We start from the raw sequence: 72,089 nt of genomic DNA, 5'->3' as shown, positions 1-72,089 counted from the left end.
CGCCACGACGTATTGGATCAATATTTGATTTGAAATCACACCCTGACTTGTTGGGTCAGTATTTGATTTGAAAACACGCCACGACGTATTGGATCAATATTTGATTTGAAATCACACCCTGACTTGTTGGGTCAATATTTGATTTGAAAACACGCCACGACGTATTGGAACAATATTTGATTTGAAATCAAACTCTGACTTGTTGGGTCAATATTTGATTTGAAAACACGCCACGACGTATTGGATCAATATTTGATTTGAAATCACATCCTGACTTGTTGGGTCAATATTTGATTTGAAATCACACCCTGACTTGTTGGGTCAATATTTGATTTGAAAACACGCCACGACGTATTGGATCAATATTTGATTTGAAATCACATCCGGACTTGTGGAGTCAATATTTGATTTGAAAACACACCCTGACTTGTTGGGTCAATATTTGATATGAAATCACATGACCACCTCATGAATCTCTATTTGTTGCATTTACTTTTATCATGAAAGCAACTCCGCCTCTTTGTTTTTTACGTAAATTTGGATGTAATTTGAAATAATGAAAAGAGCTACACAATAATGATAACATTCAGAAATCCAACAACAAAGACAACAACAAAATTGGACAATGTGAATAGAGTTAGAAGAGTTCATGAAATATACGAGCATGGCACCGTCCTTAGTACCAGTTAATCTTGATTTGCCGGGACGAGAATTCGATTCCTTCCTGGGCAGTTGAGGGCGCTCTTTGTAGTGGTAGTGGTGTTTTCTCATGTCGCGTAATTCTTTTCCCGCTTCCATATTTTTTGAGCGGTACTTTATAGACGTGTGAACGATAATAATAGTTCGTGGGCTTCTAAGTTACTTCTAAAAATTGGCCAAAATTATAGAGTGATGTATACTGCGTGTACAGCAGACGCCATTTTGCTATTCGTATAAATTGTTACCTACCCCAAATCCACTTTGGACTCCATTATTCGTAAACAGCATATTCTTTGATAGTCTGAGATTAATTCCACTGTCTGCAATCGAATAGAAACGATATTTACATGCAGTGTAGTGTAATATATTCATGTTATGCTATTGGAATGTCGGTGCAACTGTCTCAGATTTCCGCAAGCTCTGTTTGGGTCATGTGGTGGCGTTCAGTACGACCAATTACGTTAAAATCGACAATCGTCAGCACAATACCAACCGAAACGGAATCGTTCCCGTTGAATCTATATATATAAATGTACATGACTAATAATAATTTTAATAAGCATTTGACATAAGAATTTCTGGAAATGTTTTTATTTGTTGTTACTGGCTATTTGAAAGTCTAAAGAAATTGGAATATCCGAAATAGTTTTTAAATTATGAATATGCGTATTGTTATTCGAAAATGGCAACCATATGGAGAAATAACAAAGATTTTAATATAGAAACCAGTCGGATATACTATCTTTATTTGGTGGAATCTCCACTCAGCAAATTATCAATATTTTCAAGCTAGTTACTAGGTAGTATTCAAAAAATAGCGTATTAGGTGTGGACCACAAATCGGCGTTATGGCAAATTTGAAAAAAAAAAAAAATAAACATCGTACGTGCAACCTATGACATAGCCTTTTCCCATAGATATTTAGGGGTTATTTTTGTAATATCGTATATTCATTGTAAATATTATAACAAAAACACCAACATGATATTTACTAACTAGAAAACATTCGCCATGAAATCACATCTTGAATTTTCAAGGTGAGGTTACCAGCAAAGCACTGCGGACGGGGGGGGGGGGTGTCAGAACAGAACAACACCGTGCAGGCGGACGATGTGAAATCATTCCTAACCAATGTACTATAGACGTATCTTTAATTACAGGTCGCAACTACTGGTTTTGCTGGAACGATCACTGCATTTATGGAATACCGTACGCACGCCAATATGCCATCAAGACGAAGAGAAGATGTTTGTATAATAGTATAACATCATAATATTCATCAGACGTGTCAATATTTGATTTAAATCACACCCTGATATTGATTTGGTTGGTCAAGACTTGGTTGATCAATAATTGATCAATATTTGTCCACCGTCCCTTCTGTTGAAGAACTGTGATTTGATTTGAAATCACATCACGACCACGTGGGTCTATATTAAATCTGAAATCACACCACTATGTGGTTCATGTTGGATTTGAAATGACTTTAAGATTTGGTAGGTCATGATTAGATTTGACGATATTCAGAATGAATTACAATATAGTGAGATTTACATGCCCGTCGGGGATGAAGTCAAATGAGTTTACATGCCGCTAACGTAACCTACCAGAATGTCAAGCATACCTGCCACAAACACTCACTTACCGATGACGTAAGACAAAGCGTAATAACTCGCCAACACAAAAAAGATGACAACGCCGCACCGGAGTAGTATTCGTGTGGGCTTTCGACATCTCGGTCTGTATACATGCATGACGACTGTCGATAAAAAATAAACAAATAACATGCATGTATCACAGGGATATTAATCATATATGCTATATATTCATATATACCATGTGAATATATAGACAAACATTTGTTATTATCCTCGAGATAAAAAGAATTGCTCTTTCCTGACCGCCATCAATTTTACGAACTAATTCATTCTGTACTACCAGTAGAACACAAATAATATATAAGTAAATAAATATTCCATATATGAGGCGATGGTTGGTACAATGTGTCGTACGTGCCAATATACCGTCATCGCGCGTCATAAAACGTGAAAAGCGCGTGAACTGACATTTGCTTTCTGTATTACTATTTGCCGCCGAACCAAGCGTAGAAACCAGCGTATGTTGTCAGTATTATTCAACTCGACTAAGTAAAATTAATGTATCGCAGACGGCATACCTATAACCTTTGATACAAATAAAAAATGACAATGTTGATATGTTAAATCATAACTGACTGATAAATAGATATGTACATATACGTTCGAATACAAACGAAGAATTATCACGACGATTGAATTAATGTTATCAATATATATATATATATATATATATATATATATATATATATATATATATATATATATATATATATATATATATATATTATATTTGAATGTATGACGTGTCTGGTGATACGATATTTCGGAGTGTGGCTACTCTGACGCGCCACTGTATCATAATACGATAAAATATGGCTTGTCTCAGACGCAAATATACACAATTGATGAGGTCCTTTATTAATGCACGGAAAGGTGAGACATGTCGAACATTCATAACACCTGAGCGCGGGTCTAGTGTTCACATTGCTATTATATTTTTGCCATGCACAAATATAATTTAAATCAATGATCTCGTTTCGCTATATGAATGTGGACAAGGGCTATATGCGCGACTCTCTGATTACAATCCGTTATGGTTGTTCGTTTCAATGAACATTGATTGCAGCTTCCGTTCATCAATCATAAATTTGAATTGATTTCATAACACGGCACAATAACTATCTCGTTTAGTTTAACATTAATTACACTGTGAATGTCCTTTTCAAAGTGAAAACGACAGCCTGTGTTTTTTTATAACAAATACAAGGGCGGTTTGACGTAATTCAAATATTGTATAGATATGAGAATTAGTACACGTGCATCGATTTTTCGCTGAAAGAATGATTCAGTGAAAATAATATCCAGCGAATATACCTTTTTTCCTATATTTAATTCAACTTGTCAAAAAACAGGAAAAGTAAATTCCATACAAAACACCCAAAAAGTCTATTCAGCGAAAAATAATTCCAGCTAAAATAAAGTTTTCTACAGTAGTCTTCAAACCATAGACAGTACGTAACTACAACAACGGGTAGTACAAGTACGTGTCTATGAGGATTACTAGTAGCTCAATTACAAACACCTATTGATATAAACACTAGCTAGGTAGCTAGGTTTGTGCCATTTTACGCACAGCCTCGTAAAAGGTGCTAATACCTTGATATAAACAATGGTCGAAAGAACAGAAAATCTCACGGAGTGTTAACATATCAAATATATTGTTAATCTAAATGACTGCGAGTGATAACCTTGCCGAAAGTACAGACCCCTCTAAATGCAGTTTTCCCAATTTTCGTTTCTGAACAACTTCGGTTTGCTAAAATCCAAATGGTGATTTGGTGAATAGCACTACACTGAATGTTGAGAATATTAACTTCCAAGGCGTATTTTGACTTCATAAGAATGTGCCGTGTGTTTTCTGAAACGTTGTCCAAAACAGACGTATCCTCACTTTAATGACATTATCAAGTAATTGGTTATCTTAGTTACATAACCTAGGTACCTTGGTGTAATTAGTGACCTAATCCAACCAGTGGATATATTAGAGTGATATAAGGGCCTTGTGGGAATAACCCACATAATCTTTATCTTAGTGGCATCAACTAATTATTAGGCACCTCAGTGAAGTAACCCAGTTAGTGTGCAAATGGCCATCATATATGACACACTAACCAGTAGAAACCTTATTGTCATGACAATGGGTCATCATAACAGTACGTTCATGAATAAATAATATGTTCATAGTGTCTCGGTAGCATCGGGGGGGGGGTATTACAAATAAATGGGGACACCAAGAACAAGGTTAGTGACATCGCCTAAAATACAACTAGCAACATTTGTAATAATCATACTTCCATTAAAAAATCAAAATAATTAATTGGATGTCATATGAACAAAATGGATAGGCGTTTAAGAATACACTAAATTACGAACTTATATAATTAACTTAAATTATTCTCTGAATGACTTACAACGACAAGACAAAATATAAATGATATGATAAATGATGACCATTGCCAAAATGTCGTAAAATGTACTTCTTTTGCGATAGGAATAGCATAACGTCATGCTACTGATGTACATATCACAACAATTTATAGTACACCACGTGATGCGAAAGTTATCTAGTACTAGGTTTTCCACAGCGTACTCACCTGAAGAGATAAAGCAGTTTAGAGCCGAATCCAGACACATGTGGGAATTCAATCCCTCAAATGAAATCCCTGGACGAATCCCTGTTTCTGCGATATAAACAATCACCTGCACAATTGGGCAGACATGAACACAACAGATCACGTCGTCAGATGGAAATGATTTACAAATCACAAATGCATGCATATTCCTGCTTTATGAAATTACGTTGATAAATTGTAAACACATATGCTCTATTTAACAAATTGCATATCAACGTTTTCTGCACAATTCTTTAGTATTTAATAAACAGCTGTTCTTGTAATAAGATATCCAATTAATATTAGGTAGAATGCAATCCGAAAGATAACAGGGTTGTTGATTGCTTCTTTGTCTACTATATATCGACCAATACAGCGTGACGTTGACGTGAACACGAGATTGAATTGAACATGCACAAATCTGGATGTTGGTGAATGAATTGAAATGATGATAAAGAATTTAAATAATATGTTATTGTTCGATTTTTCATATTGTCTCTTTTTAGAGAATGAAATCTGATGACGAATTTAACCTGGAATTGAAATAATCGGTCGAACGCACAGGCCAGTGGGAGAGATCTCGGAAGTATGAACTTATTTGAGCATTGTTCATCTGTACATGGAATATCAATCTAGATTGCTGGTATGGGGTATGCCATTCAGTATATATAGTGTTTAATTTAGTATACGATGCTGGTTATGGCCGACTGGTAGCCATGTTGTCTGGTACCTCTTTAGATTTCATGATGTGGTATTGTTGAATGATAACCATGTTTGCGATTTAATGTGATATGTCCGACTGGTAGCCATAGCGTCTACTCGGACTACCCAGTCTAGGAACGAAAACACTTATTCGTTTGTGCACTACAGTCATCTGGTCAGCGGATTTTCTGGTTTGCAATTAAAACTTTGGCGTCTATTGGTACAACTTCGACACTCTGGTCAGGTGCTTATGGCGGTATTCCGTCCTGTAATAAGAGTCAATATTCATGTTTATCACCATTTACACGTGTTTGAGTACATGCCTGTAATCTGTGATTACATGATCTTTATTGCGTAACTGGTCCTTCCAGTTAAGCCTAATCTCACAACAAATTTACTTTCTGGATTAAAATTACAATGAATAACAAAAGATAAATTAACTTTGTAAACAACATAAACAATAGTGTCCCATGATTCTTTGGTACAATCACAGTCCCTCTATAAAGAGCGGTTACCCTTTAACAATCGGTCTACTTGGTGGTAATGTAGCTTGAATTTCAGACTGCCAGTCGAGATACTGTGAATTAAAGGGCGGTGGTCGTCGCGCAGCGCGTGTTCGAATTTCATGTAAATAAACAATGTATTTTACACGCGTTGTGAAACACCTACAGATAGTTTAAGCGCCTGAATGTCAAACGAGAAATCTACGTGATCCATAGTAATCGGCGATAAATTAAACAAGTCTCTAATAACATAGCATGGTATTGCTAGCATAATGCTAGGATCGAATTCCTGTAGCAATGCGATAATATCTAGTACATTATTCAATGATTTATTGGCACCATGTCGCCTGACCAATTTCAGACTCACTGTAGGTATCCAAGCACAAGTTTACGTTAACATAATTTGTCTGGTTATCCATTTTATCCACCATAAAATAGAGCATTTCATTTATCACAGGTACTGGTGTCACAGTGACATTGCTGTCACAGTTCAATCTAGTGCCATCGAATGTAAGAGTGAACTAAATTCGGAGCTACTTATGGTCAACGTAGTTTTGAACCGCTTATTTCTACAAGGTTCACATGAGCCAGATTAGATAATAAATAGGTGCAAAGATCCACGATTAGATAATAAATGAGGGCAAAAGGCCACGATCAAATAATAAATATGGGTGAAGGACAACGATTATATATTAAATATGAGTGAAGGACCAAGATTATATAATAAATAGGGGCACAATATATGTTTTATGAAAAGTAGTTTATAAACAGAATTAGAAGAAGTATATTTAGGATCTGAACAGAATTGGAATTGAGTTAGAGCCAATAATAATCGCATAGTGACTGCTTGTTTTACTAAATAACACTATATCAGTATTTACTATTTTAACACACAGGGGAACAAGAAAAAATGCAACAAAATATCGGTTACGCAATTGAGGAAATATGCTAATAATAATAATCACAATTGCAGCTATATTTAAGTGATGCTTAAGATGTCCAAGGTTGAAGCTGATTGAATGAAAATCTTCCATTCCCCTGCCAGGCAAGACAAAACAGCTGTCTTTACGAAGACTGACCGGTACCCTGTATGATTACATAATAAACATGGGCGGTACAGGAGTAATCATGGTCCTTCACCCATAGTTATCATGTAATCATGGACCCATATGCATGAAAATAAACGAACTAAGTGTTTTTATTAAATGTGTATTTATTTATATATTTATTATCTATCTATTTATATACATGTATATTCGGTTACAAGATCTCCTTTTTTAAGTCCAATAATAATGGAAAATGTCAAGAAGTTTCATACTCTTCCTCATCGTATTTTATGGTGAATTCACTGCGAAATGTCTTATTTTCATTTCTCTTCACTAGTGCTAAAACAAGGCCACTAAACCATTCTGCTTCTGTGATACCTTCCTCTACACGTGGAGAACACGTTTATTCACAAGTAAGATGAGATCTCTTTAAAATGAAGGTAAAAGCTCGTGCTGTTTCTCAATTCGTCTCTTCCTTCGCAGGTCATGAAGTTTGCTTTGCAATTTTTGTTTTTGTAATTGAACTTGAATCTCTCTTTCATCACCTAGACGTACTACTGGTATCAAGTGGGCATTGCATTCATCAGTAATACAGGGTTAGTTGGAGTACCGTATACTGCTTACATGACAATGTGCGACTGCTGGAACAATTCTTTCGACCCTCTTGATTTAAGTACTGTTTTGTGATAGTTCAGTTGAAGCAGTACCTGTGAACGCTGTTCCTTTTCTGAAAGATCGAGTAGATTTTCTTCAACTGTAGTACACAGTTGCGTTTATCTTATTAGAAAGCTCAACTTTGTGTATTCTTTGTTTTCCTTGCTCTCCTTTCCGCTTGCTTTTTCCTTAGTATCACCAACTTTCCTTTCTTGAGTGATATCATTTGGTCATTGTATTTAGCTTTGTGCAACTTTGCATTTTCTTTTGCATCAGCCATCCGTTTCTTTTTATCATCAGAAGACTTGCTGTTCAGCCACTGCCTGGTTTTATTATTTGACAATATTATGAGTGTATCATAACACAGGGTTGTTGCTGCTGGTTTATTTCTAACGAGCAAATCAAAGATTGCAAAATTGCGCTCTCCAACAATATTGGTTGTCGGAACTCCTGCAACAGCTTGCTTTGTATTGGCATCTGAATTCCAGGGTTTCCCATCAGGCAGCTGATTTTTGCATTGCCGTTCTATAATTAGTAATATTGAATGCATCAACGTTTCTAATGCCTGGATGGTCATGGAGTCAAATTCTGGGTTATTTGTTTCTTCCATCACTTTACTGTGCAGTTCATCTCTGTGAATAGGTGCAAGCTCATCTGAGAATATGATTTCACCTCCCAGAACAGAAGATGCATTTTGGCACCATCTCTCCAATGTTCTTTTCATTTCGAGGTGAGAGTTCATGTCCAGGATGTTTTCAGCTTTCTCAACAATCCTCTAGTATGGCCGTGTGACAATCTTGTCAATCAGCGCAGGGATTTCAGCCATGTAGACATCAACGTGCAGGTCTTCATTCACAGCCAACAGTAAGTGATTTGGGTTAGGCCACTTTAAAATGAACTGCATTATGTCCTATGAATGATAAACCACCACAGCATCATAATATTGTTCCCTTTGTGTTGTTTTAGTTTTAACTCTTCATATTTTGCGTGCAGATGATATAGAAAATGGAGAGCTACACTCGATTGTTCACATCCTCTCCGCTTTAGTAGCTGTGCGAACCAGTCTGGCTGCTCCGGACTCCTTAGTCTTCATGGCATATGTCGGTCTGTAGTCGTCAACACAATATCTTTTTCAAATAACTTCAGAACTTTATCGGCAAAGTTTGGGAGAACATGCGCTTTACAAAAGAAACTAAACATTGTGGAAAGACCTGATTTGGAAGCATCAGGAATTGTCTCCCAATTCTTTGTCACTTCAGGCAAAATTTTCTCCCGCATTAGTTTAATTTCTTTATCAAAAGTACCAGATGTTGGCCATTGGTCAGACATTATGCTTTTGATTGACGCTCAGCTCAGCTACTTTCATTTCCTTATCATGGTCGTTTCTTGCAATAGTATCAGTCATTGATGATATTTGTGAAAGAGTTTACAACATGAATAGTGGTACCACCAGACATTACACTCATCAAGAGTTAGGGTTCGCAAGATGTTTAGTCTCAACAAGAAGGGTACTCTTGAGGGCATTACTTGATAGTCGTCCCTCATCTCTGCCTTCTAGCTTTGTCAGAACAGTAAAAATTACTTTGTTGACGGAATTCATGCTGACATTAAGGGACAGCAAATCCATCACAACTTCTCGGACTTCATCTGTATATTTTCCATCGCAAAATGTTTCAATCTCTTCATTTTCAAGAAAGTCTGCTAGCTGGCCAAGTTCTGTGTTATCTTTCTCAAGATCACGAATACGCAGTTTGATGATGTTTGAAGAGCCTTTTCCATCTATCTTTCTATGGTAGCCGAGTTTTTTTAAGCCTGACTTTGTCTACTTTCAACTGGTCAATTAGCTTCTTTAGCTTGCTAGCTTCATCAGTGTTTGCTTCCAGGGCTGGCTTGACCGCATCAAGTTCTTCAGTACCATCTACAAGTGAATTCTGTATACTGTCTAGTTCTTCTTCATTTTCAGTTATCTAGCTGTAAGGCTGAAGTAGTCAGTCGACGAACACGCACACACGCAGAGAACGGCATAGCAGAACTTCAGCATTGATAACCTACGACCAAACGTAACGATGTTGAAATACATGCAGTGAATTGGCACCCAATTGTCCTACACGCCACGTGGTGACACCAGAAACTTGACACCTGCCGACCACTCGAAGTATTGCAATGAATGACCACGAATTCAAGTCTGATGACCCCTTTATGAACAGTGTAAGGGTATCTCCCTAACCAAAACCAAACAACACCTAACAAAACACAGAAATACGTAACACTCAGGTTTCTGTATTTTGTAAAGACAGTCTTGCATCTATTGTACAGGGTGATGTCTGAAGCTCCTCTTTCCTTGATATCAGGGTATGTGGATCGCAGCTAGTCAGCAATATATTTGATTGTAAATGTGTTGTTGCTTCTTTATGACATTTTCATCAGCAATCATGGTAGCATCACTTGTCTGTAAGATATAAATAATAAAATTATATGTATTTTTTGATTGATAATTCAGTATTGCGATATATATAGCATATTAAAACATGGCTGGAAATAAAAAGTAGTCCAACGTGCACAGACTTGTATCAACATTAGTAGCCCACTTGCACTACTTTAAATATTTACAAAAATTACATTTATTTATGCTGACTCTTCCTTGCATGGCGATATTACAAGTAACTACTGAACCAGGTGAAGTACCAAATATTACTGTGTTTACCAACTTTTGAAATGGCAGCCTAGCAATTTTCACAGACATTTTGTGAATTTTGAGCCCTGCAATATATATTTTCGTGCTTTTTGGTAGTTCATGGAGATATAAACAAAATATATACATTATTACCAGACAAAAATATTGTGATGCTTCTGATAACTGTCACAAGGAAATTAAACTATTTATACTGAGAAAATCTGTAAGTGAAAAATAAAAATAAATATGATATACAAAATCATTCTCATTGAAATATAATTATTTGTTAAAATTGATACTGAAATAGTGTAATTTGAACAGACATCACTTGCCTAAAAAAAATAATATCAGCAATTGCATTGATAATGAATTAATAGCAGGAGAAAAAAATATAAACATAACATTAAAAACAGACGAAATTACCCATATTATTTACTTTCGTTTTTAAGGCTATATTAATGCACGGGAAAAACTCGGCCTTACATGACAGTTAACAAAATACCTGCGATTTTCTGATTAAAAACACGATGACAAATAGATTTTAACGTGAAATTATAAAATAACACATTTCTGGTGACAGGGGAAACATTTGTTTGTTGAATATCTACACAAAATACACCAAAATATCAATGTTTGTTTTCATTCCGTGTCATTCTATAAATATATATAACCATATACAAATCCAAGTATGTGATCAATAAGATATAAAATATTTATGTAGCTGAAACTTCCGTGTACGTTCCGTGCATGGAAGATAGTAGGGGAGAAGAGAGACGAGTTTAATCCAGATTTAACTCTTTTTTTTCCCAAATCTTATAGTCTATTTTTCCTTTCTACCCGTCATCGCGTCCGTTTATTCACTCAATAAAACGGATCTGACTACTGATGTTTAGAGCTGAGTAGGTCTAAATGGGCCTTTGTACCAGACACGTTCAGATAAGCGCAGTCCAGCAAAATGTATTGGGGGGGGGGGGGGTCAAGCTACGCTTAAGATATACGGAGCGTAAATCGCAGAGAAGCTATGCGTAATCAAGATAATACGAATCGTCATGCGTTTGGGGGGCGTGGCCCCCCTGCCCCCTCTGGATCCGCCACTGAGTCGATTATATTTGAACTGTTGAAAAAACGTACTTTTATTTTTGAGGATTGCAAGATGAACGACGAGGATTTTGTGCGTACCGGGTGAGTTAGTAACCTTAAATTTAAACGAATCTACTTGGGAAGAATAAACTTGTGGGGCTAACTAATCAGTGACACCTGACGGCCATTCATTATATAAAATACATGGCACATAACGTAACTATGATTATGCCAAAAAATCATTTCTCAATATTGAAAACGATAACAAAAATTGAATTTTACCCATATTTTCAAATGCGCATTTGTCGAATTGAAATACAAAATACGTTATAGAAAATTATATTAGCTGCGGTACATAATACGGTCATTTATTATTTATTTACGAACGTCCCCATGAACATATCACAATATGTGATGAATTCAACATTGTCGAGTGCATAGCGCACAAATCTAAATTGAAAATTGATATATTGAAATCAAAATTTCAATATTCAATGTGTATTGGTAGGACCCGACCTAGTTTCGACGTATACGCTAAAGGATCGACATATCCGGTGGCAGTCAAAACATTGTGGGGCTAGAGATCAACCAACAACATTTCAAAATCATGGGTATATATTGGGGTTGAGGGCGTGTCACCTTGTCAGTTGATTGAGTAAATGCTTCACCTCCAAATTTATTTCGTGGACGTAATGCGGAGTAATTCTCCTGAATAAAGCAGTACTGTGTTTACATAATTTTTCTTTTCAGTTTGATCTTTATATTTTTATTTATTTTTTATTAGACGCATAAAATCCTTAGGAAAGGATAAAAAGGGTCTTACAGAAAGAAATTAAAAAAAACAAAACAAAAAAAACTACAATCTAAAAAATAAAACAAAAAATAAAAACTTTTCTAAAAAAAAAAAACAAAAAAAAAACAAGTCAAAAACAAAAAAATACAATTTGCAGCCATTGGTGAATACAGAATATAGAATGAACACAAAATGTGGCCTAATACACTGATAGTTGTTGCTGTTTTGTTCCATAGCTGTTTTTTAAGAAGACAGCTAAGGCTGGTGCTAGAGTATGGTTTGCCATATACGACCTTCAATAGATTGTTTAATCCCTATGCCGACTAAATTTGTAGCCGTGTTATTAGCTACAAAAGACAATATATAAAACCAGTGTAACGAGTACATCGCCATATTACTCGCGATCTGTGTCGTACCACAGGGAGCCCAGGAACTATAATCAACTGTAGTACGCAGTCTCTATGAGCGGGGGGGGGGGGGGTATCGGCTGGTATCTAGTGTAAGAAATAGTTGAGCAGGGCTAACCGAGTCGTGACCTCGATGTGGTTCGTAACCAGTCTTGTGATTGGTTGTTGACAAATGCTGAACAGGCCACGCCCCCAACTGTGCCGTGCGTTCGGGCAAACCGTTAGGAATTCCTAAATGGAGTAAATTTCTGTATTTTTCTTGATTTATTCTGCAGATATCGGTAAAATGTAGGTAAGGCTTTGGCGAAATTTGAAGGAGCAACTAATATTCTTCAACCTGGTATTTTTTTAGATATTATTTTTCATTTTGTTCGTCTGTTTTTTCGAGTTTAAAAAATGTGAGCTGGCTTGAGCCTTCATCCCTTGTCTATTTCTTACACTAGATACCAGCCGATACCCCCCCCCCCCCGCTCATAGAGACTGCGTACTACAGTTGATTATAGTTCCTGGGCTCCCTGTGGTTAAAACAGACCTTGATGGGAAAACAAATTGATTGTGGCGATAAACAAGCTTGAAAATCTTTGCTGTTACTTCATGGACGTTTTCTAGGAGTTTATGTTTTTCAAAATACAAGGTCTTTAACAAAAAATAACGTATACTTATTGTCTTCGGATTAACACCAAATTTTCACAGCTTTAAGGTGACAGTGAGAGGAACTTGAATGTGTCCAGACAAACTATTTCATCGATTATTTACCAACGAGTTGTGGTTTGAGTTGGGGGGCAATGCGACTAAAACAGTAATTGAAATTCAGCACACTATTTTTTAAAACGCGTTGCTTGAATAAAACTGACCAGACACATTCAATTTACCAGACTATTGATCAACTAGGAAAAGTGAAAAAAATACTTCTTATCGCCAGCATAAATGCGTAATTATTTTTTTTACAGAAAAAGTCATTTTTCACCTTTGATTGAGTAACGCGTCGTAGAATGCAGATACGGGCATGCAAAATACACTTGTGAAAAGCTTGAAGTCCGGCGATTCTAAAAATATAAACTTTCCTGGGTCTATTTGTAGTCATTTAGTCACAATTAGAAGATGAAAACAAGTATGCAAATAATAGTCCCGCTACCTTTAAATAAAGATGGATATTTTTCATAGTCTAAGTGTTTATTTCAAAGATGAAACATAACGTTTTGCCATAATTCCGTCTTGTTTATTTGATACACACAAGGAAAAATGAATGGCCGCCAGGTGTCACGGATTCTAACTGACTTGGGACGAATGTGATTCGTGACGAATCGACCGCCCCAGCTGACCAACCCCAACAGCAAACATTACCCAATTGTTATAATCACAAGTTTGTTTTGCGCGTTTAAGGTCAATGACCTCGCACAGCATTCTGGGAAGATTCCAATATGGCGACTCGTATTGCCATTACCTCTATCCCCAGTCTTTAATCAAAAGGGAGGTTCTGATTATGGACGTGGAAAGCTGGTAGGTAGGTTATTATTATTATTATACAGGGAACCCATGAATATAGTTCTGGTAGTTTTCCAGTATGGTTCTTGTTGCAGTTTTAGAGTTCCATTGCGTATATCCGAGATGGAGGTTGGAACGTAAATATGCATTCAGCGACGTTGTCGAAGAAATTACTTTAGTATGTACTAGTATTTGATTTTGACCTGGAAAGTAGAGAGATGTCACATTGCCAAATTTCTGGTTAGGCTTATGTTTGTTGCTCTTCCCTAATTCCCTTTAAAATTGTAAGCACGTGTAGCGTGTAGTATATTGTACATACAGCAAGATGACGAAATAGTGAAGCTAGGCATTCTACCCCCGCCCACCAATCTTCACTTATATATTTAGTGGATGATTTATTTGATTAGTTGATGAATCTATGTGCACCTCTTCACCACGTAATCGTTACCTTGCCAGAAAACAAAATAAAAATAAACCCTTGTAACCATCAAGCATTCAGATCACCTGATAGACTATCAATGATGTCACTGTGACTCATACGTAGTAAACAATAATAAACACAAAGCAACATGTAAATAAAAACTAGCAACTACATACACATGATTTACGTACATGTATAATCACTTCAGCAAGTGCTTACATATTTCATGCTGCTACAGTACACAGCAGAAATATATGAATTAATTTGTACAGGTGTATACATTACCAGTGAAATAGGTAGGTAAATGTTGGTATAACATTGATGGACATCACACTGACTGAGAGTAGTGTTGCATCAGCTAAATATGTATCAGATGTATTAAATTTGAAATAAATTAAGTACGTAGAGAAACTTAAAAAAATTTGAAAAATACAGACATTGAAAAAATATTTAGCTGCATGAACAGCTAAGCATATTTAGATTTGGGAATCACAATTTAAAAATTTAATCTGGCCGCTTACGAAACCAAAAACAGTTGAAAAGAGAATGTGTGACTTATGTAATACAGGGGAAATTTAAGATGAATTCAATCTAATGATGTCATGTCCAAAGTACAAACAAAAATGAAAGTCTCTAGTTGAAGATATGACCAAACACATAAATAATTTCAATAACTTGTTAGTTTATAGTAAATTTATTTCTATAATGAGTCTTTGCAGTACACAAATCAATACTGCACAATTTATTAAACATTGCTGTAAAATAGGACAGAAACACCTCATAGTACATGTAGAAGTATGTTTGCGTCACTGTACGTAAAGACTTATTCTCGAACTTGATAACATTCACTCCCAGATCACTAAGCAAATAAGATGGAAATACCAATTACATATCACCCATGCAGATTGATACTATACTCATGACGATTGGTGATTCAAATGCTGGCTGGGATAGCTGTACTTAGTGTTTATTTCCATGCAATATGTCTACACATAAAATATTAATTCTCAATTCCAATGAAAGTGAAAGGACCAGTTACTGTGACAAAGCCCCATAAAGGACCAGTTACTGTGACAAAGCCCCATAAAGGACCAGTTACTGTGACAAAGCCCCATAAAGGACCAGTTACTGTGACAAAGCCCCATAAAGGACCAGTTACTGTGACAAAGCCCCATAAAGGACCAGTTACTGTGACAAAGCCCCATAAAGGACCAGTTACTGTGACAAAGCCCCATAAAGGACCAGTTACTGTGACAAAGCCCCATAAAGGACCAGTTACTGTGACAAAGCCCCATAAAGGACCAGTTACTGTGACAAAGCCCCATAAAGGACCAGTTACTGTGACAAAGCCCCATAAAGGACCAGTTACTGTGACAAAGCCCCATAAAGGACCAGTTACTGTGACAAAGCCCCATGAAGGACCAGTTACTGTGACAAAGCCCCATGAAGGACCAGTTACTGTGACAAAGCCCCATAAAGGACCAGTTACTGTGACAAAGCCCCATAAAGGACCAGTTACTGTGACAAAGCCCCATAAAGGACCAGTTACTGTGACGAAGCCCCATAAAGGACCAGTTACTGTGACAAAGCCCCATTCACCACAAACACCACTCATCGCAAAGCTACTAGTTCCTTGTATAAATATTTCAGATGTGATCTCAATTGACACTGAAACTATGTTTCAATAACACTGAAACATCACCATGGCGATGTTTTGTCACTTTTTTCCAACATGGTTTGTACAGTCAACTGTTTCCTCGCCTAGCATCAACATAGACTGGCTTTCACCTAGATTAATCTACACTTGGTACTTGACTTTAGTAATTCACATAACCAATTATTTTAAGAAAACTAATCCTAATTAATTTGCAGTGTGTGAAAAAAAAATGTATGTGCTTTTCATGCAAAACATGGCATCCTTTTATTTAAACAAAATGTGAATTCCTATCTTTTTCACTCGCAACATAAAAATGCTTTAGACAACGTTTATGAGTTGTCTATAATTGGATTATTTTCCATTTTATAATTTTCATATAAAAAGTCATAGTTGAATGATTCGGGAAGTGTAATTCTCAGCCCAAAACCACTGTAAATGTACATAAATGTACATGTATACCGGTAGTAAATCTGTGTATACTCTGTGTTACATTTAGCAAATTAAATATGTATTGCAGTTAATACTTTAAATTTATTATTGCTGATTTTGATTTTTGTGATTGTACACAAGGTGTTCATGGTGACTAAAGTCACTGGCACTTCTACAAAATTTAACCCCTGAAAAAAAAATAATACTAAAAATGTTTTTATTTGACTGAAGATATAAAGTTGAATTGGTACAAAAAGATTGTACAAAGTTGAAATACATGTACACTTATTAACAGATGTTTTTTTTCCTATAACAAAGACCTTGAGAAATGTGATTTATGAACAAGAAACATGAATTGTTTTCAGTATTTTATTGATGTTTTATTGCATCAGAAGTCAGGTCATGGTGGTTACTAGAAATGTTTGCAATCAAATCATCTACCAGTAATATTCTTCTAAGTTGGAAATTTTATCAATCACTATGAAATGTCAGCCAAGTTCAATTTTGTTGTAATTAGGGTAATTATGGTGACTTCATTGTTCTTGTCTATTTTTAGCTCGCTGTCAACTTTGAGTGACTGTTCATCAGTGTTTGCGTTGTCATCCATATCAATTTACTTTTTCGACTTCCTTTTGACAACTACAAGCCTCATTGCTTTGATACTTGGTGTATATGTACTATGGGCAGACCTCTTTTAGAATTGTTCATTTCATGATATCTTTAATATTATTTTGTCAATTTTGGTGAAAATTGATATTTTCGACTTCTTGTTAAAAGCCACATGTCTGTTTAGATATTATACAAAAAGTACGTAGAGGTACTACAGGTAGACCTCTCTCAGATTTGTTCATTTCATGTTGATATATTCAATTCTCTAATTGACTCCCGTGTGCGAAGCACAAAAGGGAGTCTTTGCAGTTTCCCTGTCTGTATGTCTGTATGTATGTATGTATGTATGTCACTTTTTTTGTTCCACCGTTATCTCAAGAACCACTAATCAAATTTTGGTGAAACTTGGTAAATAGATACTCTGGGATAATGCGCAGAGTTGATTAGGTTTTGGTAAAAATTTATGAATATTAATTACCTAATTTGCATGATAATTAGCTGATTTTTAGCTGTTTCAAGACTGTTCCACTGATATCTGAAGAACCATTAATTGGATTTTGATGAAATTTGGCACATGGATGCTCTGAACTAGTGCGCAGATTTGATTAGTTTTGGGTAAAAATCTATGAATATTAATTACCTAATTTGCATGATAATTAACTGATTTTAAGCTGTTCTATGACTGTTCCACTGATTTTTGAAGAACCACTTATTGGATTTCAATGAAACTTGGCACATGGATGCTCTGAACTAATGCGCAGATTTGATTAGTTTTGGGTAAAAATCTGTTAATATTATTAATTACCTAATTTACATAATGATTAATCAATTTTCGGTTTTTCCAGTGATATCTCAAGTACTAATCATAACATTTCAATAAAACTTGGTACATAGGTGTCATATGACACTGCACAGACCTGGTAGTTTTTAGGGTAATATCAGTACATATTAATTACCTAATTTGCATAATTAATTAATTTTCAGCTTTTGATATTTCGAGTAGTAATGATCACGTTTCAATGAAACTTGGTACATAGTTACTTGAGGACTGTGCAGAGACCTAATTAGTTTTTGGGTAAAATATTTGTGCATATTAATCACCTTATTAGCATAATTAGTTAATTTTCAGCTTTTCACCTGATATCTCAAGTACTAATCATCACATTTCAATGAGAATTGCGACATTTTTTCTAGGACTATGCAGAGACCTGATTAATTTTGGGATAAATAATTGTGCCTATTAATTACCTAATTTGCATAATTAGTTAATTTTTTGCTGTTCTATGGCTGTTGCACTGATGTCTAAAAACCACTCATTGGATTTCAATGAAACTTTTAAAGAGTACCCATCACATTTCAATGAACCTCAGACTATGCATCATATTAGTTTTTGGTAAATATTTATGCTTCTTAATCACCTAATTAACATAATTAACATAATTAATACTGATATCTCAAATATTGATCATCGCATTTGAATAAAACTTGGTACATAAATGCTCTAGGACAATAGACAGCCTGATTAATTTTGGGTTAAAATCTGTTCATATTAATTCTCTAATTAGCATAATAATTAATATTTTTTTGGTTCTAATCACATTTCAATGAAACTTGGTACATTGTGCAGACCTTTAGTTTTACACTTAAATCTGTTCATATTAGTTACCTTATTTGCATAATTAGTTTTCAGCTATTCCATCAATACCTCAAGTATAAGTAATTTTTAATTAATTTTTAATGTGTCTCGAAAACTCTCAGCACACGGGAGTTCTGTCTAAGCTTTCTTTGATTTTGATGAATATTTTTGCATTTTTTGGTAAAAAGTGCTATTTTTGACTTCTTGTTAAAAACTGCAAGTCCGATTACTTTGATGTTATACATATGCATGTAGGTACTAAAAATGGGCCTCTCTCAGATTTGTTCATTTTTATGATGATATCTTCAATTTTGATGAATATTTTTGTCATTTTTGGTAAAAAGTGATATTTTCGACTTCTTGTTAAAAACTGCTAGTCTGATTGCTTTGATATTAAATAATATAGGTAACAACCCCTGGTACAGGTAGACCTCTCTCAGATTTGCGGAGCTATCTCAGCTGAGAGGCTGCTTGTTGATCAGAATTATTCACACGTAAATTTTAGGCAGTATTTATCGCACAGAATGTTTATAGACATTATTGCATTGTTTCAGAACATTTATACATAGATATACTTTCGTCATGCAAAGAAAAGATTGTACATCATTTAAACTAGATTCTCAGTAGAAAAGATTGTAATATTTATACTACTGCAATTTGTCGTCTTTGCCAACATGACGTCTCTTTAGTTTCTTTCTTTGTATCTTTCTCTCTTGGGTACATGCATATAAAGTACTGTACACTCTTTCTTGGTCAAGTTGTTGCCATGCATCTTTACTCTCCTTAGGAACAAATAACCCACATGCCTCATACAGGCGTCTGTTGAAATTACTCATCCCGCTGTTGAAATGTGCTATGGCCATACAGAATCCCAGGCGTATTTCGTGGTACCCATGGTGAGTTTCCTTTGACAGAAGTCCCCACAGACAGTTACATTTACTAGTCTGAGCTTAAACTAGGCACATCTCGTCTTAGTCCCCTCCACTCCACGACCCGAAACTTTCCCCACAGACTGTATTCATTTTTGAGCTTTGAGCCTTTGCTAATAATGCGTGTGCTAATTGAGCCACAAATATACGAGGGAAAATTAAGTTCACAAAAGATCCCTGAAATCGAATATGCGTGTTTGGAGGACTTGCACAGCATCTAAGTGAAATGTTGTATTTCAGATTTAATATTAATGTTATATAATATGGACATTTTATATGATTTCATTGCTCCAGTCAAAATTTACTGTTTAGTACCTGGCATAAAAAATGAAGTAAAACGTGTATATTGCAATAGTATTTGCGTTGGTGTGGATTGCATTTCAATCAACACGTCTATGTTACATTGTACGTAAATTTTCACTTTATGAAAAACAAAAATGAAATCAACATGTTAAACTATTTCTAGAATTATTATAAATACATGAATTCCGCGATGATACCTGGTATACATCACTTGGCGTCTGTGGTGACACGCCGTACATCCACACCTCACACCGGGACCCCAATGACTTTGATGTTGCTCACTGAATGTACATGTATAAACATACAGATTTTCGGTGGCCAGGAATAAAAAAACATAACTATTTTTGTGTATACTAGTACTTGATTATCCATCACACAGTGTCTGGAAAATTTGTAAAAGGACACTTGGGAAACAAATCTGAATCAAAACACATAACTAAATGACAAACATGGAAACCCTAATATATATCTGATTTCCTTAAAGTTAAATAAACTCAGAAATGCCCTGATTGGTTTAGCGCGAATTGTGAAAATTATTAGTCCTGACATATGGTAATAATGTATGACAAATTTCATACACTGATGTGAGTAAAACAAAACTACTGACAAGTTCGTACATAAACTTTTATGCTCGTCGTACGTTATGTCATTCTGTTTTACATGGGCTTGATGTACGTCACTAGACGCGCCTATCGGCGCGCCACACATTTACACCTCACACCTGAGACCTTAGTGACTCTGACCATGTCCACTGAATGTACTTGTGCACACATGTTAGTAATCAGTGTTATTCGTTTATTACACGAGGACATGTGACGCATGTTTAAAGTGTATCTGTGCACCCCTTGAAGACGCAGCGTGCCGGGCGCGCTACATCACATGACCAGGGCCGGGAGTGTTGATCGTGATTTGTAATTGAATACAACTGTATACAGTGAAATGAAAATACGCATTTATTATTTTTTTCATTTCCGAATTTAGAAAGACAGGTTTTAATATATGTCTATTTTAAAGTTGTAAATGTGGGTGGAACAGATGGCTATAAGAGGAGATGAGGCCATAATTTAAGTTTTAAATGAATGATTAATTGACATGTAATTTTTGCTTGTTGCTCAATATATTACTGGTAAAATAAAAGACAGTGTACACTCGATAATAGAATGTGTCGGGAAATGTGTGACATCTTTGTCAGTTTAGATTAAATCATGGAAGGTAGAACCTTCCTCCCATGACAAGATGAAACGATTACTAGCCGTATGTTACTTTACATTCTGCTGGTCTTCAATTTCTACTCGTACAAATATTGACTGTAACAGTATTTGGTTATTTAGTTTTCATGATTAAATCACTTAAACTTCAGACTAGCAATACGAGTCTGAGCTTAAACTAGTCACATCTCGTCTTAGTCCCCTCTACTCCACGACCCGAAACTTTCCCCACAGACTGTATTCATTTTGACTCTGAGCCGTTGGCAATAATGCTTGTGCTAATTGAGCCAAAATATACGAAGGAGAAACAGGTTCACAAAAGATCCCTGAAATCGAATATGCGTATTTGGAGGACTTGCACGGCATCTAAGTGAAAAGTTGTATCCCAGATTTAATATAAATTTTATATAGTAGCGCAAATTGTGAAAATTACTAGTCGTATGGCAATAATTTATGACAAATTTCATACACTGATGTGAGTAAAACAAAACTACTGACAAGTTCGTACATAAACTGTTATGCTCGTCGTACGTTATGTCATTCTGTTTTACATGGGCTTGATGTACGTCACTAGACGCGCCTATTGGCGCGCCGCACATTTACACCTCACACCTGAGACCTTAGTGACTCTGACCATGTCCACTGAATGTACTTGTGCACACATGTTAGTAATCAGTGTTATTCGTTTATTACACGAGGAAATGAGACGCATGTTTAAAGTGTATCTGTGAAGATGCAGCGTATTATTTTAGAACGTTCTTGTACAGATTGAGACTTCCCGAAATGCTAGACTGCGGGTTTCTGTTTGGTTGAGTGACTGATTAGTGTCACTTAAAATTTAAAATGCCAGCCGTTTCCGACATTTGAAAATGGGCGATATGAGGGTCTATGAATGCAAAAACAGAGAATATTACTAGTATACAGGACCAGCGTAGAACATAACAAATGCTGAATGTCTACTGAATTACTGAAAAAAAAACTGTTTTAGGATAGTCCTCTCTCTGAAAGATACTGTAAAATGACTAATTTTCACTGGGTTTAAATTTCACTGATTTACCATTTCAGGCATATTCAGTGGGTTTTAAATTCACGGTTTCGTTATTTAGATAATGTGTTCTATGCTAAATTTTACATATTCACTGGGTTTTAATTTAGCGCATTTTCCAGTCAGCGAAATAAGCCAAATTAAAACCCAGTGAATAATTACCCCCCTTTACAGTATAGTGATTCTGAAAAGGATCGCTTGGTTTGTGTGTACAATGTACACACATAATTATCGAGTAGACGTTTCAGTATTTAAATACAGTGGCGAAAACACCAACGTTACACTCTGACCGATACGTCTTAAATAAAAAAAAAAGTCGCCCATTTTGGCTTTCAAAAAATACTCTTGTTTCATAAGTTGACAGATCAATCAGTGTAGCCATTAATTTAATATCATCTCTCTTCAGGCTGTCAACCTTTCCTCTTCCTTCTTGGCTACAATCACCACAACAAACAGATCGTGGTTGTTGTCCGCGTCTCGTCACAGTCACGGTCCCAGAATAACTACGTATGACCGGTCTGCTCACCATCGCCGCAATCTGTTTAAAACCTGATGTATTGTACAGCGTGTATTTTATTTTATACATTTACTATACCTTTACAATTTTTTTAATTACTTTGCATTTTTTAATGTTTTTGTTACGTACTTGTCATTCGGTATATTTTTTAACTATCGCCACACAGTGAACAAATCACAGACGACCTTCCATAGTGCACCTGACGACGTCAACGATCAGAGTCAGGTCACAAACACACTCAAGTAAAATGGCGGATTATACCGATGTTAGCAATGAAAACGATTGGGGAAAAACATGGCTTTTCGGTAAGTCTATCACTGTCAAATGCAGCGAAAGTCATCTTTTATTTTTATGTTTATATTGTAGTTTGATTGGTTTCAGTTTAGCTCGTTATTTTGCGCAGTTATTCTGGGAGTGGCGATTTTTTCCACCAGTTCGACTGAACACCGGTATCTTTTTCCAGTCGCTTGCCCTGGAGACGGGTGATGTTTTGTTGACAATGGGGCCAAAATTGTCTAGATACGGTCTTGAAGCCGTAGCTCTAACTATTCATCAAAATGTATCAACATTTGTACAATAACTCATTATTAAAGTAATTCCACTGATTTGCAAGGGAATAAAATATTTTTTTTATATGGAACACATCGCAATTGACCAGGAAATATTTTTGCTCCAATATTCTGGGTTGACCCCGTGCCAGTGACGATTATAACAATTTAAAATCAGTTTGCATTATTTACTTTAGCTGTTTATGAAATTATTTTTGTTTCCATTCTAGATAATTATGCTCAGTTTTTGGTGTAAAGTTGAAGCAATTACTGAATAAACGAGCCTTGGCGAAGATGCACCAGGAAACAAAATAAATATTCAATGTAATGACACAAATTGTAAAATGCTGTGGAATCTCTTTCGTAAAAAAATACACTAGTAATTTTTTATTAATGGTTTATGCAAGTTAATTTATTGAGCTTTACATGAATTGGTGGGCAAAATATAATGTACAGGGGATTTGCCTGTAGAGTATTACATGTACTACACTGAATTGTATGAATTGCAAAAAAGAAATTGACACTAGAGCGAGAAACTGACACTTTCTCGAACCCCATCTACTCCTGATATTATCCTCGCCACTGATATTTTTCGACGTGCTGGTGGTGTGGAAATTTGAAATAAAACAGTTTAACGACGAGAAACCAAATTCCCACTGAAAAATTCAAGGGAGAAACAAATTATCACCAACACCCATGGGAACAGTGTGGGCTTCTCATGCGTTAACAATTTGAGGTACATTATTAAAATTGGTCGTTTACAAAGTATGCTTGTGTATAAACATACATGTATTAGTAAAAACACACAACGCATGTAATATTCATGGAGGTAAAAACAGTTTTCACCTCCATGGTATACATGTATGCGACTGCCATCGTTCCCAATGCACTTTAATGCTTCATTTTCTAGGAGGAGGAAGAAGCGTGACTTTATTTTGGTGTCACGATTGTTTTTTTTCTTTTCTTGGTGCATAGATTTCATTTCGTTTTCGCACTGTGGACGATGATAATAAATAAAAAACGTTTTCACACAATTTTTTTCTACATAAGCATTTCTAAGTAAACGATTTTACATACTGTAAACACTGGCGCTATAAGCTGACAACATTGCCACGCAAAATATGTTAACCGCTGATGTTGCGATCATCGGTATGTAGAATCCCTGGCAATTAATATCTTGGAAATTACATCAAAATCGGCAACGATAAACAAGTGCGACGGCCTATACCGGTACATGTACATGTATATCTAAAACTATCTCATGTACATTGTGTATCACGGTATTATGCATGAAGGCCGGTCCGCAAATCTGTCCCTTTTCTCTCTATTTAAACATGAGTAAACATGAAAAAAAAAACATAAACACGAAACTAAAGTCTGTATATGCATATAAAAAGGGTTGAATGGGAAAACGAAAGAAAGAAAAAAACGTGTAACAAGAGTCTGGTCTCGAAATCGCGACCTTCAGATGACCAGGGCAAAACTTAACATTGGAGCTAAGCGAACAACAGCGAATTATGTAATGATTTTACGTATTCATAGAAAAGCCAGATTGCACGAAATAAAAAAAAAAAATCTGCCGATTTTATTAAATGGTGACACGATACCATTTAATAATTCGACATGAATTTTGAAATTCAAAACGTCTTGTATCGTGTCTGACCACGTGGTTTCAGTTATACCATTGTCACTGACCTCTGACTGAACTGCGAAGGAAACGTACATCGTGCGTACATGATTGTACCACGTGTACATGTAAAATAATGATATTACTTTGTCGCAGCGCTTTACCTCTAAGACCGTGACACATGTCTTGATCGTGGGTTATACAATGTAGTTTGAATGTATACGAGTAAACAGGTTTGTGACGATTAGTTTGTCACGTAATGAAGCCTGTTTTACAGATCGGGCGTAGGGTGACTCAACGTGACATTGGTTAACTTACGGTGAACTCGGGCTGATTCACGCATCAAATTCAAACTCTCAAATCTTCGAAACATGTCATCACACACAAATAGTATAATAGGGATGTCATTGAGTTTTAATTTACCAATTATACCAACTGTACAACACTTTGAAATCCACACGACAAGCAGAACACGAAAGTGGAATCATCAGTACAATTCAATCCACGGTTAACTTTATCAGAAACCGTGTTCAAACTCACAATTCCGAAATCAACACGCACATATTTCAATTTTAATTTACTACTAACCACGCTATTTGCATGCTTTAGTGCATTCATTATTTAATTAAAACCCGTAAATAGCAATGTACATACGCGGAAGTAATGTTTTCTGTTGTGGTGAAAAAAACATCGATCGCGCTCATCATCGCGCCGGGTTTTATGAAGTGCGCCGTGTCTGATCGATCGCGCCGAGCTCGACCTCAGGCCTGCACTTCAGACGGCGAGCCCTCCAATGACCTCGCCACTGGCAGGCCGTGGCCTCGCCACTGGCAGGCCATGGCCTCGCCACTGGCAGGCCATGGCCTCGCCACTGGCAAGCCATGGCCTCGCCAAGGTCTCGCCAATGGCGAGAAAATGGGGTCCTTGTGTGCACATTGTACTGTATGAAATGATTCATTTGCATTCTCTGTGTGACAGTTTGTTGTCCCCTCTAGAAACTCCGGATTTGACAGGGTTTCAATAGTGTGCCACACAGCCTTCACAACTGCTTCTGGCAATGGATACCTTAATGGGCGGTACGTTTTTTTTTTCTGGTGACCATGTCGTTCTGGTATTTGCACCAACTGTTGGGTCCAACTGGGCAAAACTGGTGTTGTGGATTATCACTAGTACTGGCATAATGCTTCACAGCAGCTTTGGTTTGTCTGCTCATTTCTGGGGCATTACCTGTCGAAAAATAACAAATAGCGAATACAGTTACATTGTTCATCTTTTTCTCATGGTACTCGCGCGTTATTTTGTGCATGATTCATTTACTTTTGAATTTAGTAAGTAAATTTTACTTTTGTTTGATCCAATGGCGTCTGTATTGCATTTTTGAAATGCTTTGTCAATCTTCCACGCCCTGTTAAAGATCGTCCATCTTCCAACTTCTTTCCTGGAAAAATTGAATCACTTCATCTTCATATAGGATCATTGGGTTGTGTATATTTAACTGTGTGGTTCACACAACAACTTTATAATTACTACTTTTTTGTATCCTCCGTGAATACTGATCATAATGTTCACAAGCAATATTTCATGTTGGCGGTATAACTTACCTTTCATTAGTTCAGCCAGGTTTCTTAATCTGGTGCCCATTCGTTTCTGCATATGTTCAACGCAGTCCTCTTTTTTTACTATGTAGCCTTTATTTTGGTATGTGAACTTTACATACAGAGCTGTCCCGGTCACCTACGATTGTTGTAAGCACTGACTATTGTTAAAATTAGGGTACATGTACATGTGCATTCTTTCAGCAGATGGTCTTCAAACAAGCACATACCCTGGGGGACATACATGTACATGTGCATTCTTTCAGCAGATGGTCTTCAAACAAGCACATACCCTGGGGGACATACATGTACATGTGCATTCTTTCAGCAGATGGTCTTCAAACAAGCACATACCCTGGGGGACATACATGTACATGTGCATTCTTTCAGCAGATGGTCTTCAAACAAGCACATACCCTGGGGCACATACATGTACATGTGCATTCTTTCAGCAGCTGGTCTTCAAACAAGCACATACCCTGGGGGACATACATGTACATGTACATTCTTTCAGCAGATGGTCTTCAAACAAGCACATACCCTGGGGCACATACATGTACATGTGCATTCTTTCAGCAGATGGTCTTCAAACAAGCACATACCCTGGGGGACATACATGTACATGTGCATTCTTTCAGCAGATGGTCTTCAAACAAGCACATACCCTGGGGCACATGCATGTACATGTGCATTCTTTCAGCAGATGGTCTTCAAACAAGCACATACCCTGGGGCACATACATGTACATGTACATTCTTTCAGCAGCTGGTCTTCAAACAAGCACATACCTGGGGGACATACATGTACATGTGCATTCTTTCAGCAGATGGTCTTCAAACAAGCACATACCCTGGGGCACATACATGTACATGTACATTCTTTCAGCAGATGGTCTTCAAACAAGCACATACCCTGGGGCACATACATGTACATGTACATTCTTTCAGCAGATGGTCTTCAAACAAGCACATACCCTGGGGCACATACATGTACATGTGCATTCTTTCAGCAGCTGGTCTTCAAACAAGCACATACCCTGGGGCACATACATGTACATGTGCATTCTTTCAGCAGCTGGTCTTCAAACAAGCACATACCCTGGGGGACATACATGTACATGTGCATTCTTTCAGCAGCTGGTCTTCAAACAAGCACATACCCTGGGGCACATACATGTACATGTGCATTCTTTCAGCAGCTGGTCTTCAAACAAGCACATACCCTGGGGCACATACATGTACATGTGCATTCTTTCAGCAGCTGGTCTTCAAACAAGCACATACCCTGGGGGACATACATGTACATGTGCATTCTTTCAGCAGATGGTCTTCAAACAAGCACACACCCTGGGGCACATACATGTACATGTGCATTCTTTCAGCAGATGGTCTTCAAACAAGCACATACCCTGGGGCACATACATGTACATGTGCATTCTTTCAGCAGCTGGTCTTCAAACAAGCACATACCCTGGGGGACATACATGTACATGTGCATTCTTTCAGCAGATGGTCTTCAAACAAGCACACACCCTGGGGCACATACATGTACATGTGCATTCTTTCAGCAGCTGGTCTTCAAACAAGCACATACCCTGGGGCACATACATGTACATGTGCATTCTTTCAGCAGCTGGTCTTCAAACAAGCACACACCCTGGGGGACATACATGTACATGTGCATTCTTTCAGCAGATGGTCTTCAAACAAGCACATACCCTGGGGGACATACATGTACATGTACATTCTTTCAGCAGATGGTCTTCAAACAAGCACATACCCTGGGGGACATACATGTACATGTACATTCTTTCAGCAGATGGTCTTCAAACAAGCACATACCCTGGGGCACATACATGTACATGTGCATTCTTTCAGCAGATGGTCTTCAAACAAGCACATACCCTGGGGGACATACATGTACATGTACATTCTTTCAGCAGATGGTCTTCAAACAAGCACATACCCTGGGGGACATACATGTACATGTACATTCTTTCAGCAGATGGTCTTCAAACAAGCACATACCCTGGGGCACATACATGTACATGTGCATTCTTTCAGCAGATGGTCTTCAAACAAGCACATACCCTGGGGCACATACATGTACATGTGCATTCTTTCAGCAGCTGGTCTTCAAACAAGCACATACCCTGGGGCACATACATGTACATGTACATTCTTTCAGCAGATGGTCTTCAAACAAGCACATACCCTGGGGCACATACATGTACATGTGCATTCTTTCAGCAGCTGGTCTTCAAACAAGCACACACCCTGGGGGACATACATGTACATGTGCATTCTTTCAGCAGCTGGTCTTCAAACAAGCACACACCCTGGGGGACATACATGTACATGTGCATTCTTTCAGCAGCTGGTCTTCAAACAAGCACATACCCTGGGGCACATACATGTACATGTGCATTCTTTCAGCAGATGGTCTTCAAACAAGCACATACCCTGGGGGACATACATGTACATGTGCATTCTTTCAGCAGCTGGTCTTCAAACAAGCACATACCCTGGGGCACATACATGTACATGTGCATTCTTTCAGCAGATGGTCTTCAAACAAGCACATACCTGGGGCACATACATGTACATGTACATTCTTTCAGCAGATGGTCTTCAAACAAGCACATACCCTGGGGGACATACATGTACATGTGCATTCTTTCAGCAGCTGGTCTTCAAACAAGCACATACCCTGGGGCACATACATGTACATGTGCATTCTTTCAGCAGCTGGTCTTCAAACAAGCACATACCCTGGGGCACATACATGTACATGTGCATTCTTTCAGCAGCTGGTCTTCAAACAAGCACATACCCTGGGGCACATACATGTACATGTGCATTCTTTCAGCAGCTGGTCTTCAAACAAGCACATACCCTGGGGCACATACATGTACATGTGCATTCTTTCAGCAGCTGGTCTTCAAACAAGCACATACCCTGGGGCACATACATGTACATGTGCATTCTTTCAGCAGCTGGTCTTCAAACAAGCACATACCCTGGGGCACATACATGTACATGTGCATTCTTTCAGCAGATGGTCTTCAAACAAGCACATACCTGGGGGACATACATGTACATGTGCATTCTTTCAGCAGATGGTCTTCAAACAAGCACATACCCTGGGGGACATACATGTACATGTACATTCTTTCAGCAGATGGTCTTCAAACAAGCACATACCCTGGGGCACATACATGTACATGTGCATTCTTTCAGCAGATGGTCTTCAAACAAGCACATACCCTGGGGCACATACATGTACATGTGCATTCTTTCAGCAGCTGGTCTTCAAACAAGCACATACCCTGGGGCACATACATGTACATGTGCATTCTTTCAGCAGATGGTCTTCAAACAAGCACATACCCTGGGGCACATACATGTACATGTGCATTCTTTCAGCAGCTGGTCTTCAAACAAGCACATACCCTGGGGGACATACATGTACATGTGCATTCTTTCAGCAGATGGTCTTCAAACAAGCACATACCCTGGGGCACATACATGTACATGTGCATTCTTTCAGCAGATGGTCTTCAAACAAGCACATACCCTGGGGCACATACATGTACATGTGCATTCTTTCAGCAGTTGGTCTTCAAACAAGCACATACCCTGGGGGACATACATGTACATGTGCATTCTTTCAGCAGCTGGTCTTCAAACAAGCACATACCCTGGGGGACATACATGTACATGTACATTCTTTCAGCAGATGGTCTTCAAACAAGCACATACCCTGGGGCACATACATGTACATGTGCATTCTTTCAGCAGATGGTCTTCAAACAAGCACATACCCTGGGGCACATACATGTACATGTGCATTCTTTCAGCAGCTGGTCTTCAAACAAGCACATACCCTGGGGGACATACATGTACATGTGCATTCTTTCAGCAGATGGTCTTCAAACAAGCACATACCCTGGGGGGACATACATGTACATGTGCATTCTTTCAGCAGATGGTCTTCAAACAAGCACATACCCTGGGGGACATACATGTACATGTGCATTCTTTCAGCAGATGGTCTTCAAACAAGCACATACCCTGGGGCACATACATGTACATGTGCATTCTTTCAGCAGATGGTCTTCAAACAAGCACATACCCTGGGGCACATACATGTACATGTGCATTCTTTCAGCAGATGGTCTTCAAACAAGCACATACCCTGGGGCACATACATGTGTTTTTAAAATCTTTGTACAGTTTGTGTGATAATTAACTATTTTTTCTTACAGTTTGTGTTGTTTTTCAACATACTTTGTGTTTATGGTATAAACCCTACACTGGGTGTGGTACATGTAGCTATTATAACGAGAACAGTTGACGCCTTGCCATATGTCCTAACACTTCTATCGGCCTGTTGTTGTCACCATTGTTTTAACTTGTAGATAGGAAGTTACCTGTAATGCGCATTTCCAAAGCGCGTTACTAAACTTTGATTTAACAAACGCATTACTAATATTATGTGCTGAACAAAAATATCAATAATTGAAATATGTAAAATTAGATGTACCTGAATTTATGCCTTTCTAATGATCGACTGAACAGAATTACAGCGTCTTCTTCCATGATTTTCGATCTGCCTTCATGGTTTATTGGACAATCCAGCATATGTTCAGCATACCAATCCTCAAACTCTTCATCCTTTGGCTTATTCTCCCTTTCACTGCACTGTTTGCATTCTCTGCACATATGCTGACTATCAAGTACTTTCCCTGTACGTTACAGAAACAAAATAACAATTAAAATCAAGCATATATTTATTTAGAGTATTGGACTCACAAATAAAACTACAAGAACTTGAATCGGTGAGACATGATGATGTGAAAATATTGACAGCAACATGCTTTAAATGACTTAAATGTTAAAATATGTTATCATCGGTAGTCAAAATAACACAACGGTAAATGAACTTTTGTAAAACAGACCCAAGACATAGATTTGTGAAACATAAAGACAACGTGTTGAGATGATAACAAATTCTGCTTGTATTTCAAGTTGACGAAAAAATGATGAAAGCGGCATTCCAAAATACCTTATGCTATATACGTCAATCAATCAGTGGCATGTGACTGTCAAAATGGCGACTCGCGGAGGGGTACATTTTAACATTAAATAAATTCATGGCATTTTATTTTTAATTGCTTTAATAAACTATTCGAAGCGTTTAGCATTTATAAAAAAAAATAATTATATGAGAGAGGCAGTGTCAGGAGTGATGTGTTAGGGTGACGTACCACATTGTCCACTTTCATACTCCGGACAAAAGTAACCTGTTATTCGTCTGTTTTAACAAAGATCAACACAACAAAATAATTGCTATCACGCCTCCCATCTCATCTGTTTCTAAATAGCAGTTCCTTCCAGACATGTGAAAATGTCGTACTGGATGAGAGAAGCTGAAACATATTATCGCCTTCTGTTTCGAGTATTGAAATGTGGTGTGAATGACCTAACCGAAATGCACCGTCTGTTCAAATTTTCATCCATGTTTCTATTTTTTTTCTTCTAAAAAACAAGGTTTTCTTCAAATTTATTCATAAATATAAAATAAAAACTTACCCATATCAACTGATATGATGAAAAAAATTCTGTGCTTTTCTGAAAACCAATGTTTACTCCATGAACCGTCAACAGACATGTCAATGTTATATATACCATCGTGTTCGTCTTCCAGTTCCATATTTGTTTTCTTTATTGCCCGCACCTCCTCTGCTGCATTAAAAAATCTTCTTTCAATTTCTGGTTAGCAATTTCACTGGCCTCTTTTGTGTGGTTTTGCAAGGGAGCTTGGTTCAATGGTGTCGGCAATCCCATATAACTAGCGAATTTCTTCATGGCACGTCGGCCTTTTCCAATGCCGCGAGTTGCCAGAACAGCCTTCCTATTGACTTCAAACATTCGTCCACTTTTTGATGACGACGGAAAGTCAGGGTATGTTTCCTTGGGGCAATCTTTATTGTCACATTCAAAATAAAAATGCAAACCCCAACCGAAACATAAACGTTCTTTAATCTAAACTGTTCCTGTTAGGCAGGTAGCACGTGGGACGTAATTGTTCAAATTTTCTTCAAGTATGCCCATGTCAACCAATCATAGCGAGCTTCGTCACTCTCTTCATCTGAACAGATATCGACTTTGATCTTTTTCGCAGAAACTTTATGTGAATGATCGACAATACAGTCTGCCACGGAAAATTTCTCTCCTGATTCCAACTCTGAGTCGGTTGTATCACTGTCACTTGGTGGGTGGTAGTGTGAACCACGGGCTGACAATTTTAATGATAGTCGAGCCTCGTCGGACATTGGCGTTTTCTTTTGTCATCGTCTTTCCATAATAAATGAATAAATAAAAACTACTGAATGTATACACGTTTGCTTGTTGATGATCATTCCACTGTGTCAATTGACTAAATGACTGATACTTTAGTAACTTTATAAGTACACAAACTTTGTAGTATTGATATGCAAATCGGATCTTTCATTAAGTGTCAATTAGGATTTCTTTTATGCAAATGTTGCCCTTGTGTTGGTTGTGTTTATAAACCATCACACATGGCAATGTTTTGAAATAGAAAAAAAAACATCGAAATAAGCCTTATAAAGTGGATTTTTTGTATAGAATAAAGCACAGTCATAGATAATAATAGTTTAAAATAAAAAAAACAATATTGAAAATGACACATTAAACGTATGCTAATCCCTTAAGGGAGGAAACTAGTAACCGTGATGTACGTGTACCTGTATCTCTGAAACTGTACCAAAAAAAAACTGTACTTGCATGTAAACTCTAAATCGACCATTTTCACTATACCGTTGTGGCTACGTATTTTCATCTATGATAACAGTGCTGGAAGTGATATCACTCACAATCATGCGTATTTGATTTTTTAAATTTCAGAATAGGAATTACCAAAATGAGTGAATCTTAACATGCTTATGTGTCAGCTTTGTTAAAAGATGGGCACCAAGCGACTACGTACAGCGATATCTCATGTATATTACTATCATGGTACATTCTGTTCCAGTCATCCCTATGCTATGATATGTTTCACTATCTGCATTGCTGCCATATGTAGGTGAGTATTAACCTCTGTAATGTTACCTATAAACCTCTCTAATGTCACCTGTAAACCTCTGTAATGTCACCTATAAACCTCTGTAATGTCACCTGTAAACCTCTGTAATGTCACCTGTAAACCTCTTTAATGTCATCTGCAGACCTCTGTAATGTCAGCTGCAAACCTCTGTAATGTCACCTGTAAACCTCTGTAATGTCATCTGCAAACCTCTGTAATGTCATCTGCAAACCTCTGTAATGTCACCTATAAACCTCTCTAATGTCACCTGTAAACCTCTGTAATGTCACCTGTAAACCTCTGTAATGTCACCTGTAAACCTCTGTAATGTCACATGTAAACCTCCGTAATGTCATCTGCAAACCTCTGTAATGTCACCTGTAAACCTCTGTAATGTCACCTGTAAACCTCTGTAATGTCACCTGTAAACCTCTGTAATGTCACCCATAAACCTCTGTAATGTCACCCGTAAACCTCTGCAATGTCACCTATAAACCTCTGTAATGTCACCTATAAACCTCTGTAATGTCACCTGCAAACCTCTGTAATGTCACCTGTAAACCTCTGTAATGTCACATGTAAACCTCCGTAATGTCATCTGCAAACCTCTGTAATGTCACCTGTAAACCTCTTTAATTTCATCTGCAGACCTCTGTAATGTCACCTATAAACCTCTGTAATGTCACCTATAAACCTCTGTAATGTCATCTGCAAACCTCTGTAATGTCACCTGTAAACCTCTGTAATGTCACCTGCAAACCTCTGTAATGTCACCTGCAAACCTCTGTAATGTCACCTGTAAACCTCTGTAATGTCACCTGTAAACCTCTGTAATGTCACCTGTAAACCTCTGTAATGTCACCTGTAAACCTCTGTAATGTTACCTGTAAACCTCTGTAATGTCATCTGTAAACCTCTGTAATGTCACCTGTAAACCTCTGTAATGTCACCTATAAACCTCTGTAATGTCACCTGTAAACCTCTGTAATGTCATCTGTAAACCTCTGTAATGTCACCTATAAACCTCTTTAATGTCACCTGTAAACCTCTTTAATGTCACCTGTAAACCTCTGTAATGTCACCTGTAAACCTCTGTAATGTCATCTGCAAACCTCTGTAATGTCACCTGTAAACCTCTGTAATGTCACATGTAAACCTCCGTAATGTCATCTGCAAACCTCTGTAATGTCACCTGTAAACCTCTGTAATGTCACCTGTAAACCTCTGTAATGTCACCTGTAAACCTCTGTAATGTCACCTGTAAACCTCTGTAATGTCACCTGTAAACCTCTGTAATGTCATCTGTAAAGCTCTGTAATGTCACCTATAAACCTCTGTAATGTCACCTGTAAACCTCTGTAATGTCACCTGTAAACCTCTGTAATGTCACCTATAAAGTATAAACCTCTGTAATGTCACCTGTAAACCTCTGTAATGTCGCCTGTGAACCTCTGTAATGTTGCCTGTAAACCTCTGTAATGTCACCTATAAACCTCTGTAATGTCACCTGTAAACCTCTGTAATGTCATCTGTAAACCTCTGTAATGTCACCTATAAAGTATAAACCTCTGTAATGTCACCTGCAAACCTCTGTAATGTCACCTGTAAACCTCTGTAATGTCACCTATAAACCTCTGTAATGTCACCTGTAAACCTCTGTAATGTCATCTGTAAAGCTCTGTAATGTCACCTATAAACCTCTGTAATGTCACATGTAAACCTCTGTAATGTCACCTATAAAGTATAAACCTCTGTAATGTCACCTGCAAACCTCTGTAATGTCACCTGTAAACCTCTGTAATGTCACCTGTAAACCTCTGTAATGTCACCTGTAAACCTCTTTAATGTCATCTGCAGACCTCTGTAATGTCAGCTGCAAACCTCTGTAATGTCACCTGTAAACCTCTGTAATGTCATCTGCAAACCTCTGTAATGTCATCTGCAAACCTCTGTAATGTCACCTATAAACCTCTCTAATGTCACCTGTAAACCTCTGTAATGTCACCTGTAAACCTCTGTAATGTCACCTGTAAACCTCTGTAATGTCACATGTAAACCTCCGTAATGTCATCTGCAAACCTCTGTAATGTCACCTGTAAACCTCTGTAATGTCACCTGTAAACCTCTGTAATGTCACCTGTAAACCTCTGTAATGTCACCCATAAACCTCTGTAATGTCACCCGTAAACCTTTGCAATGTCACCTATAAACCTCTGTAATGTCACCTATAAACCTCTGTAATGTCACCTGCAAACCTCTGTAATGTCACCTGTAAACCTCTGTAATGTCACATGTAAACCTCCGTAATGTCATCTGCAAACCTCTGTAATGTCACCTGTAAACCTCTTTAATTTCATCTGCAGACCTCTGTAATGTCACCTATAAACCTCTGTAATGTCACCTATAAACCTCTGTAATGTCATCTGCAAACCTCTGTAATGTCACCTGTAAACCTCTGTAATGTCACCTGCAAACCTCTGTAATGTCACCTGCAAACCTCTGTAATGTCACCTGTAAACCTCTGTAATGTCACCTGTAAACCTCTGTAATGTCACCTGTAAACCTCTGTAATGTTACCTGTAAACCTCTGTAATGTCATCTGTAAACCTCTGTAATGTCATCTGTAAACCTCTGTAATGTCACCTGTAAACCTCTGTAATGTCACCTGTAAACCTCTGTAATGTCACCTATAAACCTCTGTAATGTCACCTGTAAACCTCTGTAATGTCATCTGTAAACCTCTGTAATGTCACCTGTAAACCTCTTTAATGTCATCTGCAGACCTCTGTAATGTCAGCTGCAAACCTCTGTAATGTCACCTGTAAACCTCTGTAATGTCATCTGCAAACCTCTGTAATGTCATCTGCAAACCTCTGTAATGTCACCTATAAACCTCTCTAATGTCACCTGTAAACCTCTGTAATGTCACCTGTAAACCTCTGTAATGTCACCTGTAAACCTCTGTAATGTCACATGTAAACCTCCGTAATGTCATCTGCAAACCTCTGTAATGTCACCTGTAAACCTCTGTAATGTCACCTGTAAACCTCTGTAATGTCACCTGTAAACCTCTGTAATGTCACCCATAAACCTCTGTAATGTCACCCGTAAACCTCTGCAATGTCACCTATAAACCTCTGTAATGTCACCTATAAACCTCTGTAATGTCACCTGCAAACCTCTGTAATGTCACCTGTAAACCTCTGTAATGTCACATGTAAACCTCCGTAATGTCATCTGCAAACCTCTGTAATGTCACCTGTAAACCTCTTTAATTTCATCTGCAGACCTCTGTAATGTCACCTATAAACCTCTGTAATGTCACCTATAAACCTCTGTAATGTCATCTGCAAACCTCTGTAATGTCACCTGTAAACCTCTGTAATGTCACCTGCAAACCTCTGTAATGTCACCTGCAAACCTCTGTAATGTCACCTGTAAACCTCTGTAATGTCACCTGTAAACCTCTGTAATGTCACCTGTAAACCTCTGTAATGTCACCTGTAAACCTCTGTAATGTTACCTGTAAACCTCTGTAATGTCATCTGTAAACCTCTGTAATGTCACCTGTAAACCTCTGTAATGTCACCTATAAACCTCTGTAATGTCACCTGTAAACCTCTGTAATGTCATCTGTAAACCTCTGTAATGTCACCTATAAACCTCTTTAATGTCACCTGTAAACCTCTTTAATGTCACCTGTAAACCTCTGTAATGTCACCTGTAAACCTCTGTAATGTCATCTGCAAACCTCTGTAATGTCACCTGTAAACCTCTGTAATGTCACATGTAAACCTCCGTAATGTCATCTGCAAACCTCTGTAATGTCACCTGTAAACCTCTGTAATGTCACCTGTAAACCTCTGTAATGTCACCTGTAAACCTCTGTAATGTCATCTGTAAAGCTCTGTAATGTCACCTATAAACCTCTGTAATGTCACCTGTAAACCTCTGTAATGTCACCTGTAAACCTCTGTAATGTCACCTATAAAGTATAAACCTCTGTAATGTCACCTGTAAACCTCTGTAATGTCGCCTGTGAACCTCTGTAATGTTGCCTGTAAACCTCTGTAATGTCACCTATAAACCTCTGTAATGTCACCTGTAAACCTCTGTAATGTCATCTGTAAACCTCTGTAATGTCACCTATAAAGTATAAACCTCTGTAATGTCACCTGCAAACCTCTGTAATGTCACCTGTAAACCTCTGTAATGTCACCTATAAACCTCTGTAATGTCACCTGTAAACCTCTGTAATGTCATCTGTAAAGCTCTGTAATGTCACCTATAAACCTCTGTAATGTCACCTGTAAACCTCTGTAATGTCACCTATAAAGTATAAACCTCTGTAATGTCACCTGCAAACCTCTGTAATGTCACCTGTAAACCTCTGTAATGTCACCTGTAAACCTCTGTAATGTCACCTGTAAACCTCTTTAATGTCATCTGCAGACCTCTGTAATGTCAGCTGCAAACCTCTGTAATGTCACCTGTAAACCTCTGTAATGTCATCTGCAAACCTCTGTAATGTCATCTGCAAACCTCTGTAATGTCACCTATAAACCTCTCTAATGTCACCTGTAAACCTCTGTAATGTCACCTGTAAACCTCTGTAATGTCACCTGTAAACCTCTGTAATGTCACATGTAAACCTCCGTAATGTCATCTGCAAACCTCTGTAATGTCACCTGTAAACCTCTGTAATGTCACCTGTAAACCTCTGTAATGTCACCTGTAAACCTCTGTAATGTCACCCATAAACCTCTGTAATGTCACCCGTATACCTCTGCAATGTCACCTATAAACCTCTGTAATGTCACCTATAAACCTCTGTAATGTCACCTGCAAACCTCTGTAATGTCACCTGTAAACCTCTGTAATGTCACCTGTAAACCTCTGTAATGTCACATGTAAACCTCCGTAATGTCATCTGCAAACCTCTGTAATGTCACCTGTAAACCTCTTTAATTTCATCTGCAGACCTCTGTAATGTCACCTATAAACCTCTGTAATGTCACCTATAAACCTCTGTAATGTCATCTGCAAACCTCTGTAATGTCACCTGTAAACCTCTGTAATGTCACCTGCAAACCTCTGTAATGTCACCTGCAAACCTCTGTAATGTCACCTGTAAACCTCTGTAATGTCACCTGTAAACCTCTGTAATGTCACCTGTAAACCTCTGTAATGTTACCTGTAAACCTCTGTAATGTCATCTGTAAACCTCTGTAATGTCATCTGTAAACCTCTGTAATGTCACCTGTAAACCTCTGTAATGTCACCTGTAAACCTCTGTAATGTCACCTATAAACCTCTGTAATGTCACCTGTAAACCTCTGTAATGTCATCTGTAAACCTCTGTAATGTCACCTATAAACCTCTTTAATGTCACCTGTAAACCTCTTTAATGTCATCTGCAAACCTCTGTAATGTCACCTGTAAACCTCTGTAATGTCACATGTAAACCTCCGTAATGTCATCTGCAAACCTCTGTAATGTCACCTGTAAACCTCTGTAATGTCACCTGTAAACCTCTGTAATGTCACCTGTAAACCTCTGTAGTGTCACCTGTAAACCTCTGTAATGTCACCTGTAAACCTCTGTAATGTCACCTGTAAACCTCTGTAATGTCACCTGTAAACCTCTGTAATGTCACCTATAAAGTATAAACCTCTGTAATGTCACCTGTAAACCTCTGTAATGTCGCCTGTGAACCTCTGTAATGTTGCCTGTAAACCTCTGTAATGTCACCTATAAACCTCTGTAATGTCACCTGTAAACCTCTGTAATGTCATCTGTAAACCTCTGTAATGTCATCTGTAAAGCTCTGTAATGTCACCTATAAACCTCTTTAATGTCACCTGTAAACCTCTGTAATGTCACCTATAAACCTCTGTAATGTCACCTGTAAACCTCTGTAATGTCACCTGTAAACCTCTGTAATGTCACCTATAAAGTATAAACCTCTGTAATGTCACCTGTAAACCTCTGTAATGTCGCCTGTGAACCTCTGTAATGTTGCCTGTAAACCTCTGTAATGTCACCTATAAACCTCTGTAATGTCACCTGTAAACCTCTGTAATGTCATCTGTAAACCTCTGTAATGTCACCTATAAAGTATAAACCTCTGTAATGTCACCTGCAAACCTCTGTAATGTCACCTGTAAACCTCTGTAATGTCACCTATAAACCTCTGTAATGTCACCTGCAAACCTCTGTAATGTCACCTGTAAACCTCTGTAATGTCATCTGTAAACCTCTGTAATGTCATCTGTAAACCTCTGTAATGTCACCTATAAACCTCTGTAATGTCACCTGCAAACCTCTGTAATGTCACCTGTAAACCTCTGTAATGTCATCTGTAAACCTCTGTAATGTCACCTATAAAGTATAAACCTCTGTAATGTCACCTGTAAACCTCTGTAATGTCATCTGTAAAGCTCTGTAATGTCACCTATAAACCTCTGTAATGTCACCTGTAAACCTCTGTAATGTCACATGTAAACCTCTGTAATGTCACCTGTAAACCTCTGTAATGTCATCTGTAAAGCTCTGTAATGTCACATGTAAACCTCTGTAATGTCACCTGTAAACCTCTGTAATGTCACCTGTAAACCTCTGTAATGTCACCTGTAAACCTCTGTAATGTCACCTGTAAACCTCTGTAATGTCACCTATAAAGTATAAACCTCTGTAATGTCACCTGCAAACCTCTGTAATGTCACCTGTAAACCTCTGTAATGTCGCCTGTGAACCTCTGTAATGTCGCCTGTAAACCTCTGTAATGTCACCTGCAAACCTCTGTAATGTCACCTGTAAACCTCTGTAATGTCGCCTGTAAACCTCTGTAATGTCACCTATAAACCTCTGTAATGTCATCTGTAAAGCTCTGTAATGTCGCCTGTGAACCTCTGTAATGTCGCCTGTAAACCTCTGTAATGTCACCTGCAAACCTCTGTAATGTCACCTGCAAACCTCTGTAATGTCACCTGTAAACCTCTGTAATGTCACCTGTAAACCTCTGTAATGTCACCTGTAAACCTCTGTAATGTCATCTGTAAAGCTCTGTAATGTCACCTGTAAATTTTAATATTTAATGTTAATTTTACATGGCTGAATGTAAATGCTGTTCGAGAGACAAGACTCTAACATACAATGACTAAAAGCATTCATAAACATGATTTTGGTTACTATTTAAATAACAAGGATTTTGTCGTGTTATGTGTAATGCGATTGTTTTGTTTTTCAGTTATCCCATGCTAAATCTGCCATTACCTGGGTATGCACCATTAGAATTTTCTACACCTGTCAAAGAACATAGTTTACCACTGAGAATTGGTCGTAGTAAACCAACCCAATCAACATTGGACTTAGTGGATACACACACACCAAAATGGGTAAGTTTTCTTGGAAATCATGTTTTAAGCTGACCCTCAGCTTGTAGTGTTAATATATGAGAGAACACAAATGCCATCCATGCACAAATATATGTTTTTTTCACAATTCAATAGTACATACATTAAACGTAATGGGACCTTGATGCATGTCATTTTGTAATTTCTGATCAGTTTCAATATGGCTGACTGTTGGTGATTTTATTTTACAATGAATGCTGCTCCAGAACCATATTCCTGACATATTTTGAGTGATCACATTCAAACGTCTTTAAAATCAAATATTTCATGTATAACTTTATTTCAAAATTTGTGCATACATTGAACATAAAATTATGTTGGTGCATGTCATTTTGTTTTGTATTTTGAATTCAGGGGTTCATTAAGCTACTTCCAGGGTTCATCTATCTTCTTCCAGGGTTCATTCAAATGCTTTCTGTTCCACTGTTGATCACATTTTACTAACAGTTTAATCTTGGGGTCATTCTTGTTGGAATGAGTCTTGGGAAGCAGACATGAGTTCCAATTGATTAGTCTTGGTAAGAAGACAGAGGTTCCTATTGTTGAGTCTTGGTTAGAAGACAGGGATTCCTATTGAGTCTTAGAAAGAAGACAGGGATTCCTATTGATTAGTCTTGGTAAGAAGACAGGGGTTCCTATTGTTGAGTCTTGGTTAGAAGACAGGGGTTCCTATTGTTGAGTCTTGGTAAGAAGACAGGGGTTCCTATTGATGAGTCTTGGTAAGAAGACAGGGGTTCCTATTGTTGAGTCTTGGTAAGAAGACAGGGGTTCCTATTGTTGAGTCTTGGTTAGAAGACAGGGGTTCCTATTGTTGAGTCTTGGTAAGAAGACAGGGGTTCCTATTGATGAGTCTTGGTAAGAAGACAGGGGTTCCTATTGTTGAGTCTTGGTAAGAAGACAGGGGTTCCTATTGTTAAGTCTTGGTAAGAAGACAGGGATTCCTATTGTTGAGTCTTGGGAAGCAGACAGGGGTTCCCATTGTTCACTTATTAGCAGTAGGTACATAATTACTTGAATTGTGTGGGTTTTTTTCTGTTTTACACAAAATATGTTTACCGAGTAATATTGATACAATTTATTTTCTTTTATTTGCTTTCAGTTTGATGGACCTCCGCTAGCCTTTATTCAGCAATTCATTGTGAAAGCTGTTGTATCACCGTGGCAGTCAAATCTTATTCCCCCTGATGCTTTCCGTGCTCCACTATCCAAAGTATTTAAATTAGTTGATGAAATTAATAGCTATCAATACAATGAAAGGTAAAGCATTTCTGTGCATCAATTTGAAATGTGCACATTGCACTAACATAATTTTAATATTTGTAATCACAAGATTACTTTGTTGGAGGTAAATTTTTGTCAGTCTATCCTTACCTTACCTCGGACATGTCTGTTCTAATTACATTTAAAATTCATACATACATCAAACATCTTGGGAGACATACACACATATACATATATCAAAATAGTTGTATGATTCAATTCAATTGTATATGGCATCTGTATACACCTCATTTTGGTTTGCAGATAAGTTTTAGCAGCCATTTTGTTTGAATGAATGCTTGTTTCAGCGCATTATCTCTGAGATGCATTGACTAATTATGTTCAAACTTGACTGATGTAGGTCTTGATCAAAATAGTTGAATAAATGTGGAAAAAAAATAAAGTTGATTTTGGCATTCGAAAGTTCAAAAATTTATTTTCCACTACGAATATATTTTGGTATAAGAGTATGTATATTTAATGAGCACTTAATGTTATATTCTGTACCATTCAGCCTCACTGTCAGAAGTTTTTGCTACTACGTTGTTGAACCGTTACCTCATTACCAGTCAAGTTATGTGTTACCAAAACATGGCTGTTTAATGATATCACCATCACTGATATGGGAGAAAGGTGTAACACAGTTCCTAAACGATAAAGCACTTATAGAAAGTATTTACAAATTCCAAGGGAAAACCATTGAAACTTCACCCAATTTAAAAGGTAAGTAATAGTTTCATATAGGAGTCATGTTCTTTCCCCAAAAAACTAAAAATATTTGTGACTTCTTTTCTATGATAATAAAAAAACACCATTTCCAATGTAAATGTTATAAAAACTTTATTACTTCTGACAAAAATCCTGGAGAAATCCTGGTACTGTACATGATGTGTATCAATATGATATTTTTAATGATATGAAGATTCATCTGATATGAAACAAAAATGTAATAGATGTACCTGTGAAACTATGCCTCATATAAATTTGAGAACAATTAAACATGATTGCAAAATTTCATTCATTCATGACAGTTCTGGAAGGCATTTTCTTTAGCAAAACCAAAATTGTTGTCAAATAAGTTTGCCAAAATATTTGAGAGGTGCTGTGATTTGATATTCTGATCAAATATTGTGAAACACACATTGAATACAATATATTAGCTAAGACATTAATTGGGTCCATAATATTTACCAATATAATGTTTTACCAAAAGCAAAGTCCAGGAGGACAAATCACAATATAATCTGGGTAATTGATAGCATCACACTTTGTGTGCTTAGTGCAAAGAGAATAACAATGTGTCTGGTGCATGACCTTGTCATTGACATATACATTAACTTTAAAGCTTGGTACTAGATAATTGCTATGTTTATACAACAGCATTTTGTCAGAGCCCTGCAACTCAAGCCAGCAAAAATGGCCGTGTATACGTGTTCGGCTTTAGCCAAGTTTGGCTCCAATAAACGCTCGGGGTTGAACTCCGATAGGGCTGGGCTCCAACCGTGTCTATGCATTGGGGGGCCAACTATCGAGCCGGAATCACACCCTCAATCGTCTTCTTCAAATAACCTCTCATTTCATTATGGTGGAGACAACATCGTTTGTATTTCACATAATGTCTGGCTTGGCAAAGAGGTACGCACCCTAATATCTATTTGGCAGAGTAAAGAAATACTGTGATAGATTTATAGAAACAGAAATGCCATTCGAAATTATGCGACAAAAATGTGAAAGGATGACTGAACAGATCCAATGGAAATTGAATAAACTTTTTAAAGACGCCGAAGATAAAAATCGTAGAAGCAATCATGGTGTTCCTACTACATGTAGGTTTAGGTTGACAACTGTTACACATATCACAACAGTTGAACAATTATAAGATGGTAATTTTGCATGACAATAACTTAATAGCTGTACCGGTACACATTTAGCACATTTTAGCTGCTGTGTATTGTGTTTATTTGAGATGCATGTACATAAATTATCTCAGACTCATGACTGTTTCTTCTTTCTCCCAGCTCAACAGAATCATGCCACGTAAAGAGTAAAGAAACAACAACACAAGCACAACACCAAAATCATTTTCAGTCATGTTGTTTTCATACTAAATATTTGACAGTGCTGTTCCATTCGACTCTGATCGAACTGAATTGAACTCGACTCTCTATCGGCCCCTGACCGTGTAAACGTGTTGGAGATAATCTCCTGTTAATCGGTGGGAGGAGCATTAGTTTGGCTCCAATAGAATGCTGCTGTATGAACCTAGCAATTAGTTGTTCGCCCTATCAGCTATCAGCTTTTTAAATGCACCTCCTTCTGATTTCCATCTCCGATTTGGTATGACATCACAATTCGATACCAACACAATGATAAGAAGCAAAAGGTCAATAACATTTCATCAGCAAAGATTTAACATTTATTAGCTATCACATGACCATGTATCAGCCAATCAATGCAGCTGTGTTGTGTGGGATATTGATTGATGATACATTTTACGCTAACCTTAAATTTAAACCTCATAATTTAAACTCAATTTGTTTTGCATTTTTTTTTAGATTTATTGTTCGGTATACCTTGGAAATTTAGTGGGATTTCCAGATTTTATATGAGAAATAGACAGCGGGTAATATCTTATGCTGTCACCTTGGTGTTACAGTCCTATAATTCTAGGTATGTATCTTAAAAATCATCCTAAATTATTTCCACCTGTTGAATATTAAAATTTGTTACGGCACAGAGTTACAGAGGATATTAACCATATATAGGTATTATGTGAAGGTCACTGTCGGAGAACTTCTCAATTATATTTCCATTTTAGCAGATAACATTGCAGACAAAAATAGAGGAATAATAATGACATTTTTTGCTATTAGGAGTCAGTAATTTCCTAAGAATGTGTGACCTCAAAAAGTAATGATCTAAGTCCACTAATTCCTTTACCTAGGATTGATTTACCCTTTCAGTATATATGAATTGAAGTTGATGTGTTATTGTCACCTTTGTTTTCATTACAGTTTTATAGATGGTTTAAAATCACATATCAATACAAAATACCCAGGTAGTGTTCATAATAATAGTGATGAGGAACAAATAACACATGTATTTTTTCAGGTAAGTAGCAATGAGATTTCTGATAATGAAAGTTGTACATATGTATAGTTAACCCTTGCACTCTGACATCATTCATAAAGTTTAATTAGGATGCTGTGAGGAGTACATAAAGTATTAACTAAAATGTGTAGTAAACATTCTGCTTTGACTTTTTATTATTTGCTTGAATTTCATTTGCAATTGCTTTTGAATGGTGCCCCATCAGACCGTTTATTAAATGTGCATCTCCAATAGAAGAGCATATAAAATAATCACATTTGTCATATCCCATTTCTGCAGAAAAAAAACATTAGTTCGAATAAACAATTCGGTTTCAGGAAAGGCTGCTGCACACTTGGAAAGTCTGGAAAGTAATAATTACGAAATATCTATATAATTATTGAGAAATACAACTCTAGACAAAAAAATGCAAGAAACCATACAAATTATAGACAAATTAAATGATATTTGTTAAACAGACCTGAAACAAAGCTGCAACTTGAGAATTATATTTGTTAAACAGACCTGAAACAAAGCTGCAACTTGAGAATTATATTTGTTAAACAGACCTGAAACAAAGCTGCAACTTGAGAATTATATTTGTTAAACAGACCTGAAACAAAGCTGCAACTTGAGAATTATATTTGTTAAACAGACCTGAAACAAAGCTGCAACTTGAGAATTATATTTGTTAAACAGACCTGAAACAAAGCTGCAACTTGAGAATTATATTGTTAAACAGACCTGAAACAAAGCTGCAACTTGAGAATTATATTTGTTAAACAGACCTGAAACAAAGCTGCATCTTGAACCCAACTCTCGTCTATCAATTTATTAAAGCTACAATAGCTGTAACTATTGACTTTTTTTCCTCCAAATTTTGTTTTTAATAAAATATTTCGTGTGTCATTAGTGTCAATTTGTAACAGCCATTGCCTGAATGTGGACACTGAAAACTTAACATATTCACTATGTACTGATGTCACGTTACCCATTAAATCACTTACAAAAAAAAGGGAGCAGTAGGGTTGCATTCAGGTCTTCACAGGGTTTGCCATCTATTGGAATCTAATTTTTAGTACAAAATAACAACATACCGAGGGCCCTGGACATAATGTCAAATACAATGCCGTGTTGAGAGGTTAAGCCTCTCCCTGACAGTTTCTAATAATTAGGGTTTCGAGCACTAATTGCTTTGCTTATTATTATTTTTCCACCGTTTTTTGTAACCACTGTAACTTGAAAAATAATGCTGCGATTGATTTGCTATTTTGCATGCTGATAAAGGGCCATGAGTTGTGGTGCATACCCCACAACCAGCCATGTAGGTCACATGACCTGGACGCCATCTTAGGTGGAATACAAACCGGAAGTGCTCAATTGCACCACTTTCTGAGGGTCTAGGAGCTTCGGTTTTTTTGTATGGCATCATTGGCTCATGTGTAGCAAATATCATAAATACAATCTTTAGCGGTCATGTGACATTGGCCGCCATATTGGATTTACTGAAAATGACAAAAAAACTTTAAAAATCTTCTTAAAAATGACTCATTCATGTGATTAGAAATTTACTTTGCAACACCTATGGCAATAGCTCTACAAAAATTATCTTCTTAAAAACTGCTTGTTTGTTCGACAAGCAATTTAGAATATGGCACCTACGTTGATAGCTCTGCAAAGTTACTGAAGCAGATTTTTGAAAAATGGCTTCCTTTGGCAGCCATCTTGGATTTAGTAAAAAGTGAAATTACGCTATAACTCATGAATAATTTGCCAGATTGAAACCAATGCTGGCATACAACATCCCTTCAATAAGACGATTATGTGTTCATGAAAATATTTCCCATGATTCAAGTGGTTTTGGCGGCCATCTTGAATTTATCCAAAAAATGCAAAAAACCTCAAAAAATTATCTTCTTAAAAGCTACTTTTTTGTTTTACCAGCAATTTATAATATGGCACCTATGTTGATAGCTATACAAAGTTACTGGAGAAGATTTTTGGAAAATGGCTTTCTTTGGAAGCCATCTTAGATTTAGTAAAAAGTGAAATTATGCTATAACTCATGAACAATTTGCCAGATTTAAACCAAAGTTGGCATACAACATCCGTTCAATAAGATGAGTATGTGTTCATGAAAATATTCCTCATGATTCAAATGGTTTTGGCGGCCATTTTGAATTTATCACAAAAAGGAAAAAAAAACCTCAAAAAAATGATCTTCTTAAAGACTACCCGCTTGTTTGACAATCAATTTAGCATATATTATCTCTGTTGAGATACTATATGCAAGCAAGCAATCAATCAATCAAGCAAGCAAATGCAATTTGCCATGAGCCACACAGGCTCGAAACCCGTCATTGCTGCTATGCAGCTATAATTTTATTTGTCATTGCTTATAATAGTGTGTGTTGTGCATCATAATTTCCTATGGTTCCCACCATATGACAGAATTCAATGAAATGGTGACTGCTTACCCTTGTATATTAGCCAATGAAATGGTGACTGCTTACCCTTGCATATTAGCCAATGAAATGGTGACTGCTTACCCTTGCATATTAGCCAATGAAATGGTGACTGCTTACCCTTGTATATTAGCCAATGAAATGGTGACTGCTTACCCTTGTATATTAGCCAATGAAATGGTGACTGCTTACCCTTGCATATTAGCCAATGAAATGGTGACTGCTTACCCTTGCATATTAGCCAATGAAATGGTGACTGCTTACCCTTGCATATTAGCCAATGAAATGGTGACTGTTTACCCTTGCATATTAGCCAATGAAATGGTGACTGCTTACCCTTGCATATTAGCCAATGAAATGGTGACTGCTTACCCTTGCATATTAGCCAATGAAATGGTGACTGCTTACCCTTGCATATTAGCCAATGAAATGATGACTGCTTACCCTTGCATATTAGCCAATGAAATGGTGACTGCTTACCCTTGTATATTAGCCAATGAAATGGTGACTGCTTACCCTTGCATATTAGCCAATGAAATGGTGACTGCTTACCCTTGCATATTAGCCAATGAAATGGTGACTGCTTACCCTTGCATATTAGCCAATGAAATGGTGACTGCTTACCCTTGTATATTAGCCAATGAAATGGTGACTGCTTACCCTTGTATATTAGCCAATGAAATGGTGACTGCTTACCCTTGTATATTAGCCAATGAAATGGTGACTGCTTACCCTTGCATATTAGCCAATGAAATGGTGACTGCTTACCCTTGCATATTAGCCAATGAAATGGTGACTGCTTACCCTTGCATATTAGCCAATGAAATGGTGACTGCTTACCCTTGCATATTAGCCAATGAAATGGTGACTGCTTACCCTTGCATATTAGCCAATGAAATGGTGACTGCTTACCCTTGCATATTAGCCAATGAAATGGTGACTGCTTACCCTTGCATATTAGCCAATGAAATGGTGACTGCTTACCCTTGCATATTAGCCAATGAAATGGTGACTGCTTACCCTTGCATATTAGCCAATGAAATGGTGACTGCTTACCCTTGCATATTAGCCAATGAAATGGTGACTGCTTACCCTTGCATATTAGCCAATGAAATGATGACTGCTTACCCTTGTATATTAGCCAATGAAATGGTGACTGCTTACCCTTGTATATTAGCCAATGAAATGGTGACTGCTTACCCTTGCATATTAGCCAATGAAATGGTGACTGCTTACCCTTGCATATTAGCCAATGAAATGGTGACTGCTTACCCTTGTATATTAGCCAATGAAATGGTGACTGCTTACCCTTGTATATTAGCCAATGAAATGGTGACTGCTTACCCTTGTATATTAGCCAATGAAATGGTGACTGCTTACCCTTGTATATTAGCCAATGAAATGGTGACTGCTTACCCTTGCATATTAGCCAATGAAATGGTGACTGCTTACCCTTGCATATTAGCCAATGAAATGGTGACTGCTTACCCTTGCATATTAGCCAATGAAATGGTGACTGCTTACCCTTGCATATTAGCCAATGAAATGGTGACTGCTTACCCTTGCATATTAGCCAATGAAATGGTGACTGCTTACCCTTGCATATTAGCCAATGAAATGGTGACTGCTTACCCTTGCATATTAGCCAATGAAATGATGACTGCTTACCCTTGTATATTAGCCAATGAAATGGTGACTGCTTACACTTGTATATTAGCCAATGAAATGGTGACTGCTTACCCTTGCATATTAGCCAATGAAATGGTGACTGCTTACCCTTGTATATTAGCCAATGAAATGGTGACTGCTTACCCTTGCATATTAGCCAATGAAATGGTGACTGCTTACCTTTGCATAATAGCCAATTTTAAGTATTTTCACATGTACCATTCAACATATTTTAATGACACAAGGTACATTAGACATGGTCATAATAAGACATTCCGATGATTTTTGCCCCATGTGTATTGAATAATATGTGCTTTTTATATAGTAAATACAGTATTCCTTGTACTTCCAATACCTTCAGCACGAAAGAGTTTTTTCTAAGCTTTCTTTGATTTTCCTGTTACTACAGGTGTAAAGGAACACAACTGAATTGGACATATTCATAACAGCCATTAACATGAAAAAAGAAAAGAAATTAAAACTGTCTGAACTTTCATCTGTAATAACTTTCTATTTTCAGAATGAAGCGGGATTTGTAGAGCTTACGCCGTTATGTATAATGTATGCTATATTGTTTATGTACATATATTTTTCAGTTCGTAAGTATTGTATAATATAATATAGTCCTGTCCTTTATAATACATGTACATGTTTGGTTTGCCTCTAATGAAGTGAACGAAAAGTCATAATAGTGCCAAATGTCTGTCATCCATTGTCATTGTTGTTAACTTTCCTTGTTGACGTGATACATTTGTAACTCCAATAATATGTAGCTGATCACTATCAAACTTATGGTTATGGTTGAGGTATAGTTGGCCTGTATAGATCAATGAATTTAATAACAAATATACTAGAATTATTTGTTTGTTTTAACATATTAAAGGGATGTACATTCAGGATTCCTAGCATTCGAGTCAATCAGATTGTTTGGAGAATTTTGTTGAAGTTCATGACAAACAAATTAACTGTAGTGTTGATTTGTGCATTCAAATGTCAGATCATTCAACTTCAATTAACAACACTACCAACTCTGTGTTGCTGTACACATCACACTGCCACGGCTGCCTCCTTCTGCTTTCTATGCTTTGCTACTGAAAAATAGACTCCAGAACATTTGCTATATACGATTCATCTGCACTATATTCTAGTTTATGTCAACACTAGCTAATTACTACCACTATTTGGATATTGTCTAACATAGACAACAGTATAATGAGAAATATAAATTAAATTTTCACTTGCACAACTTTGTTAAAAGATTCAGAAACTTTTCAAACTGTAATAGTTTTGAACATGTCATAAATTCTCAGGCATGTCTGAGCAGATATAATCACATGTGCATGTACTATTCATAAACTTCCTTACACATGTGGTCTGAATCAATACAGGTCTTTGCTAACAGGTTTTTTGTTTTAAGAGTGTTTCAACTTTTTATTATTTTGGCTCATACACTTTTAATGTATCCTGAATATGTACTTAAATACAGTAAATTATTTAAATAATTACCTAACTATGATACAAAGGATGAATATGGCGGGAGCACATAAGTATTGTAACAATAATTTATAATTGCAGCACACATCGCAGTCTATACATTTGCAAACTAACCTGATACCTTCAGTACTCGTTTTCATTCATGGTTCAATCAAGCTTCATGAACTATGTCATTTTGTTTTTTCGTTCACAATGGCCGACTGACAGACATTTTGTAGTGCTCTTCCAGACATTATGTGACTGATTGCAATGTGTCACACATACTGACATGCATTTGTTTTGAGTACTCATTCAAAATGACTGAATCATTTCAGTTTTCTTTAGTATTGCACAAAGGTATCATGACATGTTAATTTACTTTATTGCTCATTTATTTATTTTCTCATGCAGGTAAAATTGAGATGGTGAAATCAAAATGGGGTTTAGCTTTCAGTGCTGTGGCCATGGTGATTGCCTCTCTGACAATGTCTATTGGTATATGTTCTTTTTGCGGTCTTACTCCTACATTGAATGGTGGGTGAGTATCTTTTTTCAGCTGTGATATTGTTGAATCAGGTTTTTGAACTAAGGTAATGTATGGCAATTATGAGAAAAATTTTATTTCTCTTGAACATAGATTTAGGAAAAGTATATGGGAAACAAAGGCCTTGTCTGCCCTTATTATTGGCATTCTCATTATATGTGTTTCAATAATATTTAATATATAATTATATATGTACATATATGTTGTGTTATTGTAATTGACAGTGAAATATTCCCATACCTTGTGGTTATAATTGGTTTAGAGAACATATTGGTGCTCACAAAATCAGTAGTTTCAACAGCTGTACATTTGGATGTGAAAATTAGAGTTGCGCAAGGTAAGGGTTTTACAAATGCATTATGTATTCATAAAATTTCAATTCGAATATTATTTAGAATTGGAATATTGAAGGTACAGTCAAACCACAATTGAACAGTCTTGACCAAATTTACATGTAAAAGACACTGTATAAAAGCGGCCACCTGTCTAATGCGACAAGTGATTAGTATTTACTGTCCAAAGTGGTCAATTGAACTGGCTATAATGCCCCGGATGTAGCAAGGTTCATGAACTTGTTAATTGCTTTATATGGGTATTTGAATGGGTCATAAGGGCTGGGTCACTTAATAATTGGTGTGTTGAAGGACTTGCAAAAAGAAAAAGTAGTACATTTTTAAATATATATAAAAAATAAAAAGAAATCTTTGAAAAAATTATTCCAGACTGCCTCAAGACTGTGATTTGAATTGCCCTTAAATAAAGCTCAACTATGCAAAAAGTTTGCATGTAATCTATTCTATGCCGTTTCATCTTGTGTACCATACTGGACTGCGTCAGCGTCCATGCCCGGTCAAGCACAAATGCAGTCCAGTATGGTATTAGTATGTAATTTGGACTGTCAAACATGCATAATTTTTTAGATACAGTGGCCCTCGCTAATGAGCAGAAAAGGGGAGTTTATGCATTGAAAATGGATAAAAGCACATGTACACACATGGGTTTATTTATAGTACGTTTTTCTTTGTTGAACAACATCACAGCGTCCATGTCCACATGGATTCAACTACCATCCCTCAACACCAGGGATGGTGATTCAACTCATTGCAGCAAATTTCATAAAGTGTCATCAAAGGGGAACAGCCGGAAGTATGTAAAGTCGCGACTTCATACCCCCCCCCCCCAGTCGACACATCAAGTCAGGCCACCGTTGACTTTTGTAGCTCAATAATTGACGGCCAGTGGGTGTTAAGTTGTCTTATCCAGTGGGCACGGTGTTAAGTTGTCTCTCCAACAGGCAATTAAATAAACGATGCAACAAAACATTTACTAGTTCTTTTACTTTAAAACTTCCGGCAAAACACAACAGAGTTTGACTTACTGTGGCACTTCTTAGCGAGGGGTCACTGTATCATAAAAATATGTTTTACATACACCAAAGGAAAAACACTTAAAATATATGTGTTTGCAATTTCCTAGAATATTATTACATGATAACTGAACAATGATAAGCAAGTGCATGAATGAATGAGACAAATGCAGTCCTATTTAATGGTCTCTCAGATTTGTTCACTTTATGTCAACATATACCTCCAATAGATCTTTCTTACATTAGTTCATTGTGTCTGTGCAATCTTGATTGTATTTAGGTGATTATTTCAGCGTTTGCATATTTTACATCCCAATATTTAAAACCTTCCTCGACTTGCTCAATGATGTTCGGTACTAATTTGAACGACATTTTCTGTTGAAGCGGTTTACAGCAACAAATATAAATGCCTGTCACAATTAAATTCTGATTTTTGAAATGCCTTATTGTGCGTGATTCTGTGTTGGATTAGTTTTTTTTCTGTTCACTACTAGGTTTAAGTCGTGAAGGTTGGTTTATCACCAAGAATCTGGTAACAGAACTAGCTATTATTTGTTTGGGATATTTCACCTTTGTACCTGCAATACAAGTGAGTAGATATTTGCTTGTCTTTTTAACTTACTGAAATATTATTTTACAGAAATGTATATACCCTCATTATTGTCATTTTCATGAACACATCTTGCAGCTTACAATTTTCAAACCAATATAGATTTATACTTTTGTCCCCGCTGTGACGTATCATCTTGTGGTTAACAATTTCCTGCACATGTACCTAGTAAAAGTCAAAATTTTGAAAAGTGGATCCCAACACTTTGTATAGGGGTGGATGGACCAAACCATTGATGACATTTTGTATTTTCTATAGGAATTTTGTTTGTTTGCTGTGGTTGGTTTGATGACTGATTTCTTTTTACAAATGATGTTTTTTGTAACTGTGCTGTCAATAGACATCAGGAGAATGGAGGTGAGTTAGAAGAATGTAACAATGTAATACAACCATATTTGTAATATTTTTTTTTCTGCTGATCACGTCATCAAAGATGACTGAGCGGAGCTCATGGGTTGACCACACCTGTCATCGTCTGTCAACCTTTTTTATTCAAACGACATCTTCTGCAAAGCCGTAAGCAGGATTGCCTTGCTATTCATACCACACCTACCTGGGATGGTTATCTGTCAGATTTGTTCATTTGTTCACATGTAAACTTCTTTTTTTTGGCAATATTTTTGTAATTTATGGTAAAATTTTTTTTTTCCACAATCACTTGTCAGATTGAAATTTGGCATGAATGTTGTTCACATGGATTACACTCAGACTTATTATTTTCATGGCACCATATGCAAGTGTTGAAGCACACAATGGGAGTCTTTTCATGGCACCATATGCAAGTGTTGAAGCACACAATGGGAGTCTTTTCATGCAGTTAGTGTGCCTGTGTACCAACATTGTGATGACTTCAATTTAACTTTACACCGACTTGTGACGACAGGACCTACATTGCGACGTCCTTCACTATTTTCATAATTTATTTTAATATTTAATCAAATTTAAGTCAAGTTTGCATAGCCTTGGTTTAGTAAAGGGGGGAGGTGTGGTGCAATTTACATGTATATTAATATCAATATAATTCAGTTTCAGTGTGTGTGTGTGTGTCTGTCCGTTCCGCTGTTATCTCCAGAACTATATGTTGGTTTTTGATGGAACATAATGCATAGATGATCTGCGCTAATGCGCAGACTTGATTAGGTTTTAGTAGAAATCCATGCATATTAATCATCTAATTTGCATGATAATTAGCTAATTTTTAGCTGTTCCATGATTGTTCCACTGATATCTTAGCAGCTTTGTGCTACATATATGTGCTCGGTTGATGCCTGGCATGCTTTCGCCTATTATGGGTTTCCTGGTCGTCCATTATGGGTTTTCAGGTCATCCATTATGGGTTTCTGGGTCGTCCATTATGGGTTTCCAGGTCGTCCATTATGGGTTTCCAGGTCCTCCATTATTGGTTTCCAGGTTGTTCATTATGGGTTTCCGGGTCATCCATTATGGGTTTCCAGGTTGTCTATTATGAGTTTCCGGGTCATCCATTATGGGTTTCCAGGTTGTCCATTATTGGTTTCCGGGTTGTCCATTATGGGTTTCCAGGTCGTCCATTATGGGTTTCCAGGTCGTCCATTATGGGTTTCCGGGTCATCCATTATGGGTTTCCAGGTCGTCCATTATGAGTTTCCGGGTCATCCATTATGGGTTTCCAGGTCGTTCATTATGGGTTTCCGGGTCGTCCATTATGGGTTTCCAGGTCGTCCATTATGGGTTTCCGGGTCATCCATTATGGATTTCCGGGTCATCCATTATGGGTTTCCAGGTTATCCATTATGGGTTTCTGAGTCATCCATTATGGGTTTCCAGGTCATCCATTATGGGTTTCTGGGTCGTCCATTATCGGTTTCCAGGTCGTCCATTATGAGTTTCCGGGTCGTCCATTATGGGTTTCCAGGTCGTCCATTATGGGTTTCCAGGTCGTTCATTATGGGTTTCCAGGTCGTCCATTATGAGTTTCCGAGGAGTCCATTATGGGTTTCAAGGGAGTCCATTATGGGTTTACGGGTCATCCATTATGGATTTCCGGGTCATCCATTATGGGTTTCCAGGTCATCCATTATGGGTTTCTGAGTCATCCATTATGGGTTTCCAGGTCATCCATTATGGGTTTCTGGGTCGTCCATTATCGGTTTCCAGGTCGTCCATTATGAGTTTCCGGGTCGTCCATTATGGGTTTCTGGTCATCCATTATGGGTTTCCGGGTCTTCCATTATTGGTTTCCAGGTCGTTCATTATGAGTTTCCGAGGAGTCCATTATGGGTTTCAAGGGAGTCCATTATGGGTTTACGGGTCATCCATTATGGATTTCCGGGTCATCCATTATGGGTTTCCAGGTCATCCATTATGGGTTTCTGAGTCATCCATTATGGGTTTCCAGGTCATCCATTATGGGTTTCTGGGTCGTCCATTATCGGTTTCCAGGTCGTCCATTATGAGTTTCCGGGTCGTCCATTATGGGTTTCCAGGTCGTCCATTATGGGTTTCCAGGTCGTCCATTATGGGTTTCCGGGTCGTCCATTATGGGTTTCCAGGTCTTCCATTATTGGTTTCCAGGTCGTTCATTATGGGTTTCCAGGTCGTCCATTATGAGTTTCCGAGGAGTCCATTATGGGTTTCAAAGGAGTCCATTATGGGTTTCCGGGTCATCTACATGTATTATGGGTTTCCGGGTCGTCCATTATGGGTTTACGGGTTGTCCATTATGGGTTTCTGGGTCGTCCATTATGGGTTTCCAGGTCGTCCAATATGGGTTTCTGGGTCGTCCATTATTGTTTAAATATACAAGCAGAGATGAATATTGTCACATATTTTTAAATTCCTATATTTTCAAGTTTGTGTCTTCTTGTAACTATCATTGGCATTTTATGGTTTATATAAATAAATTTGACTAACTCAATTCTTTGCAGCTTTCTGACTTGCAGAAACAAGGTGTACAGAGAGAAATTATTGCACAAGAAGTGCAAGCAGCAGAAGACGCTGAAGAGGAAAAAACACCCCAACCAACTCAATATACGAGCAGATTAACCAAATCTAAATCTGCACCAAGGAGTTTGAGTTCAATGAGTGTTACAACTCCTCCTTCATCTCCCACCTTGTCATTGGTACACCCTCCGACCACACCCCTTTCCACATCACCACTACTCAGGGTGCCTAAAAGGATCAAGTTGATGAAGTTCTGGGCAAGAACCAGAATGGTACAACGACTAATTATGGTGAGTTATGAGTTTACTAATGGAATCACTAATTATTTCACATTGCATGGAGTGTGAAAAGTCACAGTATGTTCTGTCTTTTATCTTCTTGTAACTATCATTGGCATTTTATGGTTTATATAAATCAAGTCAAATACTTGGTGAGAAGCAAAACTATGTTGTGTAATACTAAACGAAATGCTTACCCTACTCAAAATAATTATCTAGCTGTAACTTATGTACATGTAGCATTATTTTCCTGAAGAGAAATACACTACTGCACTGTATAATTACATAAATTAGAATTGAGAGTAAAAGTGGTAAAAGTCGAATACTATCATTATATATGCTTGTCCACAGATGTTTCATTTTCCCCATACATGTTTATTATTTAACACATGTGACTGCTTGTTGCATGATATGGTGATTGCTTGACTGTTCTGTACATGCTATTGTAATTGCTTGATTTAATCAGAACCATTATTACATAGCTACAATGTTATTTTTTACAGGCTGGTACAGTGCTTTGGTTTATATTGACAAGCTTTGTTGTCTACAAATCCGGCATAGTACACCAGTTGACAGAACCCAAAAGTGATGATCCAGCCTCGCTTCCTATACCAAGTACCCTCTCACAACTATCTAAGTCCTTAGAACAACAGTTTGGAAATAGCTTTGTCAGAAAAATGAGTCACATGGATGTACCATCACCAACATCTGGTATAGATACATTACATGACATGGAGCATCAACAGGAGCAACAATTTAATAAAAAACAGTCACGACGATATACACAATCTGATAAGACAATATCCAGTTCTGCTTGGCTTGGTAGTACTGTTGAGTGGTGGAGAAGGTTATCCTATAGGCATTGGCCAGCTTTGTTTGGACATTATAATATTAGTCTTAGCAACAGGTAGGTGCAATGAATTCTATAAATCATTTAAGTTGCATCAGTAACTAACTTTAAACCACGGCTCAGCAATCCCTAGCATTGCACCATTGCATCATGGGAAATATAATTTGCATGGTCCAGCCAGGTGTTTATTTGGTATACTTCTGTTATCAGACAGAGGTGATAATTTCATGTGCTAACATCTTACATAACATCATTATCTGCTTTGAAAATTAATTATTGATATACTTTGTTTAACACCCAAGAAAGCCACACAGTTAATCTCGTATTATTTCCATGATTAATTCAATGCAGTTTTTACCTTGCCATCAAAGATGGAAGGGATAGGTATATTAAGGGGAAAATGTCTGTCGTCGCCATTGTTGTCGTTGTTGTTGTTGTTGTTAATAATTGTTAATGTGTGCACAATAACTTTACTAATTCTATTCCAAACTTCACCAAACTTGGTCACCTTATTCATCAGTATAAAGTCTTCCCTGGGTATGAACAACACATGTCCTGTATGAAAATATCATGCAAAAATTTAGAAAATTTGATAAAATATTTTGACTGTTTCTACTTGACTGATTACTGGTGATACACATTCAAAGGTCACTGATCCCGGTGGGAATATGCATTGTTGTATGTGTTCAATGAAGCAAATAATTTATCTTGTAATAATAATATTGGTAATTTGTATCTCTCAAAGACTGGGTTACAATGCCAACTCATGGAGAGATACAGTCTGATACACATTTGCAAACCTACCAATAAATTCTTAACAGAAAACAAGATGTCAGATAATCGATATAAGCACTCCTATGAATTGGGTGCCAAACTTTTGATCAAGATCTGTCAATAGAAAAACTGTTTAGTCCAAAGTTATCCACAAGAAAAATTGTACTTTAAAATATGTATTCTGTACTTGACAAACAGTTTACTCGACAAAACTTTTGTTGTTGAAGTATATTAATTTTGAAAAATATAAAAAAAAAAAATGCACACCATATTGATTTTAAAAATTATAAAATTGTCTGCTGCCTATTATTGAAATGCTTTTTTTCTTAGTAGATTGGTACCATGTGATAACAGGGCAGTGCCATGTAATTATGACATCATTTCGCCATGTCCACATGACAAATTATTCATAGCTTTATGATAGTTATATAGTAACTATACAAACTCTCAATAAGTACCATATCTTCTCTGAGCACATTAGAAACGATTATTTTGCACTAACCTCAGATTACCATTCATTATATAGACAGTTTTGATGTGGAGTACACCAACGTATGCTGTGCATAGAGTATGATCAAATTTGTACATCTGATGATTATCACCATGCAATGCTGTTTTATTTCAGATACATAAGTATGTTGCCTCCACTTCAGTTCTCATTTATAATTGATCCACAAGAAGCAATCGGAATGAGGCACCAAGTTGAAATAAAGCAAGCAAGTAAAATGTTGGCGATAGGCTCACTGCCCTTAAATGATGAAGCAGACACCCGTATGGACATCCTCCCTGAAGGTCCTGATGATGACAATGATGAAGAGGAGATGGAAGATGAATTTAAAAATGTGGATATGTTGTATGCACCAATACACAAGGCCACAGACTGGGACTACTATCTCACAATCCTTCTTGCTGTTGCCAGTGGAACATTCTTCATCATCTTACTCAGTTTTGTATATCGTTGTGTATCCACACGCAATCATGGTAAATGGGGCTACGTGAAACACATGCAGTCTCGTGCTGCTAGATACGTACGTCAGATTACTGAGACTGTACCGATAATGTTACAAGGGCATATACAGGAAGTGGAATGCATGTCTAGTGATGGAGTATTGATAGTCAGTTCATGCCTAGGTGGACAAATAAGAGTTTGGGATCCAAGTAACGGGGAATGTGTCACTGCAATTAGGAGAGCAAGGTAAAAATTACTGACAAAATCTGTGTATGTATTTTATTCAACGGCTATAAACCGACCACCATTGTAAACTAAACTATTTTCTCAATTCCTTTTTATTTGGTTAAGACTGTACCACATTACATTGTTGCAATTAAGAGTACAAACTATCTTATCCCAATCCCATAAAAACATTTATATCAAATATTTGTGGAAGCAAATTAAACTTTAAATTAAATACTGAAAGATAAAGATTAAAAACACATCTATTTTTATTACATGTATTATACATTGTAGTGCCAGCACAAGGTTGAAAAGACTGTACTATGATGTAAATGAAAAACTAGCCACATCACGAGAAGACCTAACTAGGAGTGCAAGTACTAGTAGTAACAGTAGTGGCATCCATGATATGAAACCTCGATCACTATCTGATCCTTCTAGTTTTGCAGCAATCAATCAAAAACTGTTTGAAGATCAGCCATGTTTACGTGGTGCAATTGACACTAATTTTTACAGCACTGCTTGTAACAGACAAAACAAGAAAATTGAACCGGAGCAAAGTGGATATGACTTTGATTGTAAATATTCTGGATATTATAAGGAACATGAGGAAACCATGCTAGCAGCCAAGAGAAACAGATTACATTCCAAAAGTGTTGATTCTTATTTTGCATTAGAAATGCAAGGTAAAAGGAGATCAGATAGCGGGACAGTGTCACCTAATGGTACTTCTTACCATAGCATAGAACATACAGGGTCATCGGATAGTTTAAATTTGGAAGAGGTCTCTCCTGGAATCGAGTTTATAAACCCAAATATGAGGGAACCACAAGATGTTTTTGGTTGCTATGGTGATGTTTCTCCACCACCTATCTGGTGCCTTTGTTGCTATGACAACCTGATTGTAACAGGATGTGGTAATGGGAGAGTAGAGGTATGTTCAATAATAATTTTGTGAGAATTACGTCGCACTGACCGTGAGTGAGGTTAGGTAAGTTACTATTGTGGATTACTAACTATTTGTATGTTTGTTTCTAGGTATGGGATGCTTTAACTGGTTTGTTGTTATCTTTATATCATGAAGACAATAAATCCGGTGTTACAGCGTTGTCGGTGTCAGCTCACAGGTATTAATTCAGATTCTATTAGACACCTAGTCCTTATTCACTGTTTTTCTGTCAATCACAAATGAGGTTTGTACTTGTATGTGAGTTGGAGACATTTGGTAAGCTGTAGGCTCACTAACAGTATGCTTGGTATATGGTTTACTATCACAAGTTATATGTTAGCTTTACAAAACCACCATATGTGCCTGTTCCATTGATATTTCTATTGCATCATAATATCTGGTATAAGTGAGTATATATATAGAAATGATGGTCTATTTGCCAGTGTATTGGTGCACAATCACCTTTTTGGCACATCGATGAGAGATGAATGACTGCATATACCAGTATGTATGTGCTACATAAGATTAAATTTATGTATACAGTATGTATGTGCTACATAGGATTAAATTTATGTATACCAGTATGTATGTGCTACATAGGATTACATTTATGTATACCAGTATGTATGTGCTACACAAGATTAAATTTATGTATACCAGTATGTATGTGCTACATAGAATTAAATTTATGTATACCAGTATGTATGTGCTACATAGGATTAAATTTATGTATACCAGTATGTATGTGCTACATAGGATTAAATTTATGTATACCACTATGTATGTGCTACATAGGATTAAATTTATGTATACCAGTATGTGTGTGCAACATAGGATTACATTTATGTATACCAGTATGTATGTGCTACATAGGAATTAATTTATGTATACCAGTATGTATGTGCTACATAAGATTAAATTTATGTATACCAGTATGTATGTGCTACATAGCACTATATTTATGTATACCAGTATGTATGTCCTACATAGGATTAAATTTATGTATACCAGATGTATGTGCTACATAGGATTACATTTATGTATACCAGTATGTATGTGCTACATAGGATTACATTTATGTATACCAGTATGTATGTATACCAGTTTGTATGTGCTACATAGGATTAAATTTATGTATGCCAGATGTATGTGCTACACAGGATTAAATTTATGTATACCAGTATGTATGTGCTACATAGGAATTAATTTATGTATACCAGTATGTATGTGCTACATAGGATTACATTTATGTATACCAGTATGTATGTATACCAGTTTGTATGTGCTACATAGGATTAAATTTATGTATGCCAGATGTATGTGCTACACAGGATTACATTTATGTATACCAGTATGTATGTGCTACACAAGATTAAATTTATGTATACCAGTATGTATGTGCTACATAGGATTAAATTTATGTATACCAGATGTATGTGCTACATAGGATTAAATTTATGTATACCACTATGTATGTGCTACATAGGATTAAATTTATGTATACCAGTATGTATGTGCTACATAGGAATTAATTTATGTATACCAGTATGTATGTGCTACATAGCACTATATTTATGTATACCAGTATGTATGTGCTACATAGGATTAAATTTATGTATACCAGATGTATGTGCTACATAGGATTACATTTATGTATACCAGTATGTATGTGCTACATAGGATTAAATTTATGTATACCAGTATGTATGTATACCAGTTTGTATGTGCTACATAGGATTAAATTTATGTATGCCAGATGTATGTGCTACACAGGATTACATTTATGTATACCAGTATGTATGTGCTACATAGGATTAAATTTATGTATACCAGTATGTATGTGCTACATATGATTAAATTTATGTATACCAGTATGTATGTGCTACAAAGGATTAAATTTATGTATACCACTATGTATGTGCTACATATGATTAAATTTATGTATACCACTATGTATGTGCTACATAGGAATTAATTTATGTATACCAGTATGTATGTGCTACATAAGATTACATTTATGTATACCAGTATGTATGTGCTACACAAGATTAAATTTATTTATACCAGTATGTATGTGCTACATAGGATTAAATTTATGTATACCATTATGTATGTGCTACATAGGATTAAATTTATGTATACCAGTATGTATGTGCTACATAGGATTAAATTTATGTATACCAGTATGTATGTGCTACATAGGAATTAATTTATGTATACCAGTATGTATGTGCTACATAGGAATTAATTTATGTATACCAGTATGTATGTGCTACATAAGATTACATTTATGTATACCAGTATGTATGTGCTACATAGGATTAAATTTATGTATACTAGTATGTATGTGCTACATAGGATTAAATTTATGTATACCAGTATGTATGTGCTACATAGGAATTAATTTATGTATACCAGTATGTATGTGCTACATAAGATTAAATTTATGTATACCAGATGTATGTGCTACATAGGATTAAATTTATGTATACCAGTATGTATGTGCTACATATGATTAAATTTATGTATACCAGATGTATGTGCTACATAGGATTAAATTTACGTATACCAGTATGTATGTGCTACATAGGATTACATTTATGTATACCAGTATGTATGTGCTACATAGGATTAAATTTATGTATACCAGTATGTACGTGCTACAAAGGATTAAATTTATGTATACCACTATGTATGTGCTACATATGATTAAATTTATGTATACCAGTATGTATGTGCTACATAGGAATTAATTTATGTATACCAGTATGTATGTGCTACATAAGATTACATTTATGTATACCAGTATGTATGTGCTACACAAGATTAAATTTATGTATACCAGTATGTATGTGCTACATAGGATTAAATTTATGTATACCAGATGTATGTGCTACATAGGATTACATTTATGTATACCAGTATGTATGTGCTACATAGGATTAAATTTACGTATACCAGTATGTATGTGCTACATAGGATTACATTTATGTATACCACTATGTATGTGCTACATATGATTAAATTTATGTATACCAGTATGTATGTGCTACATAGGAATTAATTTATGTATACCAGTATGTATGTGCTACATAAGATTACATTTATGTATACCAGTATGTATGTGCTACACAAGATTAAATTTATGTATACCAGTATGTATGTGCTACATAGGATTAAATTTATGTATACCATTATGTATGTGCTACATAGGATTAAATTTATGTATACCAGATGTATGTGCTACATAGGATTAAATTTATGTATACCAGCATGTATGTGCTACATAGGATTAAATTTATGTATACCAGTATGTATGTGCTACATAGGATTAAATTTATGTATACCAGTATGTATGTGCTACAAAGGATTAAATTTATGTATACCACTATGTATGTGCTACATATGATTAAATTTATGTAAACCAGTATGTATGTGCTACATAGGATTAAATTTATGTATACCAGTATGTATGTGCTACATAGGATTAAATTTATGTATACCAGTATGTATGTGCTACATAGGATTAAATTTATGTATACCACTATGTATGTGCTACATAGGATTAAATTTACGTATACCAGTATGTATGTGCTACATATGATTAAATTTATGTAAACCAGTATGTATGTGCTACATAGGATTAAATTTATGTATACCAGTATGTATGTGCTACATAGGATTAAATTTATGTATACCAGTATGTATGTGCTACAAAGGATTAAATTTATGTATACCACTATGTATGTGCTACATATGATTAAATTTATGTATACCAGTATGTATGTGCTACATAGGAATTAATTTATGTATACCAGTATGTATGTGCTACATAAGATTACATTTATGTATACCAGTATGTATGTACTACATAGGATTAAATTTATGTATACCAGTATGTATGTGCTACATAGGATTAAATTTATGTATACCAGTATTTGTGTGCTACATAGGATTAAATTTATGTATACCAGTATGTATGTGCTACATAAGATTAAATTTATGTATACCAGTATGTATGTGCTACAAAGGATTAAATTTATGTATACCAGTATGTATGTGCTACATAGGATTAAATTTATGTATACCAGTATGTATGTTCTACATAGGATTAAATTTATGTATACCAGTATGTATGTGCTACATAGGATTAAATTTATGTATACCAGTATGTATGTGCTACATAGGATTAAATTTATGTATACCAGTATGTATGTGCTACATAGGATTAAATTTATGTATACCAGTATGTATGTGCTACATATGATTAAATTTATGTATACCAGTATGTATGTGCTACATAGGATTAAATTTATGTGTACCAGTATGTATGTGCTACATAGGATTAAATTTATGTATACCAGTATGTGTGTGCTACATAGGATTAAATTTATGGAAACCAGTATGTATGTGCTACATAGGATTAAATTTATGTATACCAGTATGTATGTGCTACAAAGGATTAAATTTATGTATACCAGTATGTATGTGCTACATAGGATTAAATTTATGTTTTCAGAATTGTCGCTGCAAGATTGAATGGTTATTTGGATTTTTTAGAATTAAATGGTAGTGGAATGTATAGTCCTACGTCACCACATGGATCATTCCAATATCACAAAGGTGAGGTGGCTATTTAATTAAACTTTAATTTCTAAGCACTAAAACACTTAGATGTATCCATGTATACCACTAGATTATTTCTGATAGTCCACAAATTGTTTCAACACATAGCAAACAGCCCTTTTCAAAGCCACAATGTATTTCAAAAAGAGAACTACCATTTCTGCTTAATATACATTTTGTAGACTTCCTTGACCTCAATTTCTTTATTGTATCAAAATTGGAGGGTGGGTGTTTGCCCGGGCATGGGCTCTTACCCGGACTATTACGGTATTAAAATTCTTCTATGCACTGTAATCATGGTGAAATTGATTTCATGAAGCTTTTTTTCAGACACCTAAGACAATTTTGGAATAACAACTATTGAAAACTGATTTGCCAAACTAACAAACACCAATGTTCTTAAAATAGTTTGATTTGAACAAAAATTACAATAATTTGAGTAGCAGATGTTTCATTTATATTGATTAAAAATAAAATTACAGTATATACGTTAATTGTCATTTACCCAATAGTCTGATCTATACACTGTCTTGACCTTTCTATGTATAGTACTGTCTATATGTTGAAGAACCTTATTTCTGTTCATTAAAATGTTTGCACTCACTGACAGTGGTGGTGAACAAACATTTCAACTTCTCTGAAACTTACATGCACACAGATTGAAATTGTGTTGTTTTAATTTTGCAGATATTAGCTTTAGTGAGATTGTCTTCAGAAACACTGCATTTTACCCAACTTGCATGACATTCTAGAACTAAAACTTTCTGTATTTCTTTGAATGTAGCATTTACACGTCATGTTTCATCCAGTGATGCTAGTCAGTTTAGCGGTACATTGCAATGTTATTTATTGCGATACATGAAAGCCCATCAACAACCTATTAATGAACTAAAGTCAGCAGGTGGCAGGATTGTGACAGCAAGTCAGGACCATACACTCAAGGTATTGTACTTTTCAATAGCAGATAGAATCAGAAAATCTTCGGGTGAACTGTCATAACACTTGTGCAATACCGCTAGCAAGATCTGTCAGTCTAGACCTGTATCTCAGACATGTTACGGCTGATCACATTCAAACGTCTCACACACATCATATATATTGAGATACAGTACTTGTGTACATCCAATTTGTGCAGCCATTTTAATGTTAAAAAATTATCAAAATCAATACTACTACCGTTCTGCAACCAGATCTCAGTTGTGTGTGCATGGATTTAAGTTATATGAAAAATATAATATGTAAATATGTAAAATCTTCAGTGGAACAACCAAGGAAACATATATCCGAAACACTGACGCAATCAAACGTTATACATCATCTTATTAGTTTTGACTCATTTCAGTTTTACTATTGAACCAATGGTATGACATGACATGACTTTACATTTCAGGTTTTTAGATTGGAAGATGCATTATGTTTATATACATTACATGGTCATGTTAGTAATGTTACTGCTTTGTACTTGGATCAAGTAAGTCCTTGACTATTCATTCTAATTTATATTCAATCAAAGTGACTTACATTTGACAATGTTTGGTCTTTGAAATCTGATTCATAAATCCTAATTATGATATTTGTTTACCTCTTAGCACATGCCATTGGCAGCAGTCAGTGGTGGAAGAAATGGTACAATTAGACTGTGGGATTTGTTAACTGGTGCATGTGTGCATCATTTACGTGGGCACCGTGGCGCTGTGTCATCTTTGATGTGTACTCCAGCCTATGTTGTTAGTGTGGGATTGGATGACAGATTGTGTCTTTGGGATAGATGTAGAGGAAATTTACTTAATGTTATTTACCAGGCAAGTATATAAATGGAGGATTAACCAGTATAGAAATTTAGTGGGCTCAGATTTAACTAGGATACTATAATTACTTGGTTTAGGTAAAAAGCAGTTACCATAAGTAAAACGTATTATTTTTAAATGATAATGTTCGGTTGGTGCAGTTCAATAATGAAACAAGCATTTTGGGCTTTATATACACACATCTTTTATGAGGTAAATATGGTATAGTGAAATTTTATTCACTGTAAGTTGATAACATCTCCATGTTGGAAATTATTGTAGTGACAATATCTGTGATTTTGAACTAAATATATTGTCTTAGACACATTTGCATGGGCAAAGCGATCCTACACAATGCTAATATCACATAAAATTTGATGCAAAACAAAGGTTCGAATAGCCATCATTGCTATGAAATTTGGCGGATGATGAGGACGGTATAAAATTATGAACACATACTATTATGGGAGTGACACATAAAATTATTGGTGAAAGGCCTTGCCTCTCAAGAAGCATCGTATTTGATATTGTACTGTACATCTTGTACTGTAATCCCTGAGGTTAGTTTGACTAAATTGATTTCATAAATTTCAATAGATGGCCCCCTCCTGGAGACCTGGGCACAACACTATGGCCATCTTTTTTAATTGCAACGTCGATATATACATTTGTAGCACATGTCCTATGCTTTCTGTGTTCACATTTCAGAGATGACCGTTTCAAATAGGCACAAATAAAAATCAGAGAAAAAAGATAGATAGTTACAGGTATTGCTGCTCTAAAATTCATTATTGTACTTTTCTATGAATTACAGGAAAGTGGTTTTAGTAGTACTGTCGCCATGATGTCACATGATTTACTCATAACAGGTGGCCAGGTAAATGAATTTATTTACCATGTCTTGTGCAGTTTGTGTGAGAAAACTGTTTTTACTGCAATTTTACTTTTGAAGATTGCCTCTTTCAAAGAAAATAAAATGTGGAATTTTTGTATTTTGTTTGTACATGATAATATCTTTGTATCTGTCATTTATTTATCATCTTATAAAGTTTATCATGTCTGGCTCTCTATCTAGGGTTGCTTGATAATGTGGGATGCCGTGCATGGAGTTAAACTACGCGTCATCAAGTTAGGATCTGATAATCAAACAGTGCAGCATGTTAGCATTATTGACCAGTCAACCATACTATGTGATTTTGGTAAAGAACTACGAGTTGTACATCTTCCAGCCATGCTACACAAGTCTGACTGAATGAAGCAATGTAATGTATATATGGAAGGACAACTAAAAGATGTATTTGCTTATTTCTGATTCTTAATGTTGGTATATTAATTACTTCCTCCACTTATATAGAAAACCTTATTATTTGAGACTAATCTTATATTTCTTTTTATTTATTTTCAACCATTGTATGTATGATATCCATTATAATCATAGTCTGAGATTCATGCATCCAAATAAGAAAATACTCTTGAGTTGATCTTAAATTTGCCTGGTATGTTGATTTCTATGTCACTTTTTCTTCACTGCCACCACAACAAAATAACCAGAAGGTTTTTTCCAAAGTGGTTAAAATTATGTTACCACATTATTTGTGGTGTTTTCCTGACAGCCATAAAACAGGCAGCTTTCAGATTTATTTGAACGACCAAATTTTTCCTACTATAAGTTTGGTACAACATTTTTATGTTTTCTTAATTCTTTTCATAATTAATGTTCAAATTTCATATTCATTGCCTTGGATCGTGGTAACAACAAATTTTAGAGAGTAATAAGACTTTAAAAAAAAGTTATGTATATGGACGTATTCTTGTAAATTTGATTGTAGAAATGTATTTTTATTTAGTATGTAAAACAAACAATCTCTGATATTAGCTGATATTATTCAGTTTGCACAATTTGTATTCCTCCGTGTTAGTAAATTAAAATTAGTGCTACCAGGGTAGATGTAAAACTTAGTGATACAGTAATTAATGTAATATATATATATATAAATTTTGATGATTTTTGAACAGGGATTATATTAAATCAGATTCTGGTGAAATGAACCAAACTTGCTCCAATCCATTCCAATTCAATCTGATCTCCTAACTAAATTTACCTAGAAAATTCTCAGTATCCCAAATACAGTGTGTCTGTTCCGGGGTCAATTCAGAAAACCCTTCTCTGAACTCTCCCTCTCCTCAATTAACCTAACTGTCAGCGAAAAAGAAATATGACCAGCAGTATTGCAATAAAACTCACTGTTATCAGCTTACTATTGAACTAATGATATAGCTGTATTGTTTACATCACTGCTGGTCATTGCACAACCTTTACTATTAGTATGAGCTACACCCTCCCATGTACAGACATGCATATTTAAGGTACTGAGAATTTAAAGAACTAAATTGTATCTATTAGAAGAATAGACATTATTAAGTGGTGAATCTAGGGGGCATGAAGTGAACAACGGAAGGACCAATGGGAGTGGTTTAAGGTGATGTTACTGAGTAGTCTGTAAGAATTACCTGTAAATTGTAATTTAATATGAAATAGTGATATTCTGTGATAAACCAAATATAAACCCAGCTATTTATATACACAGATATTTAAAATTAACAAACAGATATTTTACAAAGTTACTATTGTGAATGAATGAAGGGAATTACTCTTCTGTGGAATATAATGGCTCATTTTTTACTCTTACCAGACATCTGGTGTTACATGAAATTTATTTTTCCCCTTTTGCTACACCTTTTGTAAAATTTGTATTTTAACGTATTTTTTCCACTCTGATATTTAGAAAGCAGTTTTATTTTCATGTAGGTAGGTGTTGATGTATATGTAAATGATTCATTATAGTAAGGACAAGATTAGGGTATGCAGTTTTGATAGTCCAGTACATCTTGCATCAATCAAGTGTATTTTAAAAGTAATACAAACCACAGAGGATGCTTGGAAAGGTCTGATTGTGTAATATGAGACTAATGGAGACAAAATGAAATTTTATGATTTCCAATTCCCGAATTGATAGTGTTTGTTCACTTGCACATATTGACCTGAGGTCTACAAACTGGATGGTAGAACAGATTCCAAACGTAGAGTTGCAGTACACCACTCATCTGTGTTTCCAACTCGAAACATTGAAAAATCCCTTTGAATGAAAGTGCCATCAATCTAACTCGTATCAGTCTCTAAAGTTTTGCCCACTATTCTGTCTAAGCAAGAAAAACAAACATGCAAATTATCTTATATGGCAGGTATTTTTGGCAGTAAAAACTATGTCGTGGTTGTATTTACTCAACTGTATATAGTTCTTCTAGCTGCTCCTTTTTTACCCACCCACCCGCACTCACTGTGGTTTAAAAACGGTTTTAAATATTCTGTTAACAGAAATTGGTGTGACTCCTCCTTAATTCATGTCTTTTGACATCATAGTCATACTAGGGAAACATTTAAAGCGCTGGTCATAGAGCATCTACAAGTATACAATTTCCCCTCAAAACCTGAGCAGTACTTTGAGGTCAATGCACACAGACATTTGCACAAACCAGTCTCAATTCTCATTAATCTGGAAATTTATTTTGCATGCTTTGATGTGCTCAATAACTCGCCCATTTCTTTCTTTTCAAGTGTACCACTGCATGTATATTAAAATGTTTTCCATCATTTAGAGGTATTATAAATAATTGAAATAATGCATCACTGTCATTGCCTTGTTATCCATACCTCCTTTATTCCTGACATAACTTGATGTAATCTTGGTTACTGGGAGTTTGTTCTTCCATTAGAGATGGACCAACAAGGTTGGTACTAGGACTTGTATGACATTCATTTGAATTGCCTTCCTTACTAAGTTTGAGAAATGTACATGACTGATTGTAATAGTATCAATAAAGATTCTACAGGAAAGCTCGACTATGCATGGCATGATGGGATGCAATGGAGCTATTTGCATGTAACTGAATAATGATGGAATGTGCTAATCAATTGGTACATGCCATGTACTCTCCACCTTTTTCCTGAATAGTAAAAGTCAAGATGTATGATATGTTAAATTTAAATGTGATCGGTCAATGCATTTCCAAGATACATGTGGGGATGGATGCAAGCATGAATAGGCATACAATCAATAAGTTCCCACAGAAAGTGATTATTAGCATTTAACAAACTTCAAACAAAAAAAATTATAACCCAACTGGTCACGGCATGTCTGATGCTTTTGTTAGCTCAATACTGAATTAAGGACACTCAATATTTTACACATTATCACAGTGTATGTATGGTAAGTTTATTCTATTATGAGAAAGCCTTGATTGTAAATATAGCAAATTTATTACATGAAGATTATTATAAAACATCAATATTTACATTGCATATTAAAATTACTATTTCACAAAATATAGAAAAATTTACTTTGGAGTATTCATACATATTGAGATAGAATGTGTGACACATATGTAGTGGATCTACACTATTTCAGAGTTTAGAACAATTGGTATGACTGTAGCTATTAATCACATACCGGGTATATGCATGTCCATGAAAGCGTGAAGTTTCCATACTACATAATTGTAGAGCTGATACCTGAAAATGACATGATGTATGAAGTTGTAAAGTTTGATTGCGATTGTGTGTTTGAGATATGGCTATTTAATCATAAAAATTGCCACAATTTGGTCATCTTGATCGTCAAAACAATGTATGTGTGAAGTTTGGAAGTGGTCAGCCGTTTGGAAAAATCTGAAAAACAAAACGATGAACATCAAAAAGGTTTTTCATAATGTTCGCTGTATGTACTAACTTTGAACAAACATACATGTGAAAGAAATAGATGTGTATACCGAGATATGTATCCTTAGATGTATGATGTATGTATGAAGTTTGAATGTACCGGTATTCAGTTCA

At 36.2% G+C, this 72,089-nt stretch overlaps 1 protein-coding gene across 4 annotated transcripts; it reads left to right on the top strand.

Moving 5' to 3' along the window:
- The first annotated feature begins 14,232 nt into the window (after positions 1-14,232).
- LOC102809393 (sterol regulatory element-binding protein cleavage-activating protein-like) lies at positions 14,233-71,093 on the top strand. 4 transcript variants are annotated; one of them, XM_085501005.1, is made up of 25 exons: positions 14,233-14,328; positions 23,234-23,372; positions 23,846-23,939; positions 33,770-33,947; positions 41,197-41,344; positions 42,462-42,619; positions 43,137-43,345; positions 45,178-45,292; positions 45,637-45,733; positions 50,366-50,444; positions 51,730-51,856; positions 52,087-52,199; positions 53,723-53,817; positions 54,097-54,195; positions 56,745-57,050; positions 57,542-57,945; positions 59,288-59,857; positions 60,131-60,770; positions 60,875-60,963; positions 65,305-65,408; positions 66,196-66,353; positions 66,802-66,882; positions 67,001-67,213; positions 68,013-68,075; positions 68,274-71,093. In XM_085501005.1, the coding sequence occupies exons 4-25, from the start codon at positions 33,829-33,831 to the stop codon at positions 68,448-68,450; spliced, it is 4,164 nt and encodes a 1,387-aa protein (XP_085357131.1). In that variant the 5' UTR covers positions 14,233-14,328; positions 23,234-23,372; positions 23,846-23,939; positions 33,770-33,828; the 3' UTR covers positions 68,451-71,093. The 4 variants fall into 4 exon arrangements, with proteins under 4 accessions (XP_085357131.1, XP_085357130.1, XP_085357133.1 ...); XM_085501004.1 differs by having other exon boundaries at positions 14,233-14,332; XM_085501007.1 differs by lacking the exons at positions 23,234-23,372; positions 23,846-23,939.
- The last annotated feature ends 996 nt before the right edge of the window (positions 71,094-72,089 follow it).

The sequence above is a fragment of the Saccoglossus kowalevskii genome, chromosome 7 (genome assembly GCF_978046115.1).
Source record: "Saccoglossus kowalevskii chromosome 7, keSacKowa6.1, whole genome shotgun sequence".
NCBI lineage: Eukaryota > Metazoa > Hemichordata > Enteropneusta > Harrimaniidae > Saccoglossus > Saccoglossus kowalevskii.
This window is presented reverse-complemented; position numbering and strand designations above follow the sequence as displayed.

Coding starts and splice junctions, on each gene's coding strand:
- LOC102809393 (XM_085501007.1), top strand. CDS start 33,829: ATGGGCACCAAGCGACTACGTACAGCGATATCTCATGTATATTACTAT. Junction 50,445..51,729: donor GTACATATATTTTTCAGTTC/GTAAGTATTGTA, acceptor TTTCTCATGCAG/GTAAAATTGAGATGGTGAAA. Junction 67,214..68,012: donor TACTTAATGTTATTTACCAG/GCAAGTATATAA, acceptor TATGAATTACAG/GAAAGTGGTTTTAGTAGTAC.